The sequence below is a fragment of the Chiloscyllium punctatum genome, chromosome 5 (assembly GCF_047496795.1).
Source record: "Chiloscyllium punctatum isolate Juve2018m chromosome 5, sChiPun1.3, whole genome shotgun sequence".
Lineage (NCBI taxonomy): Eukaryota > Metazoa > Chordata > Chondrichthyes > Orectolobiformes > Hemiscylliidae > Chiloscyllium > Chiloscyllium punctatum.
Genome location: NC_092743.1, coordinates 97,877,507 through 97,938,454, shown reverse-complemented (window position 1 = coordinate 97,938,454; position 60,948 = coordinate 97,877,507). Strand labels below are relative to the sequence as shown.

General features: G+C 40.7%; 1 long non-coding RNA gene across 1 annotated transcript; it reads left to right on the top strand.

The window, feature by feature from the left end:
* Nucleotides 1-1,696: 1,696 nt before the first annotated feature.
* Nucleotides 1,697-25,092, top strand: LOC140477256 (uncharacterized). Its single transcript, XR_011960689.1, has 2 exons — nucleotides 1,697-2,063; nucleotides 24,586-25,092. It is a non-coding gene; the product is annotated as an uncharacterized lncRNA (long non-coding RNA).
* Nucleotides 25,093-60,948: the final 35,856 nt, after the last annotated feature.

Genomic DNA, 60,948 nt, shown 5'->3' with positions numbered 1-60,948 from the left:
CCTCACAATTATTATATGCTAACAAAAACACAGCATCCAATGTCTGACTAAATTAATAGACATGATAATTTCACACCAAAGGAGTACATTATTTCATCTAAGTGCTATCTGCTCCATCACAAAGGGTCATACCACAGCTGTGGCAACCTCCATGTTATTATGAAGTTCAATGATAGAATCCCTTTGCCATCTAAGCACTTACCTTTAGGCTAGCAATGGCTGCAGGCAAAACCAGTGCCACCCATGATAAAGGACTTACCCAGTGTGCAGAAGATGGAGTAGCTTTGAGATGAGTGGTAATCAGCTGCAGCCACTACAGCAGCTTGCTTTTTTTTTTAATGTCCCCAGCTAACTTTCTGCCAAATCTTCTTATCCATTTCTTTCACCTTCTGCCTTTGTCCTGGTGAAACAAAAAGGGCTCGGCAGTCTGATTTCTTGTCATCAAGAATCACGTTTGTAAAGTTAAAGACAGTTGTAGTTGATGGATTTCTGGTGTCAAGGATTTAGAGTCTCGGAGCTGTGAGACAATATATTAACCACATCCCATCATCTGCTAATCACATTACAGTTTAAATGAGCATTTGTAATTTCACCCATCAATGATTTATTTCATCACTGAAGAACAATTACTCGTCTCACATATATTCCAACCACAATATTATTTTCAGTTGAGAAGGAAAGTATGAAAAAAATTGAATTTTCATACACATAAATGGCAATATTCCTTCTGTTGAAATTATAATTTTTAAATCACCAGCCTTCAGACTACCTAATGATCAGATATTCAAAGAATGAATTACTTGATTTTCTTTCGTTGTTTCTGCTCAATCCAAAGTAAATTCTGTATTTCTGCAGTATTATTTTTCCAGCAAGTGTAGAATTATTTTTCCAAATTAAAAAATAATCCTGTTTATTTTTCTTACAATTCATTAAAGTGGTAGCCCATTAGTGTGCTGCCTCATATTGGCTTCTTCTTTGAAAACAAACAAAATGTGTTTTGGCCAGGAAGCAAATGGAAGTAAAGGAGGCATCCAAGATTATGACTGAGAGGAATTTGTGGAGTTTTTTTTAACAAAGTCAAAGTCTTTTATCCTTCCAATCTGATTGGTTCTGGGTCGGTGTAACAAAGGGAGCAGAGTGCATTCCCAACAAACTGATAAGTGTTTTACCTATTTCAAAGGAAAGTAACTAATCCTAAAATGACCACATTAATGTGCAGTGCTAGAATTCCCTGATAGCAGCAGTAAGGTAGAGGAGAAAATGTGGTTCCCCTGGAAAAATACTATATTGGTAACATTTGTTTAGTTGCAAAGGAACACACACATCACTTTTCTTTATTCAGACTGGGATATTTTAGCTCTTATAATATAAAGCCACCATGTGGCAATTGTGGGTGTACAATTAACAGATTAGAGTGATAAAGAGGTTCAACTCCTGCAGGCAGGCAATAGCAAGGCAACCTCCCTGGGGCCCTATGGGTTGGAGTGGGGCGTACCATCAATGCTTAGGTCAGATAATCTCTCCCCTACCCTCCCCTCCTCCTCTGTGCCCTGGAGCACCTTACAAATACCTGCTGTATATTCTGGTCCAACATTAGGCCATGGCTATGACACAGAGATACAAAGACTCCTAAACAAAAAGCTCTGCTTTAAAAAGTGACATCTGTTAAACCTGCTCACAAACGAGCATTCGAGGATTGCAGGTTACAGTGACAATACTGGATGTGGAAGAAATCAGATTGCATTCAGTTATTGTTATAGAACTGATGGCCTTACATTCATCCTTAAAAGCAATTTTGTCATAAACTTAACCCTGAAGGTACAATTTTGCCATATACAGGTCTGATCTTGTTTTCTTATTTATGCAAAAGCTTCTTCAAACAGCTTTCTCAGTGCTGATGGAACACCCGCAGCATTCACAGCTCACTCCTGTCTGAGAACAATGGAGTTCTAAAGAGGGATTTAAGTCAAACACTGTGATGCCAATTTCGTAATAGGACAGATTCAGGAAGTGTGCTTGATGTCACAGAAGTAATCCGACTCGAAGGAGGCATGCACATGTTGGTAAGTAATGAACAAAGCAATTCAACCTCAGTGGAAATCACTGAATTGATAAATTGAGCATTTCTGATTTTTAAAAAATATCACTCCCAGGCTGGCATTTATTGTTTTAATTAGTGTCTGACCTGTGAACATTGTACTTTGTGCAAGGTATCTACTTACTGAAAATATCAGTCAGCATGAATAACTCAGAAGTGCAAGTTGAATACATAATGTTCCTTGTGCCCAGCAGTGGGCACGAGGTACATTGTCTTAACTGCAAAGTTATTTTATCCTGATAACTCGTCAGCTACAGGGATTGTAAAGAGCTAAGAGGATGTTGTATTTTATCATATATTTTACCCCAATCATGTATACATCACAATAAGACTTACATGCAAATTTAAGCGATATAATCCACACACAGTTTACAAAATACTAGACATGTACCATTGCCTGTTAATGACTGTATCACAGACCTCATTGAACTGCTATTTAACCTGACAATTAGCTACAAGAAAATTAAAGTGAGAATTCATTGAAATAATTGTTAAATTGGCAAAAATACAGAATGTTAATTTAAACTGAGACTGTATTGAACAATCTGACGAGCACACAGGAAGCAACGAGTTACCAGATTGACCTTAAAGTATCAAAAGTAGAGGAACTGAGTGGCATAGTGGGTCAGGACACTCTCCTTTCACCTCAGGGGATCTGGGATCAAACACAGCTTAAAGTGATGTGATGAAAGACTCCTCTCTGACAGGAGTTAAGAGTTCTAATTGTACTCCATTCATACTTGCCACTATGAAAATTGGTACTGAAACCAATATAAATGCTGATGCAATTGAATATCATTTTCAAAACCTATCCTTTATTTTTGACAACAGGATGCCTTTAGTTAGTATAATATTGAGAGGCACTTGGCATCCTTTCACCTTATTTCTCAATCACTGAAATCAAAATAAATGATGTTTAATGTTTTTGTATAGGTCATTACTTCATTGTGCAGAACTGAACAATGGTACAAATACAAGACTGAAAATTGGATTGGTAATGAATGCCAACATGGAGAGCACAAATGCAGAGGACAATCCTGACTATTACAAAGTATAAATAGCTGCCATTGAACTCTTAATATAGACCACATTGGAAGAAATCTCCTGGCAGTTAATGAAAATTTTTACATAATAAAGGGCGCTACATTATGGTCTTTTCGATGAGGTATTAAACTAAGGTTATGTCTGTAATCCCAGGTAAGGGTAGAAGATTATTAGAAAGCAATATTCAAATAGGAGCAATCTCCCAGTATCCTGTTAAACAAGCATCCTCCAATCAATACCATCAAAATAAATTAGCTGATCATATATCTCACCGCTGTTTGTGGGAACTTGCTGCCATCATTCCAACATTACAACAGTGACTGCAGCACATACATACCTGAACAGCTGGAAGCACATGGAACAACTCAAGGTTGTGACAAGTATTATGTAAATTAAAGTTTTCTTCTTTCTTCCATGGAAGATACAGCAATATCTTTGGCTTAGGAGCAAAGAGAATTACAAAACAAAAGCAAATAAATCATTTCATTAAAAGCATAACCTACATGGTTGCAGCTCTTTAAGGTGGTACTGCTTAAAGGCACCACATCTAAGTAACGTCCACTACAAGAGCATTAACAGTGAAATGGAAAGTGGTGACTGGTTTAAAGGTGTAAATTGATCATTATAATTGACCTAAATATCTAATGAATTAATGTTGATCAATTTTTTTTAAATTCCTCCATTCACTACATATGCAAAAAAGTTTCCAATAGGAAATGGTGAAAAGATAATTTTTAAAAACCCTCCAAATTAGATTGATCTGTTTTTTCAATTACAGCAATCTGAGAACAACTACTAAACACAAGACAAAGCAATTTACTCAAGAAATTATTTCCTCTCATTCAACATGCCTATCACTTGTTCATTTCTAAGTCAGCAATGAAATTATATCGCACCGAAGTCAGCCATTCAGCCTATATACTTGTGTAATCTCAGAAATTTGCTACCTAATTGTTCCCAATCCCCTGCAAATGTTTTCCTTTTCCCTGTTCTCTTTTGAAAGTTCTGATTGAATCTTCTTTTACTGTTGTCAAGCAGTGCACTCCAGATCAGATTGACTGACTAACAATAAAATATTACCTACATAGCTGAATACAAAGAGTGAGAAATTCCTTTTGTCTAGCCATGTAAAAAGAAATCACACATTATAGGAGGGGAATGTGGAATCTGGATCAAAACTTGGTTCCACCAAGTCTTGGTCTTTTTATGCTTCCGTTCATGATTCTAGCAGAAGGAAAGGAGAGTGGTAGTCTGTCCCATTTGTAATTCAGGAACAAGTAGGACTGATGTGCTGACATTAGGCATGTTAGCCTTCACTGGCTCTATTCCATGTGTCCCCACTGTACAATATGCTTGCTGAAAGCATACATGCAGTGTGTTCTTGGATCTGGTGAAGTGGGTCCAGTAGTTTAACAGATATGGATTTTGCCATTGAAAGATGACCACAGAACCATTGTTACCAGGTTGGTACTTGGCAAACTGTTACCCAACTATCCTGCCCTCTGTATTGGGATGACAGTCCCAGTTACACACAGACAACATGGAAGTTTTACCAAAATAATGGAAGGTTGCTAAACTTAGGACTTGCTTGTCAATGGAAAATCTAATTCAGATCTGAATAGAGGAATTAAGGGCTACGGGGAGAACGCTGGTAAGTGGAGCTGAAATGCGCATCAGCCATGATTGAATGGCGGAGTGGACTCGATGGGCCGAATGGCCTTACTTCCACTCCTATGTCTTATGGTCTTATGGAATAACCTCATTGTTTCAGTCTCCACCAAGACTAGTAAAGTTAAAAATCTCACAATACCAGGTTATAGTCTAACAGGTTCACTTTGAAGCACTAATTTTTGGAACACTGCTCCTTCATCAGCTTCCAAATAAACCTGTTGGACTATAACCCGGTATTGTGTGATTTTTAAATTTGTACACTCCAGTCCACACCTCCAAATCATGACAGACTAATAAACCTCTGATAGAAAAATACACTTCTCATTTCCATTTAGAAGCAAGACTTCTTATTTTTAAACTGTGTCCTCTAGTTCTTGTCATTCTCGCATTGTCTCAGAATCCATTCTGTCAAGTCTTCTCAGGAATTTATATTTCGTTAAAATCATCTCTAATTATTCTAAGCTCATTGATTCAAGGACTAACCTGTTCAACTTTTCTTCATAAGATATGCCCTTCATTCCAGAGATGAGTTGAGTAAACCTTCTCTGAGTTACTTCTAATGCAGTTAGTTATATTCCTTTTCAAATAAGAAGAACAAAATAATACATAGTGCTTCAGATGTGGTCTCACCAAAGCCCGTATAACTACAATAAAATTCCCCTACTCATCTATTCCATTCCCCCTGCAATAAATGCTAACATTTGAGTTACCTACCTAATCATACTGTATATGAAAACTAACTTTTTGTGATTCATGTACCAATTACCCTTGTACTTCTAAGTTCTGCATTCTCTTTTCTATTCTTCCTGCCAAATGGACAAGTTCACTTTTCCCTACAATTATACCTTGTCTGCTAATGTTTTGCCCACTCACTTCATCTAACTATACCCCTATGCAGACTCTCCACCTCCCTGTGATGACCTAGTTATTTATTTCCTTACTTATCTTTGTGTCATTGGAAAATGTAGCTATCATACGCTCTGTCTTCACAGTCACACAGATACTGATCCTTGTGGCAATCCATTCGCTACAACTTGCCAACCTGAAAAAAAATTCGTCCCTACTCTTTGCCACCCATTAACGTACCAACTCTTTATTCACACTAATATGTTACCTTCTACAGCATGAGCTCTTATTTTGTGCAGTAACCATTGATCTGGTCATAGAGCCATATAGTCATAGAATTCTGCAGCTTAGAAACAGATCCTTCAGTCCAACTTGTCCATGCTGACCATTAATTTAGTCCCCTTTGCCAGCATTTGGCCCATATCCTTCTAAACACTTTCTATTCGTACACCTACCCAGACACCTTTTAAATGTTGCAGTGGTACCAGCATCCACCACTTCCTCTGGCACCTTATGCACTGCCCTCTGTGTGAAAAAGTTTCCCCTTAGGTCCCTGTTAAATCTTTCCCCTCTGACTGTAAATCTACGCCCTCTAGTTTTGAAATCCCCTACCCTGGGGAAGAGACCTTAGCTATTCACCTTAACCATACCCCTCATGATTTTATAAACCTCTATTAGGTTGCTTCTCAGCCTCTGACCTTCCAGGGAAAATAGCCCCAGTCTATCTAGCCTCTCCCTAGAGCTCAAACCCTCCAACCCTGGCAACATCCTTGTAAATATTTTCTGAACTCTTTAGGAGGGAGAGCAGAATTGTACACAGTATTCCAAAAGTGGCCTAACTGATGTCCTCTACAGCTGTAACATGACCTCCCATCTCCTATACTGAACACACTGACCAATAAAGGTTCTTGTATATAATAAAATTTGTTTTATAGTCATAGGGTCATAGAGATGTACAGCATGTACAGTGCAACTTTTCTTTGCCAACTAGATATCTTTAATAAATCTAATCGCATTTGCCAACATTTGGTCCATATCCCTCTAAAAACCTTCTTATTCATATATCCATCCAGATACCTTTTAAATGTTGAAATTGTAACAGTTAGGGAATATTAAAATTATGAAATGGACTTTGTAAAGCTAATGTGTTTTTAGAATCACATAGCATGGAAACATACCTCCTAGATTATATCAAACATTTTTTTTGGAAATTCAAACAGACCACATCCACAGATTCCCCCTTATCCACCTCACTCATTACTTTCTCAATATACTCAAACAAATTAGTTAAACACAATTTCCTTTTCATAAAACTATATTGGCTCTGCCTGATCACATTATGATTTATGAAGTATCCTATCACAAATTCCTTCATCGTAGATTCTAGTAATTTTACTCTGACAGATATTAGGCTAACTAACAAGTACTTTCCTGTTTTCTGTCTTCTTCCTTTCTTGAATAGTATGTTACATTAACTACTTTCCAAACTGCTGGATCCTTCCAGAACTAATGGTTTTTGGAAAGTTATAATCAATGCCTCTACTAATTTGATGGTCACTGCTTTTAAAACCTGAGGAAACAGGCCATCTGGTCCTGAGTAGCTATTACATTTAGATGTGATAACTTTTCCAGCACCTCTTTGTTGGTAGATTAGATTAGGTTCCCTACAGTATGGAAACAGGCCTTTCAACACAACATGTCCACACCAACCCACCGAAGAGTAACCCACCCAGACCCATTTCCCTCTGACAAATGCACCTAACACTATGGAAGAATCAGGATAGCCAATTCACCTGACCTGTACATCTTTGGACTGTGGGAGGAAACCAGAGCACCCGGAGGAAACCCATGCAGACACGGGGAGAATGTGTAAACTCCACACAGATAGTTGCCTGAGGCTGGAATCGAACCTGGGATCTTAGTGCTGTGAAGCAGCATTGCTAACCACTGAGCCATTGTGCCACCCTTAATGGTGACTTTTTTCATTTCTTCCTTCCCTAATTTTAAGTGTCTTGTGAAGTCTCCTAAATTGTCCTCAGTGAAGACAGACGCAAATACTGGTTGAATGTCTCAGCCAAGTCCTTGTTTTTGATGATCAATTTGCCAGACTTGTTCTCAAGGGGATCAACATAACCTTTAATTGCTCTTTTCCTATTTAAATAGTTGTCGAAACTGCTTTTATATTAGTAGCTAGGTTTCTCTCATGCTGTAAATGTTCCAGCAGTTTAGACATTCCTTGCTGGTCCTTACAATCTATTCAATGTTCTGACCTATCACTAATCTTTACTGAACTGTGCAGTGTTCTTTTCAATCTGATTTTATCCTAAACTTTCATAGTTACCCACGGATGCTCCCTCTTTGTCAATGAATTTTATTTTGTCACTGGGATAAATCTTTGCTGACAGCTTTTAAAAATCTGCTACCTCATCTGTATTATCCTAAATTTTAACTAGTTTCCTGGTTCATTTTAGTCAGTCTGCATTCACACTGTTACACTTCTCTTTACTTAAGTTTAAAGCACTATTCTTAGAACTGAACCGTTCCTTTTTAACATGAAATGCCACCATCTTATGACTGCTGTTACCTGGAGGCTACTTTAGATGAATTATTGATAAATCTGCTCTAAGAAATTATTCCAGAATTTATTTTTCTAGATTATCCTTATCAATCTGATTTTTGCAATTTACATGTGGAATATAGACACGATTGTTGTGGCACTTTCTTACACGCCCCATTTAATTCTTCCTCTTACAGCGTAACTACAGTTTGGGGGCCTATAAACTACTCCCTCAAGTGACCTATTACCTTTCCTAGCACTTATCTGTATCTAGCTCTTATAAATCATTGCACGACAAAGATCCTTAATTCACCCAAAGAGCATTAGTGAACCAGATGGAATTTTTAAAATTATAATGGCTACACTGCACCATGAGACTAACCTGCAATTCGAGATTTTCATTGAATTCAAATTTCACCATCAGCTGTGGTGAGACTTAAACTCATGTCCTCACAACACTATCCTGGGTCATTGGATTTATAGTATAGTGACAATACCACTACACCACAGCTTCCCCTGAAAGGAAGATTGTAAGGAGTTTAGTAAAAATTCCAGACAACAGCCCCAAAGAGGTTATTTTAAGCTATTTTAGTTTAAGCTCTGTTGTATGAAACTCAAGAAGAGGCTCTCAGTTTCTCAAGACTGGAAATTAAGCCATAGCTAAATTAAACCCTATACAGGTTAGAGAGAATGGAATTTTCTCTGGTGTGAGTAGTATAAAGGTATGCTTTTAGGGTTACTGGGATCATGTTTTTATTGTGTGTTTTGAAATCTTTAAAGTTATATGGAAATAACTTTGTTTATTCTATTTAATCTTCATTACTAATGAGCATGCTGTGAGGCCACATTGACCTAACTGGACTCCTCTTTCCTCTGGCTGTGTGTCCTAAGTCTGCCTCCAGAGTGCTCAGCAAGGTCTAATCTGCATTTCAACCATGTGTCAGGGTGTTATGTGAATAGTCATGTCGAGGGAAGAAAGCACGTGTTTTTTAAGGTAGCATCCATTTTGACTTCCTTGAAGCAAGGTCCATAACTCTGTCCCTTCAGGAGTCTGTGGATGTGGGAGAACACAGTGTCATGCAGATGCAGTTGCAAATTGCACAAAAGCTAGGTTTCTCTGTACTGATTGCTTTTTCTGTAATGATTGGTTTCTCTGTACTGATTGACAGAAGCAAGGGACTATACTACCAGCAGAATCAAAGTGCAACTGAACACTTTATTTAACAAAACAAAAAAAATGCAAATTAACTAACACAATCATGTATGCTCTTAGTTGGAAGCAGTGCCCTACCAAACAGCAGGTTTTTAAAAAAGCATAACAAAAAAAAGTATCAATAGTTTCTTAAGCCTGGAATCCATTTGCAGTAAGGATTCCACAGGCCTGACTCTCATCTCTCACCTTTGCTGTTATATCTTTCTGTTAGTATATAGCTTCCTAATCCATGTCACAGTCATTTTCTTGCTTATCTGAGGAGATCACTCAGTCTTCCATCTTTTCCTTTCCAAATATATCCTCTCTGTCAGTGAAGTTGAGGACCCGTGCAGGACATCATGATGTTGTGCGAGATTATCCAAAGATTGTTACCTGAATGGTTCAAACAGCTGATTCTCATTTTTTGCAGTCCTATCATCTTCTCAATGGTGGCTGCTGTTGAGGGATGTATGACAACATATCTCTCCTCAGTGGTAATCAGGAGATTTCGGCTGTAATCAGCTCCATCTTCTGGTGGTCCACATTGACTTCGGAAAGCCAATCCTCGAACCAATGAATGATATTGAAAACTTCAATCACTTATAAGTGCACCAGAATGAAGGAGTCGTAAGATCTCCCTCCATATTGTGCACAAACATGGAACATTTAGCTAGTGTGGTCACATATTAGCTGCTCGTTTGTGGTAGGGAACCCTTTCCCGTTCACAATGACAGCATTGCTCAGTGCTCTGATGGTATTATATATGCAATCTATAACACTTTGCAATTGTAGGAAACTGCTATTTCAGCAAACCCCACTGTGCTGGCTGTCTGACTCTCTGCAGATTTAGCATTAAGAAGGGGCAATTTCACATCCCTCCATCCTCTGGCTGGTGAATATGTGAGATCATGCATTTTTCAAACATAAAAATGAGCCAGAGGAAGTGGCAGAGGCAGGTACAATTATAATGTTTAAAAGACATTTGGATAGGTACATGCATAGGAAAGGTTTAGAGGGATATGAGCCAAATACAGGCAAATGGGATGAGTTCAATATAGGAAACCTGGTCAACATGGACAAGCTGGGATGAAGGGCCTGTTTCTGTGCTATATAACTCTATCAACAAAGCATTTAATATCTTCACTTCATGTGATACATATGCTAAGTTACTTCAGTTTACTTGTCATATTACATTTGTGGGAAAACAGCTCTTGTGTTTAGGTTGTGGCCAGATTGCAGTAACTATCGGAAACCACACTACAGGCCGAGGCCTGTCCTTGAGTAGCATTACAGGTGATGTACCAGTTCAACTTAATCTGCTTGATCGATGTCAGCCAGGAAATTGGTGTTAGAGTTATACAAAGAGGCAGTGACTTGTGAAAACCTTTGCTCACTGTGAAAATCCTGACAGATGCTTGGGAAAACAAAAGAATTAGATAGTTGCAAACATAAAACTAATTCAAATACTTTATAGTTTTGTAAATGGAACGTCACAGACAACAGCCTCATTACATAATATTGTTGAAATATGCCTTTGACATTGCTCATGTGGGAAATACAAATGTCTCACTATGGTGTTAACAATATTCAACAGATATATATCTCTTATCAGATATAAGAATATTCCTGTTCTGTTGATTATCTGATGCAGCATTCAGTTATTTGGTGTTCAACTATGTGAGGCTGGTCCATGATCTATCATAACTTGACTTGACTGGTTAAGTCTAGATGTTGACTCAACAAAATAAAGAGGCCTATGTTGGGTAAGCAGAAGTGCAGACATTTTCAGGATTGCAGAGATACAACGAACTACTATAGTAACTGGCACATTGTCAGGTTGGGGGTTGGACTTTTAATTTGATGACCCTGTGGAGTTTGTGGGAGGGAGAAGGTTGGCCCAGTAGTACGTGGGAAACTCAGAGTTGTGTGTGCAATGAAAGTTAGTTGCCTTTTAATCCAATGTCTGAACTCTGGACTTTCCAGCCAAATTGATTGAGTGCGTGTGACGATGACTGGTTCTTGTTGATTTCTGCTTCAGAACTGAAGGGGTCATTACAAAGATGACTGTTGATGGGTCCTGGAGGTTGGAATGGATGGAGAATGGAGTCCCAACCTTCCAAATGGTGAACATGCCCAGGATATGATGCTGGAAGCTGTAATGTTTAGCAGGGAGATGGTGTTCCCAATTTGCAGGTGAAATCAGGATGGTACAGCCAAAAGTAGCTCGGGAGGTGAACATCAGGGGTATCTTTTAATTTTCACTTATGGAAGGTAGATGCTGTTGGCTGGCTAGCATTTATTACCCATCCCTAGTTGTCCTTGAGAAGATGGCGGTGAGTTGTCTTCTTGAACCACTGCTGTCCTGTGAGTAGATCTAAATTGCCCTTACGGAGGGAGTTCCAGGATTTTGTCCCAGAAATATTGAAAATGTGACCATATATGTGGTGGTATTCTCACAGGTACTGTGACATGTTTACCTACATCCTAACATGTGTATCACAGCAACCGCCTCATTCTTCCTACTCATGCTTACTCCTACACATGGCTACTCACACCAACATACCTTGCAGGTACATACACACACCCCCCACCCCATGTGTGCTGACACTGCCCTCTGTCCAACCACCATTCACATGGCCCTTCACATTTTTGCAATGTTCTGCCTCTTACTCATAGTCAGTCTTAATGAATGTTATGCATCAATTCATTCAGCACATTCCGTTATCCTCATTCAGACGTCACTTCTTTCACTCCTTGCAGTAGAAGGGAGTAAAGATACCAGAGAGAAGCAGAGATACTGAGATGGTCTTCCATGATCTTGTATTAAAATCAGCAGAGAAGGAAACGCTGTAGACCAGTGGATTCTGGGCGTGTTTCAGCCTTGGAGACAGAGATGGGGGGCATTTCCCCCAACTCCTACTCTCCAGTTGCCTGGCAACAGAATTAACTGTTGGATGATCATTTATACTGGCTTGATGTCAGCAGTGGATGAAATATGGTCATGTTCAGAATGAGTGCATTTGTACATTGGACAATTTTAAGTCATGTCTTTGATCTCCCACCAGACCACCAAATGGTACACAGGGATGATGATGATGATTTATTAGGAAAGCAGATAGTTTTGTTCTCACTTGTTGGCTCACACATTACCAGTGAGCAAGTGCAGATGGTAGCATCAGGCACAGCAGTTCACAGTCCACCTCAGAATTCACAAGATACTTCAAGCTCCACTTAGCTGAATACATATTCTATACCTCAGCAGTTGATGAACAGAATGGGTGGAATCTTACTATGTTTCAATAAAGTATAATTTTATTTAGCTTCCAGGACAGATTTTCTCCACGGGATCGAGTGAGGTTTCCCATGCTATTATCTCAAACTCACCTCACTAAACACCTATCATGCTCCCATGATGCTCCACTCATCTGATACTAGCTCAACTTTCCCACTTACCAGAGCCAGACGTCTCACTTTCAGGATATCCCAGGATCACTGACATGGTGCCATCTTTGGAAGGCCATTGTGGACCCATTCAAACGCTGGCAGTCCAAAGCTGCCCAAGATTTGTGACATCTGCCTGAGACATGGCAGATCAGGGGAAATTGGTGTCATGCTTGGTGGACAGGGGCTTGGAGATACTGAATGGACTTTGAGGTGGAGAGCAAGGGTGTCCTCTTCTGGCAGAGGATACCATGACTTCCAACCCTGTCAGCCTTGTCTGAGTTTGCTCCTGGGTCAGTGAGGACTCAGCCATCTGGAGAAACACCTAGGAGTGTAGGAAGCAACATTCCCTCTAAGGTGCACGCACATGCAGAGACTGCATGTTTTTGCCCATGAGAATTGGTGTTGGCGTGATAGCAGCATTGACTTCTTCTTTCAGAAATCTCTGCTGCACATGGACCTCAGAAATCCACACAGACATTGAGAAAATTGGAGTGAATTCTAGTACGAGGAAAGTCAATGACCTTCTTTGTTCCATCATGATAAGTGCCATTATTTTCTCTCCAATATCTTACACTTTTACTCTATCTCTGCTTACTGTGCCCATCTACCACTAAGGTTCATGCTCTGTGAGTCACACTGGTACATGCAACATCTTCTGTCCCGCAGTGTTACCTATCAAACCAATGGCCCCCACATACATGGCCTATGTGCTACCTATTCACTCAGTTGGGCAACCTCATTACCTTTCCCCACCTGCATTAACACTAACAGCCGTGTCACTGACTTAGATCTGACTCAAACTCTCCATTTCTCATGTTCCAGGAGAATCAATACACAATATAACAAAAATGAGCCAAATAAGGTCATTGGCAAGGGTGCCCGACATTCAGCTGCTCATCTGTGATGTGGAGAAGATTCTGACCTGACCACCCCCCTGTGGTGAATGATTGCACTCAAACCCTTGAACTAATGTTATCGGCTGCCTTTAACTTACGGTGCCCGTATCTCTAACTGATGGGTATCATCCTTGACTTGAGTAAAAACTACTCCCCGTAATCTTTGAGAAATGGTCATTTGCTTGAAGTGCATGCAGTGTGTTTGTTCTGTTAGCCACTGGCACATAGTGCAGGTGTGTGATTGATATAGTACTGTGCTCCACAGTAACACATCCACCCCCTTGACCAATAGCTGTTGATAAATATTTCAAGCTACCTGGTTTTGTGTCTGCACTAAAAGCCAAGTCATGTTAGAAGTAATGACTGCCAATTAGCTCTGGCTGTCAGGGAAAAGCAGTAAAAGGCAAGGCAAAGTTGGAATGCTGTGAGCATTCAGGTAGGCAGCAAGTGAATGTGCACTAAGAAAGCAAGTGCACAACCCTGAGGTGCAGTCAGGTCCAATTCACGATAGGGGTGGCTATCCCTGTGTCCATTAGTGTCCTTGCAGCAGCCTTTCAATGATACTTGGTAATGTGTTCTTAAGTGCAGCATCAAAGTGCAGAAGCATAAGTGAATCGGAGAGTGCCATGATGGTGTGGAGAGATTGGCAAGTGTTGGATGCCAGCATCTGTGGATGTTGGGTATGTGTGGTCATTGACTATGGAACATATCCTGAAATGTTGATGCTGGGTGTCAAAAATGGAGACTTGGAGGAGAAGGCGGTGAGCTGGAGTCACCAGATCAGATCATTGCTTTGATTTTTGTGTCGGGATTCTTAATATCTAGTTTCTATCTGGTGGGTGATAGAACGATACATATTCATGAGGCAGGATTAAATAATAACAAAGGTGATCATCAGCGATAATCCCTGTTAAGAGGTTTCTTGCCAGTCATGAATGAGGCTCTTGTCTCAGCATCTCGAACTTGGTTGGACAATGTGACTTGTTGCTCCCAATTTGACTTCTCCCATATTTCTCGCTATAGACATTCAGGACCTGGGAGGATACCTTCCAATATTTCTGAAGTAGCAGCAGAGAATGTATGATGTAAAAGTAGGTGATTCCAGATGCACTGAGCAGACAATTTGGAGGAGTATTCGCAAGCATTATTCACATGGCATCACAGACGTTTGTGATGATGTTTTTGTCTGCAAGGGTCATCAATCATGTTCTAAGGGGATATCCCCTTGTTACTGAGCCAGGCAAGGTTGCCTTGAGGTGCCAAGTGATCAGGGAGCATGAGCAATCGCTGGATGAAAGCTGGCTGGAAATTGTGCACATTGTGTTTCCTCATCTTGTGGTAGCAGCTGAACATAAATGGAAACGGCATTCACCAACAGTCCTGGTGGCCTGGAGGTACTTCAGTTGGTACAAGAGTTCAGTCAACATTTGTGGGAAGTCAGTCAAAACAGTGAACCTGACTTCCAGCTCTGACTAGCATCATTTGCAGACAAAGCTAATGTAATTGGTAGCCCTGGCACAGAGTCAGTAACCTATTTTATGTGTTTGTGTGCTGTCAACTATAAGATCTTGCAAATGTCTCCATGTAGCTGACAGTGTCTTTCAGAAGTTAAAGCAAACATCCATTGGAGTGTGTCAATATTCATGATGAACATCCCCAAAACAGATAAGTTTGATTATGATTGAAGTAGACAAAGTTTTGAAGTCAATCTAACCACAGATAGGTCACACAATGTGGGCTTTTATGATACCACGAGAAGGAAAAGGGTTGCTTTAATTTACCAATCCTGTAAGGTCATGATACTTCATCTTGCTGAACTCAAATGAAAAGATTAGGGAAAGAAAGAAGCTTTAAAGAAACAGAATAGAATCAAAATGATTTCTGACCACTAACAAGGAAGAAGCACTTTGGGTTTCATCAAAACCTTTCCATTGATTTACTGTTATGCCAATATAAATTAGATATCGATAGATTCCCAATTCTCTTATTTGTTTCTCGACAAGGGATAATTCAATGAGATTGTGCTGAAGCTGTTTGAAAACACCTGGCATTTAATAGATGATAAACAGTACGTGAGATCTATCTGTTAGTTCAATTGTAACGTAATAGCGGATACACATTTTCTATCCAAACAACCACAGTATCTTTCACTAAAGGTTTGCTTTCCTAACATTATGATCATTTGTCTTCCAGAGTGAACATTATTGTGCATTCATGACATGGAGCACAGTAATACGCAAAACCTCTGCTAAGGCAGACTTACATATAAATAAAGATATTTCAAATTGCGAATCTGCTTTAAAGAATCATGAACTATTTGGGGAGCTTTTTAGGTGGCACAGAAGGTAAATGTGCTTCCTAGTGCAGAGTAAGCCAAAGAATACAAAAGGACATCCCAAGTCTGGAGTGATTGGATCTCAGCTCAGATAGTGACATTGCCATGAAAATTAACCTTGGGATACTTGCACTGCAGCTGAGAGAAAAGTCAGCCAACTTTCCTATTGCTAACAGCTAGCCAGTGATATGTGTGGTTAAGGGGGAAGATTAGCATTACAGTTATGTTTAACCCTTCACCCCCTCCTTAGAAGACACCCAACACTGGAGCTCACACATCATGAATGACGATTTGAGTAACATGATAAAACTGCTGGTTCTGATGTCAGCCAGGATTATGGTCAATATGAGAAAAGGGGAGGCAATTTGAAAAACAATTGTTGTTTTTGAAACAAGGGAAAAATATGCAACATAATACCAAGTAGATCTTGAAGTTTCAGTGCTGTATGACTTATATAGTCAGCATTCATAAACACGTGTCACAAAGAAATACGTACAGTGCATTCAAACAATTTGATCCTGATCAGATGGGCCAAATGGGCTGAGAAGTGGCAGATTAAGTTTAATTTAGATAAATGTGAGGTGCTGCATTTTGGGAAAGAAAGTCTTAGCAGGACTTATACACTTAATGGTAAGGTCCTATTTGCTGAACAAAGAGACCTTGGAGTGCAGATTCATAGTTCCCTGAAAGTGGAGTCGCAGATAGACAGGACCTTATTGGTCAGAGTATTGAGTACAGGCGTTGGGAGGTCATGTTGTGGCTGTACAGGACATGGGTTAGGCCACTGTTGGAATATAGTGTGCAATTCTGGTCTCCTTCCTATCGGAAAGACGTTGTGAAACTTGAAAGGGTTCAGAAAAGATTTACAAGGATGTTGCCAGGGCTGGAAGATTTGAGGATAGGGAGAGGTTGAATAGGCTATGGCTGTTTTCCCTGGAGTGTTGGAGGCTGGGGGTGATTTTATAGAGGTTTATAAAATCATGAGGGGCATGGATAGGATAGGATAGAATCAAAATGATTTCTGACCTGGGGTGGGGGAGTCCAGAACTCGAGGGAATAGAGAGAGGGGAAAGATATAAAAGAGAACTAGGAGGGTGGTATGTGTATGGAAAAAGCTGCCAGAAGAAATGGTGGAGGCTAGTACAATTGCAACATTTAAAATGCATCTGGATGGATATATGAATATGAAGGGTTTGGAGGGATATGGGCCAGGTGCTGGCAATTGGGTCTAGATTGGGCTGGGATATCTGGTCGGCATGGACGAGTTGGACCGAAGGGTCTGTTTCCATGCTGTACATTTCTATGACTCTATGGCTCAAAACTTGAGTTATTTTTAATAGCTGTAGAACAAGGTCAGTAATGAACTTATCGTGATCCATCAATTGGCATAGTGTGGTGGAAAATGATTCCATCGATTACAACATCTTTATCATCAAACTACATGGTATTGATCGAGATAGAATGTAGGTCAATTAATTTCTGGGTAAAAATGCCCAATTAAAGGAGTGATTCAGCTTTGGTAAAGTTGCTAATAATCCTTGGATGTTGTTGTTGTGATTTAAAGATTCCACTGTACATTCTCATTTGGTGTGTTAACTCACAACTTTACCCCAGTAACATAAATGAACTTAATTAAATCTCATTTTTACCTTTTACTTTGCTCATAAATTTTCTCTGCAAATTTTCTCTCTCCCATGAGGTGTTGGCAGATGGCTCCAAGAGCACCCTCTGCAAACAGAGAGAAAAAAATTGATTTGACATATTATTGTCATATGAATCCAGGTATAGTGAGAGGTTGTTTGTTTTGCATACAAGCAGATCATATCATACAAAGTGCATTAAGGTAATAGAACAGAATGAAGAATGCAATGTCATAGCTGCAAAGAAAATGCACGATATTTCAATTTAAAATTTGAGAGGCCCATTCAAAAGTCTGATAACAGCAGCGAAGAAGCTGTTCTTCAATCTGTTGGTAAGTGTTTTTTAAGCATTTGTATGTTCTGCCTGATGGAAGAGATTGGAAGAGATTATAGCGGGTGGGTAGGGCCTTTGATTATGTTGGCTGCCTTCGTGAGTCATTGAGAAGTATAGATGGAGTCAATAGATGGAAGGTTGGCTTGCATGATGAGCGACCATAATCTCTGCCTTGTTATGTACGATGCCACCTTCATTATAAAGTCCTATCCACATTTATTACAAATTACCACATCGTAATTATATCCTTCCACTTGTGGTAACATAATAACATTATTGTTTGTTTTCCAGCTCCCTGCCTCTTTCGTAATAAACACTTCTTCTTTGAATTCATTTTCTTCTGTTTATCTGGGAGGAATTTTAGGACTGTGCACCCACAATTTTTAAAGCATTTATTTTACTGGATGAAAAATTATATGCAGCTATTTTATGGCATCTGGTTAAAGCAACATCTTGATGTTAAAATACTCATCCTTGTTTCGAAATTCCTCCACAGTCTTTGCATCTCCATAACTCCACAACCTCCTCTAAATCTCAGTATTTGCACTGCTCTATTTCTAACCATTTGAGATCATGATTTTAATTGCTCTGTCACAACTGGCTATATCTAGGTCTGCCTAGGTCCAAAGCTTTGGGACTCCTTTTCTAAACATCCTTGTCTTTACTTTCTCCTTTAAATTAATGCATTGGTTTTAATTTTCCAAAATTCATCAGATTCAGGGAAAGTTCCTTTAGATTGGAAAATAGCTCACGAAACTTCTTTATTTGAAAAGTGAGAGAGGCAGCAACAGGAATCTACAAGCTGGTTAGCTTAACATTCATAAGGATAGGGTTAGAAGCAATTATCAAAGAATTTATAACAGAACACTTGGATAATGTCAAGGTAATCAGGCAGAGCTAACATGGTTTTGTCAAGGAGAAATCATGTTTAACTAATTTATTGGAGTTCTTTGAAGTTGGGAGGTCATGTTGCGGCTGTATGGTGCATTGGTTAGGTAAAAACAAGGTTAAAAACAATGAATGCAGATGCTGGAAACCAGAGTCTGGATTAGTGGTGCTGGAAGAGCACAGCAGTTCAGGCAGCATCCGAGGAGCAGTAAAATCGACGTTTCGGGCAAAAGCCCTTCATCAGGAATAAAGGCAGAAAGGCTGAAGTGTGGAGAGATGACATGGTTAGGCCACTTTTGCAATATTGTGTGCAATTCTGGTCTTCGTCCTTTGGAAAGGATGTTGTGAAACTTGAAAGGGTTCAGAAAGGATTTACAAGGATGTTGCCGCGATTGGAGGATTTGTGCTACAGGGAGAGGCTGAATAGGCTGGGGCTGCTTTCCCATTGGAGGCTGAGGGGTGATCTTCTAGAGGTTAATAAAATCATGAGGGTCACAGACAGGATAAACAGACAAGGTCTTTCCCTGGGGTGGGGGAGCCCAGAACTAGTGGGCATAGGTTCAGGATGAGAGGACAAAGATATAAAAGGGACAGATGGTGATGCGTGTATGGAATGAGCTGCCGGAGGAAGTGATGGAAACTGGTACAATTACAGCTTTAAAAGGCAGCTGGATGGGTATATCAATAGGAAGGGTTTAGAGGGCTATGGGCCAAGTGCTGGCAAAGGGACTAGATTAGGTAGGATATCTGGTTGGCATGGATGAGTTGGACTGAAGGGTCTATTTCCATGTTGTACATCTCGATAAGTCTATGCCTCTAAGTAACATGTGCTATAGAAGTGGGGGAGCAGCGAATGTATTGTACGGAGATTTCCAAAAGGCATTTGATAAAGTGCCACACCAAAAGTTATTTTTGTGGAAAATAAAAACTCATGGTATAGGGTTAATATATAGGCATGGATCAAAGATTGTTTGCTAACAGGAAGCAGACAGTAGGAATAAGTGGGTCTTTTTCAGGCTGGTAGGATGTCAGGAATGGTGTGCTGCAGGGGTCAACTGTTTATAATTTATATAAATGATTTGGATGAAGGATCAAAGTTATGGTTGTTAAATCTTCTGATGACATAAAAGAAAGTACCTTGTGAAGATGATATAAGGAGCCTGCATAATGATATAGATAGGTTAAGAAGGAAGTTTATGTCAGGTATAGATAGGATGGATTGAGTGAATCCTTAGAAGAGTATAAAGGCAGTAGGAATATACTTAAGAGGGAAATCAGGAGGGCAGAAAGGCAACATGAGATAACTTTGGCAAATAGAATTAAGGAGAATCCAAAGGGATTTTACAAATACATTAAGGTCAAATGGGTAATGAGGGAGAGAATAGGGCCCCTCAAAGATTAGCAAGGCGGCCTTTGTGTGGAGCCACGGAAAATGGGCGAGATACTAAATGAGTATTTTGTATCGGTATTTGCTATGGAAAAGGATATGGAAGATATAGACTGTAGGGAAATAGATGGTGACCTCCTTTAAAAATGTCCATATTACAGAGGAGGAAGTGCTGGATGTCTTGAAATGCATGAAGGTGCATAAATCCCCAGGATCTGATCAGGTGTACCCTATAACTCTGTGGGAAGCTAGAGATGTGACTGCTGGACCTCTTGCTGAGATATTTGTATCATCAATAGTCACAGGTGAGGTGCCAGAAGACTGGAGGTTGGCTAATGTGGTGCCACTGTTTAAGAAGGGTGGTAAGGACAAGTCAGGGGACTATAGACCGGTCAGCCTGACGTCAGTGGTGGGCAAGTTGTTGGAGGGCATCCTGAGGGACAGGATGTACATGTATTTGGAAAGGCAAGGACTGGTTCGAGATAGTCAACATGGCTTTGTGCATGGGAAATCATGTCTCACAAACTTGATTGAGTTTTATGAAGAAGTAACAAAGAGGATTGATGAGAGCAGAGCAGAAGATGTGATCTTTGTGGACTTCAGTAAGACGTTCGACAAGGTTACCCATGGGAGACTGGTTAGCAAGGTTAGATCTCATGGAAGACAGGGAGAACTATCCAATTGGATACAGAACTGGCTCAAAGGTAGAAGACAGAGGGTGGTGGTGGAGGGTTGTTTTTCAGACTGGAGGCCTGCGACCACAAGGATCGGTGCTGGGTCCTCTACTTTTTGTCATTTACATAAATGATTTGGATGCGAGCATAAGAGGTACAGTTAGTAAATTTGCAGATGACACCAAAATTGGAGGCATAATGGACATCGAAGAAGGTTGCCTCAGATTACAACAGGATCTTGATCAGATGGGCCAGTGGGCTGAGAGGTGGCAGATGGAATTTAATTCAGATAAATGCGAGGTGCTGCATTTTGGGAAAGCAAATCTTATACACTGAATGGTAAGGTCCTAGGGAATGTTGCTGAACAAAGAGACCTTGGAGTGCAGGCTCACAGAGGGTGGTAAGTGTATGGAATGAGCTGCTAGAGGAAGTGGTGGAGGCTGGTACAATTGCAACATTTAAAAGGCAATTGGATGGGTACATGAATAGGAAAGGTTTGGAGGGCTATGGTGGGACTAGATTGGGTTGGGATGTCTGGTCGGCATGGACAGGTTGGACCGAAGGGTCTGTTTCCATGCTGTACATCTCTATGACTCTAAGTAAGTGGACAAGGATCTGACAAATGGAGTATTATGTGGATAAATATGAAATTGACCATTTTTGCAAAAATATTATAAATAAGCATGTTATCTACAGCCTTGTGTGAATATGTTTCAGTGACTGACTGCCACATTAGCTAATGAAAAATGTCACATGATCTGTCAGGCTACATTTCATTCTGGGATCTAACACGTTCCGTAGTACTATGAGCTGAAATCATAAGAGTGTTAATGATGTATTTGTAGATAAAGCTTTCTGTTAGGAATGTGGTTTTGTGCCCTTGATACTTATTGTTTCTCCATTTAATCCCCATGTAAATTGCTGCACCATGGCTTTATCTCCTTTATACCCTTTCTCTTGGGATATAGTCATTCACACTTGAATACCAATTTCATATAAGTGGACATGTGAATCAATTTCCATGTCCCAAATAACTTCTGTGTGCTGTGCACAGCCAGCTTGTTGAACTGTATGGTGCTTTTAAGTGCCTGCGCATGAATGCATTTTAAAGGGAATGCTACCTGTGCACAGCCTGCTTATTCCTTGTGCATTCCTTGGGACATTGGTCAGTGTCTGATCACCCACAAGAGGCCATTACAAACACATTAAAATAATTTACAAGAAAAGAGGTACTGATCTATCTAGATGATTTGCCAAATAGTGTAGTCTTATGCACAACACTATTCATTCTGGAAGACAGACAATCACAATTGTCATTACAGTAAACCTTTAGTGAAGGAATCTGCTGTTGATTAGTTGGGAAATTTGTGTCTGCTATTACATCATAATTGAACCTTCAGATGGATCCTGCATATGTTTTCTCATACATTAAATGCTACCAGGTGTTTCAAAGCAAAGTGGATAATTTCCCACTTTCCCACATTACACTCTACTTTCTTGCCAGATTAACTATTGAGCCTAAATCCATTTGCATGCTCCTCATAGTTAATGTTCCCATAGTTTTGTATTGTTACCAAATGTAGCTACATCACACTCAGTCCAGCCATAGATATAATTTTTGAAATAGCTAAAGCTCAAAGTGAGATTTTTGCAACACTTGAGACCCTTTACAGATTGAACTGTTTTTTCTTACTTTGTTTTCTGTCTGTTAATCAATCCACATGAATATACTATCCCCAGTCCCCAAGCTCTAACCTTGGGTGACACCTTTTCAAAAGCTTTCTGAAAATTGAAATATACTGTATCTAATGGTACCCTTCAACTACTATGCTTGTTCTCTCCATGTCTTTATCTTCCATCGTTTAAAGCTCGCTGAGTTATGCCATGATTTATTTTCCTTTTATCCTTTTAACATTTGTTTCCCATCTCTAACTTTCTTGGAATCGAATGGCTTGCAAGGTAATTTCAGAGGGCAGTTACATGTGGGCCTAGTAAGACTGGCATATTTCCTTTCAATAGTGGAATTCCACCAGCTACCATGGTGTGATTTGTACCCAAAGCATTATCCGAGGCCTGTGGATTCCCAGCATTACTACGCTGCCACCATCTTTCCTGATATTCCAATGGAATACTGGAAGAGTCAGGACCCTAGAACTACCTCTATCCAGAGAGACTTCATTTGTGTTGTCAGTGTTCTTAAACTCAGTAGCCTTTTACATCTGAGCTAACCCACCCTACACATTGCTTACTATACAATCACTTTCACACACAATTTCCCTTTCAAAAATCCATGTCTCTCCCTAATCATATTGTGGTTCCTAATGCCCACCCATGATAATAGATCGAAAGCTTTTCCTACTACGTTGTCCAGTTAACTGGCATTATCTCCCTGTCTATTCTCCTACTCCTTTCTTACACAGCAAGGTTACATTTGCTACCACCTAATCTATAGGGGATTGTTCTAGATCTAAGGAACTTTGAAGGACGAGCTTCCATTATCACTGAGTCACCTCTTTTCTAGGGGTTGATAGGAAGAACTTTTTAAAAAATATACTCACAAACACAATATCTGAAAAGCTGCAAAACTGCTGCTTAAATGTAGACGTTGATGAAATGCAAGGCAGAGAGACGTCAATAACATTTTTAAGTCTTATAAAAAGATTGTATACTAAATTCCTTTTAACCACGATCATCCCATGTGACTAGCCTGTCAATATCGTACTGCAGTGTAAGGTTATCCTCCTCATTATTTACCACCTCCATTTTTCAATTGTCTGTGAACATAATGATCAACATAATTCGAATCTGAATCATTAACATAATCCACAAACAACAACACTGATCCCTGTGGGATCTCACTGGAGACAGACTTTCAATCAGAAAAACACTCCTTAACCATTACCCTTTGCTTCCTACCTCTCAGTCAAACGTGGATCCAATTTGCTGAATTTCCTTGGAACCAATGGGCTGTTACCGTTGCCATCAGTCCCCCATTTGGGACCTTATCAAAAGCCTTGCTGAAGAGGAAGTAGACGACATCAAAAGTGTTTCCCTCATCTACACACCTTGTCATGTCTTCAAAAATTCAGGCTGGTCAGAACTGACCTCCCCTTAACAACGCATGCTGAGTTTTTCTTTATTAACCACTGCCTCTCCAAGTGCAGATTAGTTCTGTCTTTAGAATTGCTTTCAATAGTTTCCCCATTACTGAGGTTAGACTGACTGGCCTGTAGTTTCCTCATTTATCCCTTGCTAAATTACCCTCCCCCACACCCCTAGATCCTGCATTGTGTGATTTACTCCTAGCACAGTCAAGACATTTTCAACTATTCACACTTCACGTTAGCACTTTGCTTAGCATTTATGTCTCTCTCTCTCAATTTATCATCAACCATCTCTTTGTTTGCCTATCCCTTTTTTCTCTTTCTCTCCTTCTGTCTGGTTCCATCCCCATGTACTATGTTGACTCCCCTCCCCTGAGTCCCATCATCGGTATAAATGCCGTTGTTTCCCAGTAGCTTTCATTTCTAATGAAGCTACAGTGGACTTAAAACATTAACTTTGTTCTTCTCTCCACAGATGCTGTCAGAGCTGCAGTGCTTCACGAGCAATTTCTGTTTTTTGTGTCAAAGACTAAGGAGGATCAACGGCAGTGGACAACCTCAAGCAGCTTAAATCAGGACCACACAATGGTGGAGGTGGCAAATATCACAAGGTCATCTGGGAAAAAATACAGAATGACACTTTCCTTCAAGAACAATGTGAATACAAGTTAAAAGAGTACAAAACAGGCCATTTAAATTATCATCAAGATGAATTTGATCAATTAAATCTGGAGCCATACAAATCCTTACTGAGCTGCCTGCACCTCTGGAGCCAAACTTTGCAGACCCCTGCCCGAGGATGTGTGCATCAGGTCCAGGGAATTTGTTGAAATTAATTTCCCAAGTAAATGTTATTCCTTAATGTTAATTACTCTAACTTCCTTGCTTTTAGTCTTAACTTCTATGTTGGGATCATGGGAAGTCTGCTAGTGAACTCCTCTATTTGTTCCACCATCTGCAATAAAATGCCTGTTAAAATGCATAGCCAAAAACTGGATGTGGTAGATTTTGACTTTGTAGGACAATTTAAACAGGACCATGGAATGGAAGCTTGTTTTAACAGCTTTGCCACTTACAATTTCCATTGAAGTTCTGGCTACTGTAGCTAGCAATGTCCTCTGACATGTCACCATTAGCTATTCCTGCTTAGAACTATAGAATTAGGCAGCATAGTCTGAGAATCAGTGCCAGACCATTAAGATGTGAGGAAGCACTTCCACAAATAAAAAGTGGTAGATGGTTTGAACTCTCTTCCACAAAATGAAGGCTGGTTTGTTGCTCCATTTCACATTAAGAATCAAAGGCACTAAACCCAAGAAAGGTTGCTTTCATGATTTGGATATTCTGAGATGAGCTGACAAATTGCTTAGTGTCCTTTTTCAACATGGTTAAAAGTCTGAGATGGGACAACAATTTCTCACTAGATCAATATAACATATATTTGGCCAGCTTGAAATAGGCTGAGAGCTGAGAATGATGAAGGACTTTTGCCTGAAACGTCAATTTTTCTGCTGCTTGGATGCTACCTGACCTGCTGTGCTTTTCCAGTACCACACTCTCGATTCTAACCTCCAGCATCTGCAGTCCTTACTTTCGCCTGAGAGCTGAGAATCCTCAAGTTGGCTTTCCTGGTTTCAGTCATGTGATTTGATGTGATTTTATTTATGTATTGTCATGTGTATCTTGTTACAAATTAGGTGAAAAGTGTTGTACAGATTATTTTTTAGAAAGTTTGTGTAAATTAATTTTCTGTTAAAACTCAACATTTAAGCATAATTCAATCTTCAAAATACATTCTGTGAGGGAACTGAATGAAGCCTTAGGAGACAGTGATTATAATATCATTGAATTTACTCTGCAATTTGAAAGGAAGAAGATAGAATCAGAGATAACGGTATTACAGCTGAATGAAGGCAACTACAGAGGCATGAGGGAGGAACTGGGTGGAATTGACTGGAAGAGGAGCCTAGCAGGGTAGACAGTGGAACAGCAATGGCAGGAGTTTATGGGAGTAAATCAGGAGACAAACCAGAGATTCATCCTGAGGAAAAAGAAGCATGGTGCAGGGAGGTTGGGGTAACCATGGCTGACAAGGGCAGTCAGGCATAAAAGTAAAAGAGAAAGCATATAATGTGGTGAAAGGCTGTGGGAAACCAGAGGATTGGGGAGCTTACAAAGACTAACAGAGGGCAACAAAAAAGAGAAATAAGGAGGGAGAAGATTAAATATGAGGGCAAGCTAGCCAGTAATATCAAGGAAAACTGCAAGAGTTTCTTTAGATATATAAAGGGCAAAAGGGAGGCAAAAGTGGACATTGGGCCACTGGAAAATGATGCTTGAAAGATAGTAGTGGGGGACAATGAAATAGCTGAGGAACTGAATAGTTACTTTGCATCCGTCTTCATGGTGGAAGACACGAGTAATATCCCAAAACTTTCAAAAGGATGAGGGGGCAGAGCTGAATATAATGGCCATCACCAAGGAGAAGATGTTAAAAGTACTGAATGGCTTGAAAGTGGATAACTCACCTGGACCAGGTGGACTACACCCCAGAGTTCTAAGGAAGATAGCTGAAGAGATCGTGTTGATCTTTCAGGAATTACTGGAGTCAGGGAGGGTCCCAGAGGACTGGAAAATCACTAGCGTGAAAACTCCTGTTTAAAAAGGAAATGAGGCAAAAGATGTAAAATTACAGACTGATTAACTTAACCTCAGTCGTTGGTAAGATCCTGGGAATCCATTGTAAAGGATGAGATTTCTGAATACTGGGAAGTGTATGGTAAAATAGGACAAAGTCAGCATGGTTTCATCAAGGGGAAGTCATGCCTGGCAAATTTGCTAGAATTCTTTGAGGAAGTAATGAACATGTTAGACCAGGGAGAGCCAATGGATGTTATTCCCCTGGACTTCAAGAAGGCCTGTGACAAGGTGGCGCACAGGAGGCTACTGAATAAGATAAGGGCCCATGATGTTAGAGGCAAGGTGCTAGCATGGATAGATGCTTGGCTGTCTGGCAGAAAGCAGAAAGTGGAGATAAAAGGGTCTTTCTCAGGAATGGCAGCCAATGACAAGCAGTATTCCACAAGGCTCAGTGCTGGGACCACAGCTTTTCACTTTATACATTAAGGATCTAGACGAAGAATCTGAGGGCTTTCTGGCTAAGTTTGCAGATGATACAAAGACAGCTAGAGGGACAGGTAGCTTTGAGGAGATGGGGAGGCTGCAGAAGGATTTTGACAGGTTAGGAGAGAGGGCAAAGAAGTAGCAGATGGAGTACAATGTGGGCAAGTGTGGGGTCATGCACTTTGGTCAGAAGAATAGAGGTATGGGGAGAAAATTCACAAGTCTGAAGTGCAAAGAGACTTGGGGGTTCTAGTCAAGGATTCTCTCAAAGTAAACTTACAGGCTGAGTCAGTAATTAGGAAGGCAAAAGCAATGATGGCATTTATTTTGAGAAGATTTGAATATAAAAGCAGGGATGTACTTCTGAAGCTCTATAAGGCTCTGGTCAGACCACATTTGGACATACTGTGTGCAGTTTTGGGCCCCATAAATCAGGAAGGAGGTACTGGGCCCTGGAGCATGCTCAGAGGAGGTTTATAAGTATGGTCCCAGAAATGAAAAGCTCAAGATATGAGGAACGTTTGAGGACTTTGGCTCTATACTCGATGGAGTTTAGAAGGATGAGGGGGGAATCTCATTGAAACTTACAGAATACTGGCCTGGACAGAGTGGATGTTGGGAAGATGTTTCCATTGGTAGGAGAGGTTAGGATCCGAAGGTACAGCCTTAGAGTAAAGGGAAGACCTTTTAGAACTGAGATAATGAGAAACCTCTTCAGTCAGAGAGGTGAATCTATGGAATTCATTACCATAGGATGCTGTGGCGGTCAGGGCATTGAGTATTAAGACTGAGACAGATAGGTTCTTGATTGTCAAGGGGATCATGGGATACAGGGAGAAAGCAGGAGAATGGGGTTCAGAAACTTATTAGCCATGATTGAATGGTGGAGCAGACTTGATGGGCTGAATGACCTAATTTCTGCTCCTATGTCTTATGATCAAGTCATTGAATATTCTTATGGAGGAAATTGATAGATTTCTATATCAAGGAATATTTAGAGAAAGAGTGAATGTGTAGCAATAAGTTAAATGATTACTCATGATCAGAATGGACGGTGGAGAGGCCTCAATGGATCAATTGGTCTACTCCAGCGCCTATTTTCTATGCATTGATGTGCATTCCTGATAGCAGATATTTCTATTTTAGCATATTATTGTGTCAAACATGATGGTTTTCTCTGAACTAAAAGCAAAGGTACATTGTGATTTTAAAAAAAAATTGGTTTCAGAACAAATAGAACAGACATTAAAGAAAAAATAGATATTGGTAATTGTTTATTTATGAACATAATTGCTCTTCAACTTTTACCCTCTCAACTGACAGCATTTGTTGAATGTTTTGTTCATCAGTACAATGCTGCCTGTGTGAAGACAGTGGACAATTGAAATGGAAGTGTTAGGTATGCATTTAAGTTATATTTGATACTATTATGTTCAATCTATGAAAGCCTTTTGAAGGAATATGAACCTTTAATTCTTCTGTGTGGTATTAATACACAAATGCTTAATGCATTAAGTGTTATTAAGTTAATATTGTGCAGTGTCAGCTTCTAAGCTTCAACGCCTCACTGTTTGGCATTGTTAATAAAGTAGAAACAAAATACTTAAAAAGAACAAAAGTTAAAAGACTTTTAGTAGAAGAAGCATTCTGCTTTGTACCTTTTGTAATCACCTCAAAGTACTAGAAGACAGTGATCTTTTATGAACAACCAATGGAAGAAAAATTACAATTCCATCGCTGAAAATATTAGCTCTTTTTAAATTGCATTTTCTGACTTGGTAAAGTTATACTGGTGGACTGAGGTTCTACTTGCTCGCTATGGAGTTAAAGCAGTTGTTTTTCTCCCACCAGAGCATAAACTGAGTACTGCACTTGGTACACATTTCTGGGCTCAGCCATCGAACATGCATTGGCTAAATGTGAGGCAGGGTTAATTGCCTTTGAGTTGGCACTCACTCAAAATTGAGAGGGTGGAGGGAAGTTATCTGCTGGGAAACTTTAAAGGCCTTCAGCAGCATCATTTCACAGTGACATTTCGGCCTGGTTTCTACTGTCAGAATTCACAGTCTGTGGCATTACTTGGTATGTATTTCCCAGAGCTTGGACGGAGGTCCTGGACACTGTATATAAATTTTGAGATCAGAAGGTTATCCACAAAAGCTCTTTGCACTGGATGCTTGTCTGGCTACCCACGGATGTAAAGGAAACGGGATGTAAGAGATATCATGAAATCAATTCTGATCATTTGTTGGCTATCAAAATGCTTCAGTCAGCTTCTGGCCTGTTACCAGCAAAAAATGGGCATTGTGAGAATGTAGAAGACAGTGAAGTTTGCAGATGCTGGAGATCAGAGTTGACTGTATGTTGCTGGAAAAGCACTGCAGGTCAGGCAGCATCCAAGGAGCAGGAGAATCGACGTTTCGGGCTGGAGCCCTTCATCAAGAATCATTCCTCATGAAGGGCTCTGGCTCGAAACATTGATTTTCCTGCTCCTCCGATGCTGCCTAACCTGCAGTGCTTTTCCAGCAACACACTCTCAACTCTGATCTCCAGTATCTGCAGATCTCACTGTCTCCTAGTTGATTTGAACCTTACTGCGAAGCCTCTTCCAAGGATGCCGACATTGAAGAAGTTCTCCTCTCTACAAAGATCTTAGTGAGTCCCTCTCTCACTGTACTCCCCAAGTCCTCTCCATTCCTGATGAAGGGCTCTGGCCCAAAATGTCGATTTTCCTGCTCCTCGGATGCTGCCTGACCTGCTGTGCTTTTCCAGCAACACACTTTCAACAATTGTGAAAACGTAGTCATGTAGCATCTGTTGCTATCTCACAATGTTCCGAAGCTATTTTGCAGTGAATGAGGTATTCTTGAAGTGGAAAGCAGGAAAGACAGCTTTCAATTTGTACACAATAAGGTCCGATAAACAGCAATGAGATTGTAACCAGATCATCTGTTTTAGTGATGCGGATAGGGAGGTAAATATTGGCTAGGACACTGGGGAAAGCTGCCCTGCACTGTTTTGCAAGAGTGGCGTGGAATCTTTTACATTTACCTGACAGACCCTTGCTTAACACGTCATCTGAAAGATAGCATTTTAGATTTTGAGCTTGTTTTGGACTGGGACTACGGACCCAGAACATTCTGAGTTAGAGGTGAGAATCCTGTCACTAAACCATGGCTGACACCAGTCCTATTTTCTTTCCATAATGCCTTGGGAGTAGCTGGATTCAAAATATGGGTGGATAAGTGATACACATTCTTTATTTTCCTCAGAGAGTGAACCTGTCTTAGGAACAAAGCTTGAAAAATGTTGCAACAAAAAAGGTTAACTTTTTAGCAACAGTCAGCCAAAAGAAGGATATTTGATTGCACATTTGTTCACTGCTTTCAATATATTTAAATGTTACCCCGTCTGGTCCCATGGCACTGTCAAATGTAAAATCAGTAATAAAAACAAGACTCCTATTTTTAATTTTCATTCTTTCTTTCATACCTTTGACTGTTTGTTTCCCACCATGTGGCCTATTCCTGTTCTTAATTTGTATGTTTGAATGTTGTGTCGCCTTTCTCCTTTTCTCAGTTTATTTCTCTCACACACTTTCACCTAGTGATAGATCTATAATCTGCGCTTAGCCTCTTACTTTTTTTGTGCTGCTACATCACTTTCTCTCTTCTACTTTCTGCATAGTTTCCAATTTCTCCACATGCCTATCAATACAACATTTCACTTTATATCGTTTTGTCTGTTTTTCCACTCTTTCTATAGCCTCCCATGTTGGATTATTCCCTCATTTCTCTCTATACACCCCATAAATCTCCCAGCCTACAGGAAAGTGAATTGTAAGTCCAGAGCAGAAGTGGTGGGAGACTGAGGCAAAGGTAGATCAAAGAATTGAGCAAATAAAGAAAATGTTTGGGGATGGTAGGAGTGAGCAACCAGAGAAGTAGCTCCCAGATGATAGCAAGCAGAGAGTGAGAGAGGTCAGGAGGACAAGGGCATAGTGTCTGGTTGCGGGGGGGAAGTGGGGAGGGGGTTGGTGGAGTGGTGGGGTGGAGTTGGTCAGTGTTCCACTCATGGAGTAAGTGAGTAAGAGTACTTGTGTCTTTCCCATTTCCATTTTCTGGGTAAATCTCAATGTAGAGCCAAGCTAATTTCAACATTGTATTAGCCAGGGTGGACCTTGAATGCAGAGAGTGATAGAAGAGGATTTGAAGGTTTTGGGGAAAGGATGTGGTTGAATGGGAGTGGTTGATTGCCAAGATAGCCACAGCAGCGTGTAGTGCATGAAAGCATAACTCAAAGGAATTGGGCTTTTAGATAACTGGTTATGGTGATTTTATACTGCAATTTCGTTTCAAAAAATATTATATCTTTGTGACTGACAGCACACCCATGATTCCAGGCTGTGCTGTTTTGGGTCCTAAATGGTGTCAGGGTCACCGATCTTTTATTCACGGATCCAACAAAAAATATTCACAGTCAATGTCATCATTAATATAATCTTTCCAGGATTTTTATGCTCCAATTTCTCTCCCACGTGTAACTCATTCTCCATAAAGAAGAAAATCAATCCTAAATTTATGTTTTACTCATTTGAGTGTGTCCCTTTATCCCAATGTCATGGCTTAGCTTCTCCTAATGTTCTCTACATGATTTACTATTTCACACCTATAAGAATCGCCTCTCAACTGTTTCTTCTCAAGTGTGAAAATCTAGGATTTCCTGCAATTTTCCTTTATCATCATTGTTTGATTCTAGAATTTGGTTATGTGTCTTTTTAAAAGTTCATTCCGGGGGTATGGGTTTTGCTGGCTAGGCCAGTGTTTATTTCCCATCCTGGCTCCTCTGAACTACTTTGAGTGTGTTGATGTTTCTCTCATGTCTTACTTATCAAAGCTGGACAAAGTATTCTATTTACATGAGAGATAAAATCTGAATTTATATGCCTACAATTTATAAACATATGTTCATATATATGCAGCATTTCAAACCATTTCATTTTTAATTAATGTATAGTACAAATTAAGTGTTAGTTGTGACTGAGTTGGTATCACCTTTCCTTCTGAGTCAGGTGTTTGTGGGTTCAAATTCTACACTAAATACTTAAGCACAGAAATTAAGGTTGACACCTCAATGGAGTACTGAGGGAAGTCTGCACTGTCTGCGATGTTATCTTTCGGGTGAGATACTGATTTGAGGTCTGCCTCTTATGTAGTTGCAAAAGATCCCAAAGCACGATTTACAAGTAAAGCAGGAGAATTAACCCTCACGTTGTGCCCAATATTTATTGATCATTCAACATTACAAGAACAGATTACATGAATGTTATCACATTGCTATTTGTGGGAGCTTTGTGCACAAACTGGCTGCCATTTTTCTTACATTATAAATGAGACCACACTTCACAAGCACTTCATTGATTGTAAAGTTCTTTGAGATGTTGAGTGGTTGTGAAGGCACTATATAATGCATGTTTTTCTCTCTTTGCTTCTTTTATAGAGTAGGAAATATGAAAGACCTTATTTATAACCAAAAGAAGTATAGTTTAGTTCTTTTTGAATGTAAAAAGTTATGTTTGCCACAGATAGATTGGGGAAAAGTTTAAGGAGTGCTACTCTTTCTCTAATGCCCAACGTCACCTAACATCTTCTCATTGTTCAATGTGGGAGCATCACAGAATCATAGAGATATACAGCACAGAAACAGACCATTCGGTCCAACTTGTCCTTGCCGCCCAGATATTCTAACCTAATCTAATCCCATTTGCCTCTAAACCCTTCCTATTCATTTCCCCAACTAGATGCCTTTTAAATTGTACCAGCCCCCACCACTTCCTATCATGTTATGGAAAGCCTTCATATAGTTGAAAGTGTTCACTTTTATTTAGTAACAACAAAAGCAAAGATAATGCAAAGAAACAAAAAGCTTCACTTGCTTCTGGGAAGAGACAGGTTGCTTTTGAGCAACAACAAATTTACAGTCAATGAATGGTGACTGCACCTAGCTCTCATCTATTGCAACTGGATGTCAATTAACTCCTGTCTGGATTGATGTGACTATTGCAACACTGCTTCGTCATGCTGAAGGCACTGTCCTTCCTGCTAAATGTCCTCATCTTCCTCCTTAGAAGACTTCTGCTGTCCTCCAAGTTGTCCAGCGTTCATCACCTTCCCAGTCATCTGCCATGGTTGCAGAGGGTAGCCCTAATCTCCTAGCAACTACTCTTTTATGCATCCAGCCCATGAAATGAAAGCAAGACCCTTGAACCACTTCATGTGATAGTCATCATCATGGCAGCTTCCAGGGTACCTGGTGCAGAATTGTAAGATGTAGTATTGATGAATACAGATAACTTGCACATTGATGGAATGGAAGCCATTTCTGTTGATGAAGCTTCCTGCATTATGATATGGTGCTCTCAATGAAATGTGTGTACAGTCTACGGCATCCTGAATCTGGAGGAAGTCAGCTATATTTGTAAAGTCTTCTGCCGGGACTGCAGTACTGACGTTGGCATGGAGAAATAAGATGCAATGGTATAATTTGGCACAAAGAGTCTCGATACATTGGTGGGTCAGGGTTGCTAGGTCATACACAATTCACCAGCAAATCCTTGGAAGCAGCCGGCTGAATAAAAATGGAGTGCAGACGTCACTGTGACAGACACTGGGATAGGATGGTTGCAGGTTTGCTCTCACAGTTGGCCGAATTCTGTGGCAGTGTTCCAGGATGTCCACAGTCTGTGGCAACAAACTGCCTTACTCATCTGGAGGAAATAGCATTGAGAACAGTAGATTCTGGGCCTTCGGTAATTCCTCCAAGTACTGAGGGGACTTTCTACTGTGAGTTGTTCAGTGGCTGCTAAAGGTTGTTGCTAGTCCTGGGCTTGCTGGCCCATTGATCACAGTTTCAATGAAACTGTGTAGGAAATATAGAAACAGAATAGCTTTTATTCATGTGAACAGTCAGCATTCATGCCACAGACACACGATGGTTTAACATAGTCCTCCACACAGTGAGACATGAGGGACTCTGATAAGGAGGGTCATAGAATCCCTACAGAGTGGAAGCAGGCCATTTTGCCCATTGAGTCCACACTAACCCTCTGAAGTGTATCCCACCCAGAACCACCCCCTACCCTATTCCTGTAAATCTGCTTTCCTGTGACCAATCCACCCAATCTGCACAACTGTGGGAGGAAACCAGAGCACCTGAAGGAAACCCACACAGACTCAGGGAGAATGTGCAAACTCCAGTCGCCCAAAGGTGGAATCAAACCTAGGTCCCTGATGCTGTGGGGCAGCAGTGCGAACTACTGAGCAGTGCTGCATATGTCAAGGAATGTCTCTATGTGAACCTTTGTTCAGGGAAGCTTATTTTGATGAATGCAGCATAAGGCATATCACACAAATAGAATAGGATGTTGTAAGTGCTGAATGATTATTAATCCCTTGTCCCCCTTCCCTACCCCCACATCACCCAGAAAGGCAGCATTGCATATAAGAGCATATTGGTGAATACCTATAGTTGAAGGTGAGGGGAGATCAGCTCCATGCCCTCAGGCAGTCTTTCAGACACAGGAGTGTCTTTGTGAATTGTTGTCCACTGCTGAGACTTTCTAAAAAAAACCAAAGAATTGCGGATGCTGGAAATCAGAAACAAAAGCAGAAATTGATGGAAAAGCTCAACAGGTCTGGCATCATGTGTGGAGAGAAAGCAAATACTTCAGGTCAAGCGACCCTTCTTCAGAGCTGGGTGAGAATTTTAAGGTCACTTGTGATTACATCAGCTTCACAATAAGATGACTATGATCAATGTGTAACGACCAATGACATGGTTATGCTTGATGTGACCAGGATTTGCACCCCACACAGTTGAACACTGCATGCATTTCACATGTAGGCTGCTGTGATTGTACACTAGGTAAGATTCTGATTAATACAATTGCCTCCTGAGGGCCTCACACCACTCAGAAGTAGAATCCTCATGTTTGCCCACTCTGAGTGTGACCACTGCCATTTTCCATTTCTGATGTTCATTTACAAATCAGCTGAATTTGGAAGGCAAGGCAAAGTAGTTCTCGGGAAAGTGAGTCACAGGCTCAGCCTAATAACTATGTGCCCCTGAACTTCCATATTCCTTTCTTCTTGGCATCCCTTGTACAGTCCATTGGGAGAGAGATTCCAAACATTTGCACCCACTCTTTTGAGGCATGACTTTATTTCCCAACATCTCCCTGAACCCAATTCCACAGCTTAGTCATGCCAACCATTTTGCTGCTCAGTCCCTCAATTGATGCCAGGGGTGGGTGTTAACGTCGATGATTCCGCTCCCCCCCTCCCACTTCCTATAGTAACCCATCTCGTCTAATGCACAATCTTCTCTGGCCTGTCTTATTTCCCTTCATAGTTATTGTCTCCTCGGCATTACATCATGCTGCCTACAATAGCCAGATGTGATGTAGCCCCTGCCCTGACTGCTCCCTATGCATCTCCCAGCTGACCTGCTCCAAATTCCCAGACTGGTTACACTTGATCTGTCGGATTGACTGTGGCCCATTCAGAAATGGATCTCCTGACCCTGACCACCCCCATTATCCAACTGACAGTACTCAGGTCCCTTCGCTGATATCAATGTAGCCCGGTCCACTCGACTGATCATTGCTGACAACTGTGATGAGCTGGCTTTGTGTCGGCACTGAATGGCAAGGCAAGACAGAATTACTAGGATCCTTTGAATGAAAAACACAAAAAGGCAAGGCAAGGTACAGATGCTATTAACATCTGAGTAGATACAAAATAAGTGAGTGCTAAGAGAGCAAATGAGAGTTTCCTGAGACTCTCACTGGTTGAAATCATGTGCTGGCTGTCTGGACCAGCGTAGAGTGCCCTGGCAGCAGCTTTGCAATGAAAAATGCCAGCACACTCTAAATGCAGCATTGAAAGGGAGATATGTATTGTAAGTGGGCCGGCGATATGCCCTAAGTAAGCATAGAATCTGGGGTGTCTCTGATGCCAATACCCATGGAAGGGAAGTGCAAGTGGTCACTGCCTGTGGAGAGTGCCCTGAGATGTTGGTGACTGTTGTCCAGTATGGAGGCCCACAGGAGCAAGCAGTGAGCTGCATTTAGCAGGTGCCTGCTCTGAATTCACACTGGGTATTGTTGCTGTCCAGTTTCTCTCTAGCACATGGAAAACTAGGAAAATGAATATCACTAAAGTGGGATTAAGTACCAATGGCATGCAATTACACGCAACTAGGCCTCTCACTGCTCACTAGTAAGATTCTCATCTCGCTACTGATTGCTGAATTGGATTTTTTTCTTTGAGATTGAGAACCACATTTCCATATCTCGCTATATTTTCCCAATTGATTCACCCATTCTGGGGCTGGGAGGGATTCCATCCTTTGTCTCACTGAGCCTTGTCACCAAGTCTTCTAAACCTTCAGCATCAATTATCTGCTTTTTAAAATATCTTCTTCATAAAAACAAAATAATTGGGCTCCTAATGAATACCAGTGTGGGGGCTGATGACATTTGGTGCTGTCCTGGCTGTTTCTCTGCTCTTGCACTTTGAGACTACTGGCTTCAGAATACTTGTGAAGGGAGCAGATGGGATATTATTAATAACGAAGCTCATTTCTATTTCTGTACTGTGTCTTTATGTGAATTATGAAATACTTGTATCTGGAACCAGTGATGTAACAAATAATGATTTCAATGACTTACATTTATATCATACCTTTCATAACTTTAGGATGCACCAAAGTACTTTACAATCAATGTAGTTTTGAAGTTTAGTCACCATTCAATATAGGAAATATATAACAAACTCCCACAGACTCTAACGAGATAATGGCCAATCATCTCTTTTGATGAACTTGATTGTGGGAAGAATATTGAACAGGGCACCTGGGAAAGAAACCCATGATCTTCTTCAAAATAGTGCCATAAGGTCTTTTATGTACACTCAAGAGGGCAGAAATGGCCCAGGTTTTAACATTTCATCCAAAAGATGGCAATTCTCAGAGTGCTGCACTCTGCCAGTGCTGCAATTTTCAGGAAGTTGATCCCCATTTCCTGCACCCGAGAACCAGGAACTTTCATAGATTACTTCTTCGTGAAGTCAACAGTTCCTTCTTCTTGTGATATTCATGTCTGCCTTATGAGAATCCACAACTTGTTCCATTTCCTTCTAGATATGTAGTGAAATTGGCACACGAATTCAAGTGTGCCAATACTTACCTTGTTATGCTCTTAGCATTATTCATTGTGAACCTGATAATTTTAAATTATGTATATTCATGTTTTCTACACCCACTTTTAAATTTATTATTCCATGTATACATTCTTTATCCCTGCAGGAAAAATTAATCTGCAAATTAATCTGTGTCAGCATTGCTTTTTATCATTGACATATTTACGCCCTTCATCACCATATTAACAGAGGATAATATCCTTGCTTTTCTTTGTCATTTGATTTTAAGTCATAATATGCCTTACTGACCTTGTCCTATCCTTGCAACAATTGCCCTTCAGGTAACACAATTGGTGATATACGGTTCTTTGAATCCTATCCAGATTTGTTACCACTTTCTTCTTGGATGAAAAAGTTTACCGTGTTTTTGAAATAAGTCGTCAATTAAATCCCCCGTTTTAATTCAGAAAGATACCACCTTTGTGAAGTTTTATCTATGCCACAGCTAAAAGAAACATTGATCACAAGCAGTATCACTGCATGAGAAGGGTGAATGGGATAGAATAGACGTGATGTGATTGTAAGATGTACTTTCAGATTTACAAATCCATTAATTAGAAGAACTCACTCTTTTGTTGGGATTTGTTAAACTCTGTAATATATTTGTAGAATTAAAGGGGAGATTGTAATGAAATGATTGTGTCAATGGACTAGTAACCTGGAAACTCAAGCAAGTCCCTTGGGGAGGTGGGTTCAAATCTCAACAAGGCAGCTTGTGGAATTTAAAGTGAATTAGTAAATCTGGATTATAAAGCTACAATGGTGACCATTAAGGTATAACCAACTGTGTAAAAACCTATGTAGGGAAGAAAATCTTTCATCCTTGTCTGGGCTTGTCCTACATATGACTCCAGATTCACAGTGATGTGGTGCACTCTACAACCTTCTGAATTGGCTCAGAAAGCTGTTGTCTATGGGCTTTATGATTCTGGAGCAACCTTATGATTATGTCAAGGAGCTGCTTCCCAAGAGGTATAAATAGTATGGCTGTGGGGGGTGGAGTTAGTTAGATTTGAACTAGGGAAAAGAGTGTGGCACGTGTTGAAACCAGTAAACTCTGACCGTCATATCTCTCAGATTACAATATCTAGGTGCATATAGTGTTAACATACAATAAATATAATTCTACAGAAGACTAAGCTTGAAGACAGGTAATGATTTTGCTTTCTTCTTGAAAACTTGCCTTGAACCCAACACTAAGTTGGGGCTCTCAAATCAAGCCACAATAGGCAAGCCACTCAGTTCCAGAGTAATTAGAGATGGACAACAAACACTGGCCTCACTAGTGACACCCACATCCAATGAATGAATAAAGAAAACTATCCTTCAGTCACAGCATAGATCAATCTAATTCAAGCACACAAATTCTGTAAATAGTAAAAGAAAAATGCAGAAAAAGAAAGATTGGAGGCTATTTAGTTAGAATCCAAATACTCATCTATAGCATGTAGTTTCTTTTTAAATCCCCCATTGTTCTTGCCTCTGTTGCATGACCTGGCAGGTTGTGGTAAATATTTCTATATCTTTTGAGTGCACAAAGGTTTCTCAGGGTGTGCTTAAAACTATTAGCTGAATCTTGTTCCAGCCATTGAGAGGAAATGTGGGTTGTGAATGGTTACCTGAGGCTAGAGGAACAACAGAGGGCCCTGCAGCCCTGATACACCAGCAGCCTGCTGTCAGATATGAGGCTTTGACTTGGTTTATTTATTGTCATGTGCATCTTTTTACAACATAGGGTGAAAAGTGTTGTATAGTGTCGCCACTCTCCGGCACCATCTTAAAATACAGAAAAATAAACAAAAACATAGAACATAAAGGCAGAATAATGAAGAAATAATGAAAATGTGCAACTTTACTGTCCTTCTTGTTAAGTGCTCCATCATGGGGCATGGACCTGGTAGCCAGGCACAAGTCCCCTTCACCAGACCACAGCCGCTGGAATGAAAGAAGTCACTGTTGGCACCATCTCGCCTCCACGGACATGAGCAACATTGGAGCTGCCGGTGTAGTATGTGAAAAAGAAGGGAGAGTCATTTGAAAACTTTATAAAAACTTGAAAATGTTGGTTGTGGGTGCACGTTTCAAATGATGAATGCTGGCCTCCGTGAGGCTGTCTCATGGACTGGCAGGACTTTCACCATCCCAAAGTGGCTGCTGGCAAGCTGGAGAATCCCAAAGTGCCTGCTGGCAAGCTGGCCTTAACGGGCTTTGTATTGGCCCTCATTGTCTCTTTAGTCACTTGCGGGCCAGTAATGTACGCTCTCCGAAAATGACCCAATGGTGAGATGATGTCATCAAATTGTTAAAGTTGCTGGTGAGGGGGAATTCCAGGCATCTGTTCCTGCCTTTATGGCTGTTTATAAATTTGCTCCTACATGTTACTAACTTAAATTGATGTCTGTTGTATGGGCATGCAGGTCACTATGCTAAATGGTCCATTGTTCATACTGAACGCTTTGACATTGTTCAGTTCAAGCGTAGGAAACCACAGGGCCTGCTTAGTCCAGTGTGGTTGAGGAAGATCACTTCTGATTTAAACAGAAGAATCTCTGTAATTAAGATGATCTTGCTTATTGCATTTTAACAGCTCGTCTTCGGTTACATTTATACAATAGAAATTGTTACAGAATCTTTGAGGAAGACCAAATATTAGATCTCAGTCTTATAAGATCCCAAGCTGTTCTGCTCACAGGTCCATATCTCATAATCGTTGTGCATGATGCCTAGGGCACTCTGCAGTGTTAACTGTTTTAGATTATTTCAGACCATACACAATAATGTTCTCTTGGTCTTACTTACTGGCTTGTTTTCAAGTCATATTGAGAATAAACCTACTTGAACAATGGTAGGTGCAGCCCTTAATATTCTAGTGCATTGATTCAATGAAATGCATTGGAAAGTTTTCAAATATTGGTAGTTAGTCTTGGGAAATTTTCAGAGCTTTCATGCAACTGCTAGGTTGACATAATCTACTTGGTATTTGGCAGTTACTGGTTTTCATAGCCAAGCACACAGATTTAAGTAGGTTTCTCCTCACTCCCTCCCTCAAAGGTATAGGCTAATTCCTGGATATAATTTTACTTTAACAGCTCCCCTGTGCATTTTCCACATCAGTATTGCTCAGTCACAGATTTCAATGTTGAATCTTTTCAAACCGATTGACCTAACCATGTTGGGTCTGGGACATTTTTATTGTGTAAGAGCTGTATGAAAAAGTAAGTTATTGGTGTCATTGTCAAAGGGCATTTTTCACAAAGGATTCACTCATCCCAGAGAGAGTCTTGAAGCTGGGGCACTCCAGCTCTCTATGGCTGAAGGATTTGCTGAATATATTCAAATAAACAGAATGTAGGAATTGGAGTAGGCCATACTGCCCTTCAAGTCTGATTATATCATCCAGGTGTGAATAATAGTGAACAATGATGCAGTTAACAGTGGATGAGAAACAAGTCTGCAGGTAAATTACAGCGAGATGCCAAAATGATAGAGTAGTTATAATGGGGGACTTCCACTACCAAAATATAGATGAGGATTACATTGCAGGAGAGTTTCCGTCAGTAGTAAGTGTCCAATCCAACAAGGAAGTTTCGAACTATCGGACGTGATTCTTGGAAATGAGTTGGGGGAACATTTAGGAGACAGTGATCATTGTATTAAAAGGTTCAGGATAATGGTGGAGGGTGACATGAATCAGTCCAAGGTAAGAAAAATCAATTGGTGGACAGTTGACTTCACTTGGTTAAGGACAGAGGTAGAACAAGAAGTTTTTGGGAAAATCTCTCAGAAGAATGGGCTACCTTAAAGGAGGAGATTGCTTGGATACAGTCAAAGTACACTGTATTGCCTCAAGTGAGAAAGGTAGGACATTTGATTCCAGAGCTCTGTGGTTGATGAAGAAGATAGAAACGATGATAAGAAAAAGTGTGCTTATGATAAAAGCCTCATAGAAAATACAGTTAAGAACTGAGAGGAATACAAAAGGTTCAGAGGGAGGTGAAAAGACAAATAAGAGAAGAAAAGTGGGATTATAAGAAAAGATTAACAGCCAGCATAAAGGAGTTTTCCAAAGTCTTCTATTGGCATTTAAATAGTAAAAGAGTCATAAAGAGAGGAGTAGAGTTGATGAGAGACCAAAAAGTGGATTTACGCATGGAGGCAATGGGTTAGGCTGTGGTGTTGAATGAATACTTTGCACTTGCCTTTACCAAAGAGGGAAATTTTACCCACGCTATGGCAACTGAAGAGAAAACTCTGTCCTTAGAAATTTTCAAAATTGATAAGGAAGAAGTGTTTGATAGATTGTTGGTCATAAAAGTTGAAAAGGTGCCATCATGCAATGCATCCAAAGAGTTTGAAGGAAATGAGAATGGACATTGGGCCGGGGCACAGGTCATAATATTGCAGTCTTCTTGAGACTCAGGGTGGATGCCAGAAGATTGGAAAATTGCAACCATTACAGTCCTGTTCAAAAAAGTTAAAAATCACATAATTCCAGGTTATAGTCCAACAGGTTTAATTGGAAGCACTAGCTTTCGGAATGCTGCTCCTTCATCAGGTGGTCCACCTGATGAAGTTTCAGTAGTGGAGAAGCTTCTAGAAACAATTACTTGGAATAGAATTATAGAAAATATAGAAAACGGTGAGCTGATAAGGAAGAGTTAGCATGGAGTGTTTTGAAAAGGTAACAGAAAGTGTTCACGAGGGTAACACTGTTTATGTGATCTATATGGATTTCCAGAAGGTGTTTGATACAGTGCCATACAACAGTCTTGTGAGGAAAATAATAGGTTATGGTATAAAGTGACAGTAGAAATATGGATACCAAATTGGCTGAGTGATAGGAAAGACAGAATAATCATCAGTGAATATTTTTCAGGCTGCAAATGACACAAATTTTGAAGAATTGCAAACTTGGTGGAGGATAGTGCAGAGCTGCAAAAGGACATAGATAAGCTGGTGGACTGGCCGGATAGATGAAGGATCTGATTCAGCTCAGAGAAGTATGAGATGATGTGTTTTGGTAGGAAGAACTTTGAAAATAAAATAGGAGTACAATTCTAAAGGGGACGCAGGAATAGGAGAAGCAGGGTGTATAATTGCGCAGATCACTGAAGGTGGCAGGGTATGTTGAAAGAACATTTAATACAACATACAGTATCCTTAGCTTTCATATAGGGACATAGATTACAACAGAAGGGAGGTGATGTTGAACTTGTATCAGACTCTTCTCAGATATCATTTGCAACATTATGTACAGTTCTGGGCACCACATTATAGGAAGTATGTGAATGCTTTGGGGAGAGCGATTTACAAGCGTGGTTCTAGGAATGAGAAACTTCAGTTATGAGGATAGATTGAAGAAGTTGGGATGGTTCTCTTTTGCGACTAGATGGCTCAGAAGAGATCTGATAGAGGTTTCAAAATCATGTGGAGGCTGGACAGAATAGATAGGAAGGAATTATTCTCACTGATAAAAGAATCAAGATCCAAAGAGCATGGATTTAAACTGGTTTGCAAAAGATACAAATGTAATGTGAGAAAAATCTTCTTCACTCAGTGATAAGTGAGGGTATAGAATGTTCTGCCTGGAAGTGTGATGTGGAGGCAGGTTCAGTTGAGGGATTCAAGAGGACATTGAATGCTTACTTGGATAGAAACTGTACAAGTTTATGAAGAAAAAGTAGGACATTGGCAGTTGGGTAATGATGCTCATTTGAAGAGCTGGTGCAGATGTGATTGGACAAATGGCCTCCTACTGCACTGTATCACTTCTGTAATTCTGAGATTGCACAAATACCTCAATTATGGAGGTGCCCAGCACAGCAATGCAACAGACACAACTGAAGTATTTGCAAGAACCTTCAACTAAAAATACTGAGGGATGGTCCATCTTATCCTCCACCTGAGATCCCACAGCATTAAACATGTCAGTTTTCAGCCAATCTGATTCATTTCACATTAAATCAAAAAATGGCTGAAGGCACTGGATTCCAAAGGTGTGATAAGTACAAATAACATTCAGGCAATCATACTAAAGCCTTGCACTCCAGAATTAGCCATGCCACAAGCCAAGTTGTTCCAGCACAGCTGCAAAAAGTGGAAAATTACTCAGGTACATCCTGTCCACAAAAAAAAGGACAAATTCGACCCAGCAATTTCAACTCCATCAATTTACACTCAATCATCAGAAAAATGCTGTCAAGTTCCACTTGCTCAGCAATAACCTCCTTATTGATGCTCATTTTTGTATTCCTTCAAGGCCACTCAGATTCTGACCTGATTAGATTAGAACCTTATACCAAACATGGACAAAAGAGCTGAACTCAAGATATGAGTTGAGAGTGACTGCCCTTGGCATCAAGGTACATTCGATGGAGTAGGGATTTAAACAAAATTACAATTAGTGGGAATCAGGAAAGCTCTCCATTATTTGGAGGCATACCTAATACAAAGAAAAGTGATTGTTGTTGTTTGAGGTCAGTCAGCTCAGTCCCAGGTCATCAATGCAGGGGTTCCATGTCCCAGACTCACCCATTTTCAGCTCCTTCATCAAGGACCAATTGGGTAAAATTCACCATAAGATCTAAAATGAGGTGTTTGCTGATGTTGTAAAATGTTCAACAGCATTCCTAACTCATCAGGTACTGAAGCCATTTTTAGCAGGACTTGGACAAAATCTAGACTTGAGATGAAATGTGGCTGTTAACATTTGTACCAAGTAAGTGTGAGGCAATGACCATCTTCCAAAAAGGAGGAATTTAACCACCTCCCCTTGACATTCATTGGCATTGCCACTGCTCAATCCATCATTAACGGGATTACCATTGACCAAAAAATAAATTGGATCAGCAATGTAAAAATAGTGGTTGCAAGAGCAAGTATGAGGCTAGGAATTCTCCAGTGAATAACTCATCCCCTAACATCACAAAGCCTGTCCCACCAACGTCAAGGCACAAGTAAGGAGTATTATATAACACTGTCTATTTGTCTGAATGAGAGCAGCTCTAACATTGCTCAAGAAACTCAACATAATCCTGGACAAAACAATCCACTGACTCATGTCCCAGACCCAATCCATTGACTTAAGTATTGACTCCCTTTTCCACCAACTCATAGTTGCAGCAGTGTGTATCATCTACAAAATGCATTGCAGCTACTTAGCAAGGCTAAACCCATGAGCACTTCCACCTAGAAGCACTAGAGCAACAGATATATGAGTACACAGCCAACTGCAAGTTCCCCTGCATGCTGGTCACCAACCTGACTGGGAAATACATTGCCAGGTCATCAGCATTGCTGGATTAAAATTTTGGAACTCTCTCTTGAACAGCATTGTGGGTGCACCTATATCCGTTAGACTGCAGTGGTTCAAGAAAGCAATTAGCCAACACATTCTCAAAGACACTGTAGTGCTTGTTATGAGGTCGGCCAGGTGGAATTCATAGAATTTGAGTTCCCTTATTGGGGCTGTTAACCTGTTCCAATCAGGGAGTCCTGAGTGGCAGCTATAAACCTGCCCATAAAAAAGCAAGATAAAAAAAGAAAGAAAAAAAATAAACCTGCCCCTAAAAAAAAGCAAGAAAAGAAAAAAAAAGAAAAAAATAAACCTGCCCCCTCTCCCGCAGTTATGTTAGAGCCCAGGTATCTCTGGAGAAGGAGCATGCGGTGTCCACTGGCACCCTGGAGTTGTTCAGGGAGAGGTGGGCGCCGCAGGAAGTGGAGTGTATTATTTCCCCCTCCAAATCTATTTTGATTTAGCCCCTGCCCTCCCGTTCACTGTTTAATCACGCAGCATTGCCCTTTGATGTGAAGGGCACTGCTTGTCACTGGCCACTTGGGTGTTTTCCTATCTTCCTGGTGGTGGAAATTGAATAAAGATTCATGCACCTTGTGTCTCTCACTGTGTCTCACACCTGCACACACACACCATGGGTGCTGGGGAAAAATAAGCACTACAGCAGTTAAGCGAAAAAAAAAACTGGAATGTCTTCCGTGGTTACGTTAGAGACCGGGTGTCTCTGAGAAGGAGCATGTGGTGTCCACCAACACCCTGGAATTGTTCAGGGAGAGGTGGGGGCCGCAGGGAGTGGAGTGCATTTCCCCCTCCAACTCTATTTTGATTTAATCCCTGCCCTCCCCTTCACTGTTTGATCATGCAGCATTGCCCTTTGATGTGAAGGGCACTGCTTGTCACTGGCCACTTGGGTGTTTCCTTTCTTTCTGGGTGTGGAAACTGAATAAAGACTTGGAGGTATTACAGTAACTAAACACTGGCTTAGTTAGCAATGCCCCTGTCCTATGAAACCCAACCTTGCCACCCTACCTCAACGGCTTTTAGGTTAGCTATTATCCACAACTATTAGTGCAAAGATTCTGACTGCAAAAGTTTTCAAAACACCTTCCTTTTCTCTTCTTGCAGCATGTTTTTCTGCCCATTTTCATTCCTCTTTTGCTGATTTGACTCCTTTCTAAGTAAGGCTTTGTGGGCAGTGGGCACCTTTGTGTTGCCGCAGCCAAGTTAGTGCTGCATGAATGACCAATACAGTGTGCTTGAGCAGAACATTCAGCCAAATGACCATCTGGCGCTCACCTGATATCTATATATAGGCACTTCCAGCAGGACAGTGACTAGGAGCAGGGACCGTAGGCAATTTCCCTTCCGAAACTAGATGTATTGAGAACACTTTCCCAGTTGTCATTTTTGTTATAACCCGTTGAAAATCATTTTTGATTCTCTCCACTTTTTTCAAATTCTGCCTCGTATATGATATTTGGTGATGAAGCCCTCTGCCAATGTATGGTTGAGCCACAATAAAGGCACTCTTCTTTCCTTCTGCAGACACTTGTTAAGTATTGCCAATTGCAAACAAAAATTACACCGAACCTCTGTTTGAAGTACTCACGACTAAAGAACGCCAAATTCCATCGTTTCGACTCTACGGAGAACCTTTGAATAGAGTTAGGCACTTGCATCAATAAATGGAATTGTGCCAAAATATTCAAAGTTATTTACGGCCCCAAGAAAGCGTCATCTGATAAAAATAACAAGTCACAGGGCTGAGGACAGATCTCAACGCTTTTCGCCTTTGCTTCAGGCTGCACATGCCCATTGAATACCTTCGTGTTGGTGAGAAGCAAAGCAGCATTCCCCAGCAGAAGGATCCAGCAAAATAAGGCCTGTGTTTGATGTATGAGCTGTAGCTTGCCATTGTGAGTCACCCCAGAATTGGCTGGAGGCAAAACAAAAATCTTTTGTGATTAATTAGAAAAACTGGACAATTATGAATTGACTGCACAATGCCAGTGTGTAGAAATATAACTAGTAATGAAGTTGGCACAAAGTATTGTTCAGGGTGCGTGTGTCTAAATGTGATTGAAATTCTGTAATGATTTTGGAACAAACCCTTTGTCTGCTTTTGATAAAAGTATTTTCTTAACAAAAAAAATCTCTCTTCCAAATAAACAGCAATTGAAACAGTTGAACAATTTTGCAAGCCATTCATAGAAGATTCTTAAATTCTCTTTTCCTCTTCACGAAATTAAGATTCTCCTTATCTTCTGACACACCCATCCCAAGTGCTTTGCTAGCCTACTGTTTGCACTGTTCTGAGCTTGCATTGTTGTCTATTATTATTCAAGATGTGATGCCTGAGTAGTAAAGCCATTGACCATTCAATCAGTGGTGTAGCTGCTGATAATTAAAAGTTCCCAACCCTTGCCCTCAGGCCAGACTAGAGCCAGTCAGAGAGGAGCCAGCACAGAACTGTTCAGGGACTAATCGATCAGCTGATTAACCCTCATTACTGATTGGTCAGAGCTGATTGCATCCACAGCAAAGAAATCATCTCTCGCCTCCAGGCACTTTGTGGAACTGCACACTCAATAAAAGCAGAGGAAACCATCTTTTTAACAATTAGTTGCAATGTGCAATTAAAGATGTGGTGAGGTGTTCATGAACCAATGTTTGCCTCGGTTTATTTTTATGAGCTGGTACTTGTTTGTCCTCAATTATTTAAGCAAAGTGGTTTAAACAGTTGTCATGAACTGTACAAAGATGGACTTTTCACACATCATAAAATACATAAAGCAATCATGTGATAGCATCAAAAAGAGATAGTAAAATGTACATGAGTATATATGTATTATTGACACTAACATTATTAACTAGCCTCTAGGAAATCCCAAAATGGGCACAAGCATTGTGCTATTTCTTTGGAAAACATTTCTGGCTTTCACCTGCTTGATAATTGTCAGATTTTAAACAAATCTTCAGAAATCTTTTCAATAATGGTCAAGATGCCAATATTTAAATGTTTTAAAAACAGCATTTATAGAAATGTAATTAGAGTTGCATTCTGCTACCCCTTTGGACACTGAAGAGCAGTTATGTTGCTACTGGTAACAGCTCAGGCTGTTCTATCCATGCCCTCCCACACCTTTTTTTCTAGAATAGGAACTAAACTGAATTCACTGTTCAAAGAACTGATGTAGCCTCACATCACATTGTCAAAAGTCTAAGTGTACATTTTGTACTTTCATGTACTGTAATGGCCCTTTCCTTAAAAAATATACTTTTTACCATGAATTGTCAGTTGATAGTACTCTCACACCCACTGAGTCATAAGGCTCTGGATTCAAATCCCACTGTAGGGCATAAGCATAAAAATTAGGACTGTCACTACAGTGGAGTACTGAAGGTGTGCTAGATAGTGGGAAATGCTGTCTTTTCACATTGGCTGTAGCCCATTTGACTGTTCTGGTAGCTGGAAAAGATCCAATGGCACTATTTCAAAGAAGAGCAATAAAATAAAACTATCCCTGGTGTCTTGGCCAACATTTATCCGTCAATCAACATTGTTAAAACAGCTTATCTGGCCATCATTCTCATTGCTATTTTGTTGGATATTGCTGGGTGCAACTGCATGACAACAGCGACCACACTTCAAAAGTACATCAGTGACTGCAAAGTGCCTTGAGATATCTGGTGGCTTTGAGAGTTACTACATAAATGCATGTTTCTCCCATGTTTTCCTTTCTATTCTTCTTCCCACCCTCCATTCATGAATTTCTTGACCATTCGGATTTTTTGGACAGCTGTTCCTTGCTAAAGAGGGCTTTCCCCATGTGTAAACTAATGATTAACATACAGATGCTCAATACAGAGACATCACATTTGAGCCTAACTCTAACTTCACCAAATGTGCACACACATGACTCTTCCAGTAGAGAAAGTACTGAAGTGTGATTAGAGGCAGGAGCCATGGGCAATTTTATTAGAGTTGTCAACTTTCCAGGATTGCCCAAGAATAAAGATTAATCTCTCAGACACTGCTGTGGGCAACACAGGGAGAAGTCATAGAGCTATAAAGAGAATTATGAATTTATTTTATGGTGTTTGGATATTTATGTTTATGTTGGAGATGGTCAAGATTGGGGCTGTGGGTAAAGGATATTTGACTGGACAGGGTGATAAGCATCAGGAATGTTGTATGGTGACACTTCTAGGAATAGGGCATTGGGAATATTACAATTTATGTTGCGCAGAGATCAATTACAGTGTCTATTGTTTGGCAAATCTGTACAATGCAGTCTCCATAAATGAAAGAGTTGCATTTACATCGCACTTTTCACAACCACTGGATTTCTTGAAGTGCATTACAGACAAAGAAATAGTTTAGAAGTGCAATCGCTGTTACAATGCAGGGAATGTGCCAATTTGCACACAACAAGCTCCCATAGACAGCAAAGTGGCCATTTAGCAGATTAGCTATTTCTGTGATGTTGATTTGAGGTGTAAATATTGGCCAAATCATGTCATGGAATTGTTTGCTTCCACCTAAAGGACCTTTATTTTACACCTCATCTAGAGATTACACCTTCAAAAGTGCTGCACACCCTCAGTGTTGCACTGGACCAGACAGTCAGCCTTTCTCTGTTCAAATCCAGGGGTATGTTGGGAATGTTATAATATTCAGGCAAGCATGCTACCAAGTGAGCCACCATGATAGGATATCATGATAATGAATGAAGACATTCAACCAATTACTGGTTCTTTGGAAGAGATGTCCATTTATTCTTATTCCCCTAATCATTCCCCTTAATGCTTTTAAAGTTTTCTGCTTTACATTTTTTTAATGCAATGCATCTTTATTTTGAACCAGCAAGGAAGATTGCGAGTAATTGGCAAAAGAACCAGAAGTGACATGTGGAAAGCATTTTTTCTTACACAGCAAGTTGTTGCTTTGGTTGAAGAGAAGCAGAATCAGTTGTAGCTTTCAAAGAGGAAATTGGACAATGGACCAAATGGTCTCTTTCTGTGAATCCAAATGTAAGATTCGAGGAGGTCAAAGACACAACCACTGGTTAAACTTGCTGCGCATTAAATGTTTTCTACCCACAAGGAGAAGACGCGACACACCATGATCTGCGCTGACCATTTAATGATCATGACTCATATAAAGGTGTTACCATAAATCATCATCTGGTTTACAAACTCAATAACCAAGCTTCCTGATAAAAGTATGCAGAGCACACCTTGAATTATTAACAAGCAAATGCCTAAAGGCAGATCTTTGATGATGATATAAACACTACCAAGGACAAGGTGCTCTCTCAGCAAATGATTATATTGACTTTAATTATCATTTACCATTACATGTAAAGGAAGACATTTAGAAACAGAGAAAACTATAAATAAACAGCTACTCATTTTTTAGGCAATTGCAAAACTTTTCCCACTTTTGGGTGATTAAGTGTTGTCACAAGAAATCTTAAATCAAAAGTTGCAGTGGAAAATTCAAGCTCATTTGGAGCATAAACACATGGGATGGAACCTTCCCAGACCCTGAATGATGTGGGCAATAGCGAGTCAGTTGGGAAAATATGTTGAAAACCGAAAAATGAAGAAAACAAGTCTGGTTTTTCACTCAAGGTTTTAACAGCGAGACTAGAATATCACTAGTAAATGGTGGGAGGCCTATTTGGGTGCATTAACATCTCATTATTACAGAATGTTGCCTCATTTATATGAAGTTTACTCTTTTCCCAGGCAATGGAGAGAAACTAGATGGCTATAATTCGTGAAATATAAGCCTAAGTGGGTATCTACAACTCTCCAGCATTTTGTCCATACACACAACTTGGCGAGCATTCCCCAATACCTCAGGACATGATCCCTGGGCAGCAACCTGCCTTCTTCCTCTCTCCACAGAGATTGGCATTGACAAGGCTCCAGCCCCATCACGTCACCAGGGCATGTTTGGGACTTATTATTAATACATTCAGCACTTCAATGTTGCACTTTGGACCTCACCAATGCCTTACATTGTAATGTTGTTGCCAGTCTGCTTTGCATGCAAAGAAAATCTCATGTATCAAAACAGAGTATTTCTCTAGGGAAGGCGGTGACATAGTGGTAATGCTACCAGGTGAGTAATCCAGAAATCCTGACTAATGTTCAGGGAACATTGGTTCAAATCTCAGCATGGCAGATAGTCATATTTCAATTCAAATTTTAAAAATCTGGAATTATGAGAAGAAATGTTAGCTAATAGTGTCCATTTAACACCCATTGATTGTTGTGAAAACCCATCTGGTTCACTAATGTCATTCAGAGATAGAAGCATGTGGTATGATGTCTTGATGGCTAGCACTGCTGCCTCATAGCACTAGGGACCAGGGTTCCGTTCCAGCCTTGGCTGACTGTGTGGAGCATCTCGCTGTATCTGCATGGGTTTCCTCCAGGTGTTCTGGTTTCCTCCGACAATCCAAAGATGTGCAAGTTAGGTAGATAGGCAAACCAGGGCTTATACAGTTAATGGCAGAGCCCTGAGGAGTGTTACTGAACAAAGAGGCCTAGAAGTGCAGGTGCATAGTTCCTTAAAATTGGAGGAGTCACAGATGGACAGGGTGGTGAAGAAGGTGTTTGGCCTACTTGTTTTCATTGGTCAGAACACTGAGAGTAGGATTTGGGATGTCATGTTGCAGCTGTACAGGACATTGGTGGGGCCATTTTTAGAATTCTGGTTCTATTCTGGTTGCCCTTCTATAGGAAGGATATTGTTAAACTAGAAACGTTGCAGAAAAGATTTTGAAGGGTGTTGCCAGGACTGAAGGGTTTCAATTACAAGGAAAAGGCTGAATAATTTGGAGCTTTCTTCCCTGAAGTGTCAGAGGCTGAAGGATGACCTTGTAGAGGTTTACAAAATCATAACCAAGGTCTTTTGCCAAGAATGGGGGCGTTCAAAACTAGAGGACATAGGTTTACGGTGAGAGGGGCAAGATGTAAAAAGGACCCGAGTGGCAAGTTTTTCACACACAGGATGGTACATGTATGGAACAAGCTGCCAGAGGAAGTGGTGGAGGTGGTACAATTATACCATTTAAAAGGCATCTGGATGGGTACATGAATAGGAAGAGTTTAGAAGGATAGCATCAATGCTGGCAAATGGGACCAGATCAGATTGGGATGTCTGGTCAGTGGGGACAAAGTGAAGGGTCTGTTTCCACGCTGTATGAATCTATGACTCTAAGTAGTCCATAGTGTCCAGGGATGTGCAAGTTAGGTGGATTAGCCACGGTAAATGCAGGGTTATTGAGATAGGATAGAGGTTTGGGTCTGGGTGGGATGCTTTTCAGATAATTGGTACAGAATCAATGGGCTGAATGGGCTCTTTCCACACGATAGGGATTCAATGATTCAGTCTGGCCTGTATGTGGCTCCAGACCCAAAGTAACGTGGTTAACTCTTAACTTCTGTCTGGTCAATAAGCTTCTTGCAGCATTGCTATTCATTCCTCCAGACCAGGACATGCACTGATTCAGGTAGCTACTTTAACCCAGGCTGGCAACATTTGACATGGTTGGGTTTGAATATGTTGTGAACGTCAGAGGTGTTGGCACTACTGATCCTTTCTCCCTAGCTGAGGTAGTGTGAGCATGTCACCGTGGGGCATAACTAATGAGGGTTGCAGTGAGAATTGGGTGAGAAAACACACTAGACTCATAGAGAGTAACCCTCCACGAAACTCAACAAGATTGACATTTTGCCAACTTCTGGTAAAATTCAGTCCATTAACTAAGTAACAGTGCTTAAAATTATAGGGTCTTACAACTCTGTAAAGTTCTGAGCAATGCAGAGAGAACAATAATTATTACAGACAATCCTGTTATATTCTTTGATGAGTATTTCCTGCCCCTAATTTCCTGTGAACCAAGCGACTGCTCAGCCACTTCAGAGGGCACTTAAGTATCAATTGCTGTGGGTCTGGAGTTATATGTTTTGTAGACCAGACCAGGTAAGGATGGCAGATTTCCCTCCTAAAGGACATTAGTGAACCACATGGTGGATAGTTTTGTGATCATCATCACTGAATCTAGCCTTCAGTTCCAGATTTCAATAAAACTTAAATATTGCTAGCTGTTGTGATGGGATATGTTCGAGGGACATTAGCCTGGTTTCTGGATTACTAGATGACCACATTCACCACTCTGTTTCTACATCCTCAAACTGTTTAGAATATGCAACATAAAAATGAGCTATTCAGACCAACAGATCTATCTGAGTGTTTATGTTCCACATAAGATCCTCCTATTTGATCTCATCTAATCACTCAGAATAGCTTTCTGTTTCTTTTTCCCTCATTTGTTTATGTAGCCTTCCTTACTTCCATCTATGTCTTTTTTTTAAATAAAAGAAAATACAATAAGATTATTTATTATACTAGATGGTAGGGGAAAATAAAACATCAAACAGTTTTTTTTGTTAGGTATCAGTTTCGTTGAAGGGCTTTTCTCCACAAGGTCAAGCAAGGTCTCTCCTTGTTCTTATCAAACTTGCCTCATTAATTACTGACACTGCCATTTAGTGCTCCTATCGCCTGATTTGAGCCCCATTCTACCACTCGATGGTCCATACCCAGACCAAGTCACCTTTGCCAGGATATCTCGAATTGAACCAGATGCCTGCCACTGGTAACATCTTTAAAAAGCCAGTCAGTCTGGAGCTTCACTATAAGGATCCTGATGTTTGCCCCAGACATAGCAGACAAGGTGAAAATGGTGCTTTACTTTGTGGGCAGTGACCTGCGGGTCCTGCTTGACATGGTTGTGCAGTTGCTGGATGTCCTCTTCTCCCAGGAGTGGCAATGGAGACCACAACACCAGGCCATGCCAGCTTGGTCCGAGGTTGCCACCTGGATAAGTTCCAGTCTCAGCTTTCGAGAGGTAATGTGGGAAGATGGTCAATACCCCTCACCATTCTGCCATTGGAAGTGACACCTGCCTCTCCCTGATACCTCGCACTCTCTCTACATCTGCTGCTGTACCCATCTCCCACCAAGGCTCATGATATACCACTCTCACTATTACTTGCAACATCTTCTCTCACTTGCTTTCACTCACCTCAGTCCTGAGACCACTAACTCCACATGCTCTGCACTGCCTACTCACTTGCTCAGGACATCTTCATATCTGCAGCAAAAGTTACAGCTGTGCTACCCACATTTACATCTCCCTGCCTAATACTTACTCCAGGAGGAAAACAGCCTACAATAAGGCAACAACAGTCACGATAGACTGTGAGTTGCCTGACATTTGGTTCCTCACCCATTGTGTAGAAGATTCTGACCCTGAATGCTCTAAGTGGCTAACTGCCAAGTCCTAGTCTCTCGACTGGTCTTGGGGACAGCCTTTGACTTACTGTGACAGCACCCCATGACCAATGGCTGTCTCCCCTGACTTGATGAGAGAAACTGAGGATTTGGTTAAGAAAAATAAGCAAGCATGTGACAAATATAGACAGGAGAGATCGAGTGAATTCTTAGAAGAGTATAAAGGCAGTAGGAGTATACTTAAGAGGGAAATCAGGAGGGCAAAAAGGGGACATGAGATAGCTTTGGCAAACAGAGTTAAGGGGAATCCAAAAGGTTTTTACAAATGCATTAAGGACAAAAGGGTAACTAGGGAGAGAATAGGACCCTTCAAAGATAAGCAAAGCAGCCTATGTATGGAGCCGCAGGAGATGGGGGAGATACTAACCAAGTATTTTGCATCAGTGTTTACTGTGGAGAAAGACATGGAAGACATAGAATGTGGGGAAATAGATGGAGACATCTTGAAAAATGTCCATATTAAAGAGGAGGAGGTGTGGGATGTCTTGAAAAGCATAAAAGTGGACAAATCCCCAGGACCTGATCAGATGTACCCTAGAACTCTGTGGGAAGCTAGAGAAGTGATTGTTGGGCCTCTTGAGATACTTATATCATCAATAGTCACAGGTGAGATGCCGGAAGACTGGAGGGTGGCTAGCGTGTTGCTATTGTTTAAGGAAGGTGGTAAGGAAAAGCCATCACTGGTGGGCAAGTTACTGAAGGGAATCCTGAGGGAGAGGATTTACATGTATTTGGAAAGGCAAGGACTGATTAGGGATAGTCAACATGGCTTTGTGCATGGGAGGTCATGTCTCACAAACTTGATTAAGTTTTTTGAAGAAGTAACAAAAAGGGTTGATAAGGGCAGAGTAGTTGATGTGATCTATATGGACTTCAGTAAGGCGTTTTACAAGGTTCCCCATGGGAGACTGGTTAGCAAGGTTAGATCTCATAGAATACAGAGAGAACTAGCCATTTGGATACAGAACTAGCCATTTGGATACAGAACTAGCTGGAAGGTAGAAGACAGAGGGTTGCTTTTCTGACTGGAGGCCTGGACCAGTGGTGTACCACAACAATCAGTACTGGGTCCATTATAAATGATTTGGATGTGAACATAGGAAGTAGTTAGTAAGTTCACAGATGACACCAAAATTGGAGGTGTGGTGGACAGCGAAGAAGATTAACTCAGATTACAACGGGATCTTGATCAGATGGGCTGAGGAGTGCCAGGTAGAACTTAATTTACATAAATGTGAGGTGCTGCATTTTGGAAAAGCAAATCTTAGCAGGACTTATACACTTAATGGTAAGATCCTAGGGAGTGTTGCCTAACAAAGAGACCTTGGAGTGCAGGTTCATAATTCTTTGAAAGTAGAGTTGCAGGTGGGTAGGATAGTGAAGAAGCTGTATGGTATGCTTTCCTTTATTGGTCAGAGCATTGGGTATAGGTGTTGGGAGGTCATGTTGTGGCTGTACAGGACATTGGTTAGGCCACTGTTGGAATATTGCGTGCAAAAATTCTGGTCTCCTTCCTATTGGAAAGATGTCGTGAAACTTGAAAGGGTTCAGAAAAGATTTATAAGGATGTTGCCAGGGTTGGAGGGTTTGAGCTATAGGGAGAGGCTGAATATGCTTGGGTTGTTTTTCCTGGAGCATTGGAGGTTGAGGTGTGACCTTATAGAGGTTTATAAAATCATGAAGAACACGATTGGATAAAAAGACAAGGTATTTTTACCTAGGGGGCATAGGTTTAGGGTGAGAAGGGAAAGATATAAAAGGGACCTATGGAGCAACTTTTCATTGCAGAGGGTGCTGCATGTATGGAAAGAGCTGCCAGAGGAACTGGTGGAGCCTGGTACAATAACAGCATTTAAAAGGCATCTGGATGGGTGGATGAATAGGAAGAGTTTAGAGGGATATGGGCTAAGTGCTGGCAAATGGGACTAGATTAGGTTAGGATGTTTGGATGAGATGGACCAAAGGATCTGTTTTTGTGCTGTATATCTCTATGACTGTATGACTGAGGACTGCTGGCAACTATATCATGCTTCCTCACTTTGTATCTGGTACCTCTGGCTGAGGGGCAAAGTGCAAACAGGCAATGCAGCTCAGGGATTTTGTGAGCATCTAGGTAGGATCAAAGTGAAAGAGCCCTCAAAGAGCAAGTGAACAGGTTGGAGATACAGGCTGGTCCAGCCCATAAGCTGGGCGCATCTCTCTGAGTACACAATGTCCTTGCTGTAGCATTATAGTGATGGTCACCGTTGCATCCCATGGTTCAATTATAAAATGCAGAAACATCCTATAAGTGAATCAGACCTGAGCGTTGTTATAGGCTAACACATGAGGGATGCCAATGTTTGTGGACAGGCAGTCAGTGTGGCTGGTGCCCATGGAATGTGCACTGAGATGTTGGTGGCCTGGTATCCAACATGGTAGTCCTTTGGAGCAAGCAGTGAACTTAAGGTGCCTCATACCCCTGTTTTGACCCTCATGTCGAGAATTCTTGGCAACTAGTTTGTTCATGGCGGGTGGTAGGATAGCGAGCTGCATTATTCATGAGGTGAGGCCTGCATTATACTCCACTTTAACAGGCAAATCACTACTGCCTCGCAAGAATCTCACTTTGATACCCAGTTCAGAAAATGAAACAGGTTGCTCCTGACATTGACATAGGCCTCAATGGATTTCATGCATAATTCTATTACTCTTCGCACCATAGCCCACAACTATTTCAGCACCTATAAGATTCCATCCTTAGTTTCTGATGGTGGAATCTTCACATAGCTTGCATGGACAGTTTGCTTCAATGATCTTTCTGTTTTCTGTCTCCTCTTGCCTTTCTTCCTGGAGTAGTGGAGGTAATAGAAGGAAAGAGAACATAGCTGAGTATTTATTTCACTGGTGAATTGAAGTTGAATAACTCCCTTGTGAAATCTGGCTTTTATTGTTTGAATTCCAGCCTCACTCCCTGCCTTTTATTTGCTCATGAATTCTGTGCCAAAACACTTGACTCTTGGATCTGAAACATTAACTGTTTCTGTCTCCATAGATACTCTGTGACCTGCTGATTGATTCCAACATTTTCTTCTTTTATTTCAGATTTTCAGCAATTGCAGTATTTTAAGTTATTATCCAATTATGGATGAATTTGGCAATGGGAGTATGGCACCCACCACCTTTCAATTGGTTCGGGATCCCAGACTCCTACCCATTCAAAATTCATATCATAAAACCTTTGTTCTTTAGTCAGAAAATGTGGTGAGGTGTTACAGAGTTAGGGAGTAGCAAGTGCAGAGGGTAGGTAAGTTTTAGTTGTTTGGGGAGAAGATATTGGTGACACCCACTGGGGGGAAGATGCTTCATGCAATGTTGAAAGTAAAGGCACCTCCATCAGACGTGGATGCAATGGCTTCCATCGATGTCATGAGGAAATCATGCTATTCCAAGTGTGTTCACTATCTGCAGTGGGTCAGTACTTAAAAACTCATGACTTCCTCATCACCCATCGTTAAACTCTTGACAGTTCTCTTAAGCACCAAGAATAATAGAACATAGAACATTGAGCATAGAACTGTACAGCACAGGAACAGGCCCTTCCTCCTACAATGTTGTGCTGAACATGATGTCAAATTAAACTAATATCTTCTGCCTGCCCTCAGTCCATATCCTTCCATATTCTTGCATAGTCATGTGCTTATCTAACAGTCCCTTAAATGCCCATATCGTATCTGCCTCCACCACTACCCCTGCCAGTGCATTCCAGACTCCTACCACTCTGTGTAAAAACCTTGCCCCTCACATCTCCTTTGAACCTTCCCCCTCTCACCGTAAATGCATGCTCCCTAGTATTAGACATTTCAACTCGGAGAAAAAGATTCTGACCGTCAATCCTATCTATGCATCTCATAATTTTATGGACCTCTATCAAATCTCCCTTTAGCCTCCACCATTCCAGGGAAAGCAACCTGAGTTTTTCTAGCATCTCCTTAGAGCTCATACCCTCTAATCCAAGCAATATCCTGGTAAACCTCTTCTGTACCCTCTCCAAAACCTCCACAAACGTCCTGTAATGTGGCGACCAGAACTGAATGCAATACTCTTAAGTGTGGCCTAACCACAGTCTTATGAAGCTGCAACATCACACCCTGCCTTTTGTACTCAATTCATTGACTAATAAAGGCAAGCCTGTCATACACTTTCTTGATCACCCTATTTATTTGCATGGCCATCCAGAATTCATATATGTTTATCGCTATCAAGGGTGGACAGAGATGGCTGATTGGTGTCCTGATAACATTTAGTGTACAAGGTTAATTGGAATAACCTTACCTTTCTCTTTCTGCAAAGTATCCAAACCCCAGCATGATGTCTATCCCCAATCTGTTGCAGCAAAAGTTGAAATTGGTACCTATTGCTCCATCAGCTGTTGTCCTCAGTGCTTCAACATGAACAGTGGGAACTGTGCAACGTAATTATCCCTCATGTGTCTGGATCTCCCTGTTCAATTTTGAGATACTGAATTCATGTGTAGTTGTTAAAATGACATTACATATGTTTGTCATAGCTTTGAAGTTGTGAAAATACTCCATACATATATATGACTATTGATAAGTAAGGGAAAAAGCGAGGACTGCAGATACTGGTGCTGGAAAGTAAATCAGGAATTCTACCCTAAGGTTTGTATAACATTCCCCTAGCAGTTTGAAACTTTTGCTGCAGCTACCTGTGACTCAGTTGGGTATCACAGTAATTTCTGAGTCAGAATGAAGTGGATTAACGTTTCATTTCAAGCACTGTGGCGCAAAGTGTAGGTGACACTCTGATACTGAGTGAGTGCTGCACTGGCAAAGTTGCTGCCTTTTAGATAAGACACTAACTCAAGGCCATGTTTATCTTTTCAGGTGGATGTAAAAGATCCTGCACATTTACTAACCATACCTCCTGTATTCACACACAAATCATTGACATAAATGTCGAAAAGCACCGATCCTTGCTGTACTGGTCACAGGCCTCCAGTCTGGAAAACAACCCTCCACCACCACTCTCTATCTCCGACTTTCAAGCCAATTTTGATTCCAATTGGCTAGCTCCCCCTGGATTCCATGTGATCTAACCTTGCTAAACAATCTATCATGCCAAAACTTGCCAAATGCCTTGCAGAAGTCCATATCGACAACATCCACTGCTCTGTCTGATGTAGTAGTGCAGAGGGAGGCTAAGGCTACACTAGAAAGAATGCATTGTTTACCTTGATGGGATAAAGAGTGGAATATCCAAGCTTAGGTTAAGATGGTAAAACAGTGAGACATTCTGTGTGGACATTTCGATTTGTGTGAATAGCTCTGCCTGTGTGTAAATGTATTTAGACCAGTTACTCTCAACTGTTAATATGAAATTCCTAGCCTGAATTAATTGGTCATTTTCCAACAATCTACTTGGAATAATAATATTCTTGTCCAAATTTATTTAGTGCCTGTGATGTCCTAGAATTGAAACTTCTGCAATCATAGATACTTGTCATTGTGATGAATTTGACACTTCTATCCATTATAAGAAAGTAGCAATAATTGACAGTGAGCTTAATTGTTTACTTTATCATCTCTCTTCCAACTAGATATGGTTTTGAGAGAATAAATAAGAAGTAAGGAGTTGCTTCTGTAGCAAACGGGTGGGTGACCAGGGCTCACAGGTTTAACGTAATTAACGAAAGGCAAGATGGGGATTTTTTTTCACCTGGTGAATTTTTAAGAGCTGGAATGTACAGCTAGAAAGGATGTTGAACCACAAATTCAGTAGTAACTTTAAAAAGGAAATTGGAAAATTGCTGGAAGGAAAGAACATTGCAGGCCTATGGGGAAAAAAAACGGGAATGGGACTAATTGGATAGCTCTTCTATAGAGTTGTCACAAGGTCTGTGAACTGAGTGGTTTCCTTTTCCTCTGTATCATTTATATCATATTCTGCACAGCCCTCCATACATGGTTGCTTGTGGCAACCGTGTTGAACTCAACCAATTATTTCCCATGTCTTCTGGAATATCTGTATTGAACTAGGCTGCCCTTCTGACCTGTGAGGGCATGTCCTCATTTCTTCCTCCAGTTCCCAATACAGGGGTTTGATCAGTGAAGCAGGCAACCTTGAAAATAACTAGACCTATAAATAGCAAAAAAGAAACATTCACGTTTTCTATAGTCAAAAATAATTGCTGCTCAGCATTGGAAGAGTTGGGAAAATGTGAATGTTGTGAAATTGCAGAGCTCCAGCATTCTTGTGATGGGCTGAATAGCCTCCTGCATTGTAAGGTTCTTTTTGCCACTTACTCCCTCTATCAGAGAATCACAGGATTGTTACAGAAGGCAGCCATTTGGTCCACAGTGTCTGTACCAGCACTCTGGATGAGCAAGTTACCAAATGCCATTGTCCTGCCTTGCTCCATAGCCATGGACATTCTTCCTTTCCAGTGGATGGTCTAATTCCCTTTTGAATACTTCAATTGAACTTGCGTTCACCACATTCTTAGGCAGTGCATCCCAGGACTCAACACTCATTGCATGAAAAACAGATTTTCCTCATCTTGCTTTTGTTTCTTTAATCAATTACTATAAATCTGTTCATTCTCGATCCTTCAGTTATGTGACCAGTTTTTCGCTATTCATTAGTTCCTGTTGCCTCATGATTTTGAATATCTCTATTACTTCTCCTCTTAGCATTCTTTTGGTCCAGCTTGTCCAACCCATTTCCATAACTGAAGTTCTTCATCCTTGGAACCATTCTCAAGCATCTTTTCCGCACTCTCTCCTG